The following is a 70,507-nucleotide window of genomic DNA, read 5'->3' on the forward strand; positions in this document are numbered from 1 at the left end:
CAGAGAATGGTGGTGGGAACCAGAGGATGCTCCAGGGACACCCTCCTTCCTCCTGCCTTGCTGGCACAGCAGTGGAGCACAGCCTTATGGCTGAGAGGTTGGCTATGGGTCCTTTTCTCATGAGCAAAACCATAGGCTGCCTCACCTTGCAGAGAAGCTTGATGCCCTGGTGCTCACCCTCAGGCTCGTGCTGGAGCAGTCTGTGGGAAGTTGGCCGGCCCTTCTCGCCTATGCTGAACAAGCTGCTAATTTTAACTGGGAGTGACCTTGAACTGATGGTGGGGAAGGAAACTCTGGAGAAGAGATGTCTGGCAGCACCCCTGGTGGGTCACAGTGAAGCCTGTCTCCAGTGCTGGGTGAGTGTGGACGTCACAAGAGAAAAACAGAGAAAAGCTGCAGGAAGAGACCTGGGAGAAAAGAATAAGGAAATCAGTGATGCAGGGTCCTGAGTGTAAAGAAATGTGCTCCTGGAAAATAAAAGGGTAAATGTTCCCTTTAATGGAGCAGTCCAGAGACCAGGGCACAGCCTGGCAAGGCACTGATGGCCCTTGCTTGCTCTGCATTGCGTACTGGGAGATATTTGCTCCATCCTGTGGAGGTAAATCAGAGTGAAGTAAGGGCTCCCCACCACCACCCTTCTTGGAGACCCTGCCTCACTGTTTGGAGGCAGCATGGCAATCTCTGCTCACCCTGTCCTGCAAAGCTCAGATCCTCAGGGTACTGCTCCTTTATCATCCTGGGGGAGGTCCTTCTTTCCCTCATCTCCCTTCTCCCTCCACTGTTCGTCCACCTCTGCTAATCTCCTTTTTTATCCTGCTCTGGTTTTACCCTACCTTCTTAAAGACATTTGGAAAATACTACAGGGTATGCTGTGCTTAATCTTTTGTCAGACATCAGAAAATCCACCTTGTGAATGCCTGGGTTATGGGAAAGGCCTCACCTGGAGCTTGCAGCTTATTAGACATCAGAGAAGCCACCTGATTCCATCAGTCCTGTGCAGCCCTGCCCTACTGCTGGCTTTCCTTTGCTGTCCCTCTTGCTCCCACATCTCTCCTTCGGGCACCTGCTCATTTTTCCATGTCTCTCTCAGCCCTGGCCCAGGCTCCAAGTTTCCAGATGCACTTTCCACTTTGCTAACAAGTCCCAGCACACAGCTGTCACCTGGAGAAAGTGCTACACTTCATCTAGGGGAATATTTCCATATTTACAAGGTGGACAACTGAAAAACACCAGAAATTTTCCATCCAGAGCCTCCAACTTCTTGTAGGCAGGGAGTTAATGCAGATGAACAGCACACCAACAGAAGAGCATTAGCTGCACAGGTAGAATTTTTAGGTCAAGAGTGGGAATGAAGTGATGGGACCAAGACAGTGTAGATTACAGATAGCACAGACAGATAATGGAGGTCTGGGTCTTTCTGTATGAGGGATGGAAAGGCCATTTCAAGGGTCTTCACACGTGGGGAAGAAATGAAAGGACTCTCTTGGTCGCCCTGTGAAATATATATCATTAAGTACCTCTGTAAGTCCTCGTCTGGGCCATTCAGAGTGCTCATACCCTGTCTAAAGCAAGGATTACCTCTTATCTTGTAAAACACCTTGCAGAACCCGATGCCTGCACAAAATAAACAGCATACTCTTGTTGGGAAGCTTCCCTGCATCCTTGTAAGTGAGCTGTTTGGGTAGCTATACCAGCACCAAAGGACCACAGAGTGTGAGATCCCCAATCATTTGCAGCACCTTTCCCACGTCTGTGACTTCCCTGTGAGCAGCCAGCTGGGGCATGCTGAGAACTGCCAGGTTGGGGTGGCTGAAGGGGATCTGGCAGAGCCTGCTGAGCCCACCAGGGAGGTCCTGCAGGTTGCAGATGACAGCACCCTACTTCCTACCTGGGATTTGGGAGAAGTTCCCTTTGCACATGCCTGGGGCACAGACTGGGGGTCCTCCTCTCCCCCAGTGAGAGACCCCATCTGTGGAGGAGCTGTGGCTGCTCATGGGGCTCAGGGTCTCCCTCAGCACCCTGCAGACTCTCAAGTCCCATTCCCCATAACAAAGGAGGCATTTCAAGTTGTTTCTGCAGTGGCTCTCTGTGGCAGAAGCACCTGGAACTGTGAAGCCAGGTGAGTGTCTGCCCCATCTGTTTGCCACAGGTGTGGCAGGGAACAAATTCAACACGTGGTGCAGCATGAAAAAGAGAGTCCACGACATCCAGTGCAGAGGAAGTGCAACTTTCTGCCTCTTCTTTGTTATGTTCACCCTGGGCTTGGCCACGTGTTGTTATTGGCCATAAAAATACCCAGTTCCTTTCTAAATTGAGCTACGATACTTGACTCTTTGGCCTTGGGTGATAATGAAATGCACAAGTGTTTAGCAGATACCCTGGAACTCTCCTTCCCTGTTTGCTCCAGCATAAAATATCCACAGACTTCAGTTCACTGAAACATTTAAAACCAAGGCGTCGTTTTCTGTTTCAGCTGGATTTCTTTGCAGCGTGCCTTGTCATTGATAACAGTCTCTTAGTTCAGCACAGAGCTCCTGCTAAACGTGAAAGAACAAGCTGGAGCTCAAAGAGATCGTTCACAACTTATGTGAAATTACAGAACGAATGGCTAATAAATGCTTCTTCCTTAAAGTGATCTCTCTGCTGCTATAGAACCCATCGCTTCAGGTTGGATATCAGGGAAATGCTGTGCTCCAGGGGGCAGAGGGCATGGCCCTGAGCTGCTGGAGATCAGGGAGTGCTGGGACACCACTCTCAGCCACAGAATTTGGGTTTGGGTTATGCTACGTGGGGACAGGGGTTGGACCCAATGGTCCTTATGGGTCCCTTCCAACTCTGGGTGTTTTGTGATTCTGTTAACTTGCTTTGTGGGACCAGTGAGGACCCACTGGAATTTTTCCTTTAAATCTAGTGCTCCTGAGGTTCTATCATCTCACCCAGCTCCCTTCCTACTCTGGCTGGGGCCCTTGTTTGCTGCAATTAAAAACCTTTCTCCCTCCTGGGAATGGAGGGAATGACACTTCCAACCTGTGCCAACTCCCTGGAGAAGTTAGCTTCCTGGACAAGCTCCTGTGTGCTATTCCTCTCAGCTGTGGGACTGCAAAGAAGGGACAAAGTGTTCAAATCCATGTAAAATGTATTATAATCCTGTCAGCTGGCAAATGGCACTGCCATCAGGATGGGGGATTTGTCCCATCGCAGGCAAGGTGCATTGTGGCACTGGAAATCGACGTAGCTACTGGTGGTCCAGTTGTCCTTATAGTTTCATAATGAATCTTTCCATGCTTTCCACAGTCCAGACTCTTGCAGCAGTGACTTGCATACGTAGCTCCACAGCACATGCTGGCGATGGTCAGGTATTATTCCTTGAACTAGGAGTTCAACTCTGCCATTCCATTCTCTTGGCATCCCAGCGAGCAAAGCAGGAAGAGTGGGGGAGCATACTATTCTGTTTATTATTTTTTATTCCATTTTGTTTTATTTGGGGCATTTCTGTACCATTTTTCCCCCTCCTCGCTGAGCTCGGAGTCCTCAGACTCACGGGGAAGTGGGGACATCTGGTGGCTGTACCACTGAACTTCTCCCCTTCTCCTCCGTGGGCTGGGAGGAGGAATGGGAATCATCATGGTTGGAAAGATCAGTAAGATCACCCAGTCCAGCCATCAACCCGTGCCTGTGCTCACTCTAGACCACATCCCTCAGTGCCACATCTATTCTTTTCCAGAGCACCCCCAGGGATGGTGACCCCACCACCTCCCTGGGCAGCTGTGCCACTGCATCACTGCTGTTGATGATGTGAAGAAGTATTTCCTAATATCCAGCCTGACCCTCCCCTGTCACAACGTGAGGCCATCACCTCTCATCCTATTGCTGTTACCTGGGGGCAGAGCACAACCTTTTTTCAGGGAGCTGGGAGATGGGAATGGGAAATGCAGGAGCACACTGCCATCCCGATGATGGAATAAAAGAATGGAAAATGGTCTGTCCAGTTCTTTATTAAGGATTTGGGATTGGCACCTCATGCAAGGGTTACTCCAGAGCTCAGTGGCCTGGTGAGGCCCTGGGAGGTGCAGAGAGAACACCTCCCTGTGGTGTGGAGGGGGCAATGACATTGCATGCAGCCCTGTACCACCCTCCAGGCAATGTTCCCCTCTTCCTGGGGGCAAAGGAACAGCAGCTGGGGGCTGTGACACCATCCACTTCATGTCCCTCCTTTCTCCAAATCCATTGTGGCAGCATATGGGAGAAAGGGAGATCCTGACAAGAGCCATCACCAACCTGTGCAGGATGGTGGCTTTCCTCTGTCCCCAGGTGCTGGTGGCTTATGGCTGAGGCTCTGCCTCATACTGCTTTTCTGTGGCCGTGTAAAAGTCCTCAAGCACGGACTGCAGGTACTCAAAGGTCGGGCGATCCTCAGGTTTGCTTCGCCAGCATTTCAGGATGATGCTGTAGAGCTCAGCTGGACACATGTCCGGGCACGGCATGCGGTAACCCTGCTCCAGGTTGCGAATCACCTCGGGGTTGGTCATTCCTAGAGAAGAAGATGGCCCAGCATGAGTTATTCAGCATCGTGGGGACGTGGGGACAAGGGAAGACCAGATGCTGGGCTATGTCTGAGCATCATTCTAGGCTGCTGTCCCTCAACCATCCGTCCACCCCATTCCCAACTCCTTTCTGTAGGTTTTGCCTAGACTGGAAGTACCCATCTGCATTGTCCCCAGGCATAAAGCACTTGAAGCAATCACAAGATGCTTGAAGACATCACTAGATTCTTTGAAGCCATCAGTAGGTGCTTTGAAGGCACCAGTAAATGCTTTAAAGCCATCAATAGATGCTTTGAAGCCATCAATAGATGCTTTGAAGCCATCACTGGATTCTTTGAAGCCATCACTAGATGCTTTGAAGCTGCTGTATGCTCACCCCCCGTTCACCGTACCTGGATAAGGGATCCTGCCATAGGTTATGATTTCAGTCAAGAGGATCCCAAAAGACCACACGTCAGACTTGATGGTGAAAATTCCAAAGTTAATGGCTTCTGGTGCCGTCCATTTGATTGGGAATTTGGCTCCTGCCCAGAGGAAACAAAGGGAAATATAGGAAATATAGATTAAGTGAAAATGATTCCAAGCAAAGAGAGGGGTGGCTGTTGCTTAAGATTAAAGCTAGCTGGAAAAATGCTGCTAGGAATTGTTTTCCACTGGTAACATTAACATGATGATACTGATTTCACCAAAACTTGCATCAATTCCATTTCCCCTCCTCAAAATATACTTTGTGGGGAACTTTGGGTTCATTCCAACTCTGGAAGAGGATGCATTTCCAGAATTGGAAAATCTGATGAATGCTATTTATGCCAGACATAATTGTTTTGTGTGCACCATTTCTGCCTGCATCCCTGAGGCCCTGCAGTGCCACTTAGCAGTCTGAATGGTACTATTTAATGTCTGACTGCAAAATATGGGAAAAAAGGCTATGAGCAGAGGAATTTGGCTTGAATTGGCTACTGAAGGGACCTGATTCGCTCTGGGCTTTGCTTGCCTGGGGCATCTGCCAGCTTTCCTCAGATCCAGGTACGTGGCTCCAGCTCCCCTCTGCAGTCCTGCAGTGCAGTGACTGAATTGCATTGCCATTTCGTTCCCTTTGGGCTGACTCACAGTTCACATGTAGGTACAGGCAACACACTTCATTAGTGGAGATCAGATTTCTCGAGGAACGCAACCTGAGATTCAGCAGCTCCTCCAAACAGTGCCCAAAGGCCTTTTCCCCATTCTCACCTGCAAACCTCAGTTGTTCATTTATGTTCCCAAGTGCTGATGCCTCTCCTGGGACCCCAGAGATTTCTGTGTCTGCTGCCTGGGTGCTCACAAGGGCAGAAATGGGGACTCTGGTCCCAGCCCAGCCATTGGATGCCCCATATCTTGGCACGTCTGCATGGTAAGAGGACTGAAGATAAGGCATTGCTGGGAATGACACCCACCTTCTTGTGCCAAGTATTCATCCTCGATGATCCTGGCCAAGCCAAAATCAGCAATTTTGCAGCAGAGTGTCTCTGAGACGAGGATGTTGGCAGCTCTCAGGTCACGGTGGATGGAGTTCATTCTCTCAATGTATGCCATTCCTTCTGCTACCTAGAGAAGGAGAAAAGAGCCCACCTTCAGCAGTCATGACCACATCTTAGCCTGGTTGTATATCACCCACCATTATAGATGCACAGCTTGTAAGTAGGGTTGCCAAACGCCTCCATGTGCATGGTCCCCCATCCTTGAATGGGTGGATGGATGGATGGATGATCAGATAAATCCATAGATAGGTAGAGAAATAGACAGAAACAATTGCACATAGATATCTATGTGTATGTGTAGTTCTACCAGCACGCAGCCTGTCTCTCAAAGCTTTGAACATCCAAATCAAGCAGAGCAGAAGCATCACTCTGTTTTGCTCAGAAGTTGTGGCTTTGAGTCGTGTCTGTAGTGAGCTGCAGAAAGTTAAAGCTAACCTGAAGCCACATCACTGGATTCCTGGTTTCTGCCACAAGACTTCTTTCTAGTTGGGATTTTAATCATAAATACTACAGATTAAATAAGTGAATTTAAAAAAAAAAGAAGAATTAAAACACTCAGAGAGCTTGCCTGTCTTTCAGTCACAGTACCAAAGTCCAGATCCAGGACAACCAAATGCTCTTCAGCAACCTCCTTTGTACTCCCAAGCAGATCTGCTTTAGAGTGGGGTTAAGATCCCTGAAGTACCTTCCACAATACAGATGAGACTGATGTTTTCATCCCTAGGGTTGGATCCAGAGAAGGAACCAAAGACAACACAATGTAGCTGCCTTCTGATTTCTATGGGATGCAATAGAGTGGAAAACCCAGATATATGTAGTAATATGACTGACAGAGGGCATGTCCCTGAGCAAATCCCTTGTCCTGGGCACACATTGCCTTCTTCAGTCACCTCCATTCTTTCTTGCTCCTGAGATTATCCTTCAGTGTTTAGCTCCTTGGAGCAGGGAGCAGCCCTGGGGACACAGCTGGTGTGTGATGAACCCCTATAAATGAGAGCAGTGATCTTTTACCACTGAGTTCTGGGTGATGTGGTGTGTGGGATTCCAAAGCAACTCTATCAGCCAAGTCCAGATTTGGGCCAGGCATTTTTCAGGATGAGTGGATGCACACAGTCCTGCTAATAATGGTTAGCACCTATTAAAGCTTTTAAACGCCTGTGGGTAATGGCAGAGCAATTTTCCACCCCATACAGATTTACATCAGCATCTCAACTTACATGTGGTTTCAAACAGGATACTAACACATACTTTCCAATGCTGTGTTACTAACCTGTATCAACACCCCTTCTGTGCATGTGCTGCCTTCTGTAGTGGAAAATGGAAGAATTTATGTCATTTCCTCTGCTGATCTAATGAGATAGGACCCAGTGATAGGCTCGTTCCAGCCCAGAGATCTTTCGAGGTTTCGTTACCACAAGTGACCACAGGATCAAGTTCATCAGCCCAGTACTTTCTGATTTTAGCCCCAACGGATGCTAGTGGATCCAAAATTACATCTGATGCGGCTGGATGCTTGCTGGGTCATGCTGTCATCCTAATACCACGGATAGTCAGTGACTGCAAAATATCTCAAGAGACTGCCATCTTCCTCCTCCTCCTCCTCCTCCTGCTCTCAGAGCTCCTGAGTCTCTGAAGCCAGACAAGGACAGAAGGGAATAAGGAAAGTTCATCTTTGAATTTACACCCACATTTTAAGGGATGGGCAGAATCCTTCTCACACACTTCAGGCAGCTCATGTTGGGTAACACATTGCTCAGATGTGCAGGTTTTTTGCTGTCCTGGTCCTGGAAGCCATGGGCAGTGCAGGGTCCTGCAAGGAGTGTGGAGGGATTCCCAGAAAGGTACTTCCAGGTGCTCAGGGAGAAGGGACATCCACATGCACTGGCTGAGCCCCATTGTCAGTTCCAACTATGTGGGGACTGTTCAGCCTTCACCACTGCGGTGGGTGGGTTTCTGGGCAGCTCAGGTCACCAGGTCACATTCAGGGCTCAAACCCTGAGCTCAGAGAGATATGTTTGGGTGCACAACCCCGGAAGTTACACTGGATCAGGTCTCTCTCGGGGCATCCTGCAACCCCTGCATTGTCAGACCTATAAAACCCTTGTGGTGGGGACAGGCAAGACCAGTGCTCTCTAAGCCATAAAAACTAAACAAAAGCAAACAAGCCAAATTATAAAAATAAACATAAGCAAAAATAAAGAAGTCCTTCAGCACTGCATTAAGTTCCCCTGAGGCTGCCCAGAGGCCAGCAGAGCATTGCTGATATGATATGCACATTACGATGAGTGCTGAGAGAGGAACCCTCAGCATACCAGGAGGTTCTGTTTTGCTCTGTGACACTCGATGCTAGTGCAGTCTTACTTCAGGCTTGCAAGAGTTTCACTGGGACAAAAACACATTATGGTCTCCATTTCATTGCCAGTGTCTGATCACTAACCTGGGCAGACATATCAATGAGTTTTGGGAGATTCAGTTGGCTTCCTTCCTCTGTCTTCAAATAATCCAACAAGCACCCTGCAAAAGAGAAGAGATTGTTGTGATTCTTCTGAATATGTCTGTGTGTCTGCTTTCCTTGGTGCTTCTCTGAATGTACACAGCATGTCTGCCCACATCCTGGAAAGAATCCGAGGCAAGAAAGTGGGTGCCCCTGCAGCAGCTTCTGAAAATGTTCTGAAAAGCAACCAAGTTCTTCCCTGTGCACACCTCTGCAAAGTGTTGGACATTCTTCACTCAAAGCCTCACAATCAAGAGGGGCAAAAGGACAATTTCACCATGAGGAGAACAAACTTTTGCACTTCTGATAGCAATGGGGGGGATCAGAACTCAAAATACTCTTCACATGGAGTGCCACCATCTTGTGAAGTGGTTTATGAAATATGTGACCATGTATTCAATCACCCAGAGTGTCCCTTTCTCTCCCAGAAGGATCTTCCTAGATCATCTATTGCTTTTCTTGTCGGTTTGGTGCAATGTCCTCCCATTACTCATGGGCGTACCAATCACCTCCTTGACCTGATTTTGCAAGAAATCCAACAAAACCATTTAGTGAGACTCCTTACCATTGGCCATGTACTCTGTCACGATGTAAATTGGCTGCTTTGTGACTACAGCATATAGCCGAACCAGCTTATTATGCTGGAGCTTCTTCATCAAGTTTGCTTCTGCCAAGAAGGCATCGGGATCCATGCTGCCCTCCTTCATGGTCTTCACAGCCACCTTGAAGTTGTTCTTGTAGTAGCCTGCAGGGACATAATAATGCACTGACATAATAACGCCAAAATTGGCCTCTCTGCTCTGTTGGGCCACATGAGGAGTAGAAGAACTTGTGGAGCAGGGAACAAACAGAAAAGCACAGCAACAGTTTTCAACCTCCCAGGAAGACTAAGTGATAAATCTCATACCAGTAGGCTTTGAGCAACCATCAGGTATAAGTCTGGAGAGGCACATCAATCAGTGTGGCTTTGTAGGTGTCATCCCTCCTCTAGGTGATGGAAGCTCAAAGGATGTGCCCTCCACACCCCACTCTTTCAGAGTGAAAGCCATGGGGCCATCCACCAGCTAGGTTTCCAAATAACCCAAAATACTGTCACAGACAGGACTCTGCAGTCGGGAGGTTGACTGTGTCTGGTGCTGCCCACAGTCGCTGAAGAAATGAGAAACCCCATTGAGAACAGCTAAGGAAACTGGGCTCACTGCACTGACCAGAATGGACAGGAAAGGATTCAGGTCTGAGTTATAAAGTGCAAGAGAGAAGCAGAAAAAATGGGGTACCTTTCACCCAGCTAAATTCGGATCCCAGTTCCATGCCCAAGATGCCCAGACAGAATGAAAACGTGTCTCAAGAAATAAGTAAACAGTTACTTCAAGATCTCTCACACACACCTACTGTATGAAGCCCATGCTGAACCATGCAAGTACAACCTGTCTGATCCTTCCCAGGAGTACAGCATCCACTGCTGCATGGCTACCCACTAAGTAGGTGTTCATACTTTACAATCCCCATGCCCGGATCAGCCCTGTCTTGAAGGAAGAGAGTTTTCTGTCTCTTCTGTTTATATATTCCTTTCCTGGAATGGGGTCAATGTACTTACCCATCCACACTTCCCCAAACTGCCCACTGCCAAGCTTCTTCACAAGTTTCAGAGACTCCCGAGGGATCTCCCACTCATCCTGTGCCCAGGGCCTCTGGGGAGCCAGGGATATGCAGGGAGCTATGAGCCTCTGGCACAGACCATCTCCCTTCTCTGTGTGAGCAAAAAACCATAAGACAGCTCAATGGACAGTTCAACAACAAACTTTCAGCCCCAGAACTAACCAGATCCTCCTTGAGGAGGAAAAAGCTAGCTCATAGGACAACTTCATAACCCCAAAATGTTTCAACCACAGGGGTCAATGCAGCCAGAACAGATCCAGTGAAAGGAAGTTCAAGAAGAGTGATAAAGGAGGGTATTCTCCCCTTCAGTAAGTCCCAAACCTTCTCAGGCATTCCTCCTGCATATCCCTTCAGCGCTCAGTTCTCTTGGTGACTCCCTGGTTACAGGGTGGTGGACAGAGCTCACTCTCACAATGTCTAAGGACAAAAGATGGGGCATGGGAGTCCAGCTTGCTCATGAGAGTGGATGAAGTAATGGTGATAGCTAGCAAGCCCACCCTCCTTCTGCCCACCTTCTGCTAGCTGTCAGTAGGGAAGGAAAGCAACTTACGACTGTAATGATGGATTAGCTCTGGCAGGGTGGCAAAAGTCATCCTTGGGGAGATGTAATAACCTCCGCCATCTAAGGAGCGGATCCTGTAGTGTTTGATGATGTCCCCATGAGCAGAATCGCTGTCTCTCACGGACAAGGAATAGGCACCTGGAGAGCAAGCAAGAGAGGAAACCGTGAGGACAAGCAGCAACGACCCTCTCTTCTCTGGGTCTGCAGATGTAGGCACTTCTCCGAGCCATTGCTGATCCCTTCTCATCAGCCTCCAAAGCTTCTAATTTCCACCTCTCCAAGGCAAGTGAGGACGTGAAGTTTCACCAGAGCTTGACTGGGTTTGTTGAGGCTTGGTTGGGTAAGACTTGTCTGTATGGTGATCAGTTGGCCTGAAGAAACCATTTGGCCATCAAAAACACATCTCCTTAGGTTATTATGGTCTTTCCAAACTTCCCATTTTTACCTGAGTTCTCTCAACTATACCATCTCATCCAGACAAAGCAAATGGCTGAGGACCTGCCAGTTTGCAGAAGCTAAGGATTGATCAAGAGCTGAACCACCCCATCAGTACAACCAGAACTTCAGTTCGTGGGAGGAATAAGGTCAAGGAATGTGTCCCTTCTCAATGTTATCCAAGGTCCCCGGTCCCTGTCTTGCCCTATAACCCAAACCCCATTTCCACTCTGATCTGCAATTTTCTCCTTATAATGGGGTTAGAATCCAAACCTATTGTCACAGAAAGAAACCAAAACAACCAGAACAAGATGTTGCTACAGATGTTCATGCTTATGTCAGGGTAAATGTCAATACAGCTTAGCAATGTTACTTTTTTTCCCCCTTCATCTGGATCTTATTTCCAGAGAAAGTTGTTACGAGCCTGCTGGGATGTTAAGAGTCTAATACGTCAACCAGGCTGATAGGCTGCCTTCTGTAACATCTGAAAAGGCAAGGCTATATATGTTAAAAAGCATGTATCTGTCATATAGGATCACAAGCAGAAGTGGGGCATTCCATAGTGACTCTGAAACCCTAATCCTCCACGTGAGGGGAAGGTTTGCTAGCACATAGTGCTCCCTAGCTGATGTTTCTCCATCACAGCACCAGTTCTCACAGCAGTTTCCTTTACTACATCTGGAAACATTCCTTGTGTTGATAATTTAAAAGAAGTAAAATCACTTCTGTGGACATCTGTTCTATTGTTGTTCATTATGGGTCTTGTCAAGCAAGGATCTGGAAGAGTCTACGAGTTTTCTTGTGTGAGCAGTTATTTGGGGATCAATCCTTTCCCATAAATTATGGAATAAGGTCACATAATCTTAATGGAAGACCTGCTGGATTATATGCAGAGCAAGGCAACCCAAGACTGAAAGGGCACCACTTGGGTGTTATTGTGTCCTGCAGTTCCTCAACACTGCGACAAAACGTTCCAGGGAATGGGCCAAAGAATGGCTCATTTTTGCAGCCCATGTCTTGTTGATTAAAGGATACAACTACACAGATAAGAGTGTCTTTCCCAGAGAGAGGTGTATGGTTCTGCTGGGTGCAAGGAGTTGATGCTACAGGGCTTGTGTGTGCAGCGCTTAGCATAAGTCTGGCTAGGATGGATTAACCACATTCATGCAATATTATTATTGTCATTACTTCTATTATTGCTGCTGTGGCTGCTGGTGATGTTATTTTAATTTCATGGTGATTGAAATGATTTACAGGCCAGGCTGTAACTTGTCAAAGTTGGTCTTAAAGGACATGAATCCAAGAGCAAGGAGCATGCATGGATGTGGCTCGGGGCATGTAGGGGTTTCTGCAACGCAAGGTCTGAAAGAGGAAGGAGTCAAACATGGTGTGAAGCCAACAGCAGTGACTACAGACAGCCCTGCAGAAGGGAAAGTGGGAATTAATGATATTGTGTATGCATGTGGGTGCCTGGGGGACTGCGAGTCAGCAGAGATCTATTTGCTAGTTCGGCTGCACGCAAAATGTCTGCTCTTCTGACTCCCCGTCCTTTCAAACCCCCTGCATCATTCAGAGCAGGGATGTGCAGCATGCAGCAGTGACAGGAGCTCTGGGCATACTCCAGGCCATCCTATCACCTGCACAAATCCTGTCCTGTCCTTAGATCTAATGAGTGCATTTCACTGAAAGCCAGAGTTCAGTCTGCTCCAGTGAGTGCCATGGAGCTTTCCCTGTCATCCACTGTCGCTGGTTCCTGTTCCCTTGGGAGCAGCAGTGTAAAGACAAAGCACAAGGGCTGGAAAACATCTGTTCTCTCTTCTCTCAATGAGAGCAGAACATTTAAAAAGCCACGTGGAGCCATGTGGATGGCAAGAGCATGATCTTCCCTAGTGATAATTAGGGCGGCCAGAAGGGTTACTGCCTCTCGTTCACAAGGATGTTTCTTGTCCTACAGTCCTGCATCACATCCCAGCACAAACCTGGGCTGAAATGCAGATAGGTTCACATCTGTGCTGGGCACGAGCTCAGAGCAGTGTGGGCACCACCAAACATCCTAAATCTCAGAACCTCCTGTTCTGGGGCTGTGATCCCCAGATCATCCCGCAGGGGTTCTCCACTCTTTTCTGTTTAAGGAGCAGCAAGTCTGGTTTGGGATTCCACTTCAGATCATACCAAGGGCTGTTTAGTCCCCTATACATGGGTATCACGTACCCTGTGAGATGTTATGGGACATCTGCATGAGCCCAGAAGGTATGTTGCAAAACTACATCTTATGGAGCACCTGGATGGCTCTATGATGTCCATGGCAACTGGATCATCCCCATTGAACCATAGAATCACAGAACCATCAGGTTGGAAAAGACTTCTAAGATCCCCCAGTCCAACCGCAGCCCCTCCCACCATTCCCACTGACCAAGCCATGCTGTTCAAGTCTGGAAGGTTCTCCAAGCTCTGTGGATCTCACCTGTGCTGGTCTCACTCTCTCGAACAAGGAAAGATCCAATTTTGTTACCAGAAGACAGCAGCAGCCGTTCAGCATCTTTTCTGCTCAGAGTTTTAAAAAACCACCTGGGAGACAGAAAAGGTAAAACTGCTTTGGAAAAGGAAAAGCTCAGAATAAGAAAAAAACAAAACATTCTTTCCAGTTGGTTCATTTTTTTACTATTACACTCTGAAATTGAGAGTTATTTTTATCAGTAAATAGATTTTCGTTTGCTGGAAAGTGGCAGTAATGAGCTGTTTTTGGTAGATTAACAGCAGATTTCTGTCACTTCAGGCTTGTTTCACTGCCTAGCAATTCAAGCAAAGCAGAGAGCACTTTGCTCCTGTGTTGCTATACACAAGCCCACCCAGAGCAGGGACCCATCTTCACCTGGCAAACAAGGAAGCCCAGAAAGGCCATGTGTGAAGCAGATACATGGGCTGGAGGTGCTAACTGACATTAAAATTTATCCCTTGTATGAAAAGAGCATCCATGCCTTCATCCCACTTCCACATGCTGAACTCAGCAATGGCTGGGTCTCTCCAAGAGGAGATTTGCAAGGTGGATCCCAAGAGGGATCACTGCGGCTCATCCTCTGTAACTGAGTGCCATTGAAGAGGATAAAAAATTGGGAAAAACCTCTCCTTCTTCTGCTTCGATTCAAAAACCCTATTGGATCAAATCTTTCTTCGCAGGAAGCCAGACATGAAGACCACATTTGAGCTAAAGCAACTACTGGTGTCAGGATGTTGTTTTGGGAAGGAAAGCCCTGTGTCAGTCTTCACCCCTTATACACTAGTGCACTTACTTTTCCTGTTCCAGGCTGTCTACTAGTGCAACGAAGTTGCTGGGGATATAGCCTTTCTTCCCACTTTGGAGGGACTTGGCCAGCCACCAGTCCCCCTCACTGAAAGCAAGGAGAAGAACAAGTGTCAGTGCTTGGAGGAGGTTTCACGATGGGTAAGGATTAGAGGACAGCACAGTTTATGGGGTTCTGAGCACTCTTTAGAGTACATGTTAATGTGTGAGGTCCCTTTCATTCTCCTAGGACCACTACTTGGTTGAAAGTTGCTGAGAAAAACACCACATGTCCCATCAGTGGCTTCTTCAGGTGACAGCTTCTTTCCACTGATGCAGAGGAAGCACAGACCCAAACTTCTGCTGTGCACCAAAAGGGAGACGTGGGACATCTGGGTCACCATCACTTTTTTGTGATTTTGTCACATTTTGTCACTTGCATAGGGACATAGAGTGGGGACTCTCCCCATTCTAATCCTACCTTTATCTGCCAGCCACCAGCTTTGCTGTCCCACTCAAGCACCAGCTGTGACAAAAAGCCATCCCCCTCCAGTGGGACCACTGGTTCCAAGCTCCATATGTCCCCTCACAGGACAGCCAAGGATGGAGCAGCCCTCCAAGGCTAAATGAGACCAAAACTCACTCCTGCCCTATGATGGGCTGGGTAGATGAACAGCTGGCCTCTTCCCTCAAGTGTTTTAGAAGAACATGAGATGAAAACATTCATCTCCCCTGGCCCAACTCTGTCCTTTCCTCTGACTACACTCAACCCACATCCTTTGCGAAAGCACAATCAGCACAAAATATAAAATGGGCTACGTTAGTGGTGCTACTCATGCAACTGGTGCACTGGCAAGGGAGAATGTCCCAGCATCAGCCAGGCATGGACACTACCTGACCCCAAAGTGCCTGTAACCCCAAACCAGAATTGTGTCACCTTCCACTCCTTCGAAGCTTTAGTTAGCTGCAAATTCACATCTGATCCCAAAGTCCCCCTACCCTCCCCAGCCTGACAGTGCTCAAGTTTGAGCCTCCCTTACTTGGAGAGGATCTGGAGTTTCTCCCCCTTGACCAGCTCCAGGTCACGGTCACTTGAAGCAGCAAAGTCATACAGTGCAATCACAATGATGTCATCTACAAGAAGAAGCAGCATATTGAATTCAGCTCTTTCCTGGAGCACGATACACGCTCAGTGGTATAGTGGGGCACTCCCCCCTTTCCCTCCCATGACCCCAAAGCCAAGATTTCCCCAAGCCCATCATCTTTCCTGCCAGCCATAACCTCTGCTCAGAGCTAACACCAATTTACCTGTGTTTCCTATGTGTGTCTTTTTCAAACACTCCAGATCCCCACATACACAAAACCCAGCATGTCAACAAGGAAAAAGAATTTGCGAGAAATAAGAAGTCATAAATAATCTGTCAGTGCTTGGCCTCGGTTCTGTATGACAGTAAATGAAATCAGCTGTGGCAACATCGCCCAGGGATTTTGACTCAAAAAGAGGAGGTTTTCTTGTCTAGAGAAGGTACAATGACACCTCAGTTGCTGCTAGTGGAGCCCATTGCAAAGGTCTAACTCTCCAAACACTCTCAGCTCAGCCCCTGTCTCTCCGTCCCTTTTACGTGCTGTTTCTTGCAGATGTGTCACCACATGTAAGTCATGCTGCTGTCTTCGACTCCAGCACCCAGCTGCTCACTTTGGCTCAGCTACAATTCCCGTGGGGGCAGTGGTTGCTTCAGCATTTCCTCTCTCCAGACCCCAAACCAATGCTCTGTCTCCCATTTCTCTTGCAACACACTTGGGATGAGGCTGTGAGCAGGACTGAGTCCCCATCTTCTACTTTAATATCCTATTTTAATTACATCTGTGCTGGTCTGGCCCATGTGTGAGGCAGAACCAGATGAATTTCTGCACTGTTGCACTCCAGCTGTACTGTGCATGACACTGCATGTGTGCATGAGGCTGCTGAGAGAATATATCTGTGGGCTGAGGGATCTCTGTATGGGAGAGGAACTGCTACATGTGCATCTCAGGTTGTGCTGGTGCTGCTCGTGGAGAGCTTGTGTGACCTTTTGTGTGTGCTCTGCATGCTCACAGCTGCTGAAGCAGAAAGGAGCAGCTATTTTGGGTCAGACCAAAACCTATGAAGGTGATCAGCATACATGCATAAACACAATCACTGAATCAAAACATGGTAGAAAAAACAAAAGAGAAAGGAAAGGGGAAAAGAGGAAGGGAAAAGAGGAAGGAATAAGCAAAATAACAGAAAAAAAAGGAGAAAAGAAAAAGAAGGAGAAAAAGAAAAAGAGGGAGAAAAAGAGGGAGAAAAAGAGGGAGAAAAAGAAGGAGAAAAAAAGAAGGAGAAAAAGAAGGAGAAAAAGAAAAAGAAAAAGAAAAAGAAAAAGAAAAAGAAAAAGAAAAAGAAAAAGAAGGAGAAAAAGAAAAAGAAAAAGAAGGAGAAAAAGAAAAAGAAAAAGAAGGAGAAAAAGAAAAAGAAAAAGAAGGAGAAAAAGAAAAAGAAAAAGAAAAAGAAGGAGAAAAAGAAAAAGAAAAAGAAGGAGAAAAAGAAAAAGAAAAAGAAGGAGAAAAAGAAAAAGAAAAAGAAAAAGAAAAAGAAAAAGAAAAAGAAAAAGAAAAAGAAAAAGAAAAAGAAAAAGAAAAAGAAAAAGAAAAAGAAAAAGAAAAAGAAAAGAAAAAGAAAAAGAAAAAGAAAAAGAAAAGAAAAAGAAAAAGAAAAAGAAAAAGAAAAAGAAAAAGAAAAAGAAAAAGAAAAAGAAAAAGAAAAAGAAAAAGAAAAAGAAAAAGAAGGAGAAAAAGAAAAAGAAAAAGAAAAAGAAAAAGAAAAAGAAAAAGAAGGAGAAAAAGAAAAAGAAAAAGAAAAAGAAGGAGAAAAAGAAAAAGAAAAAGAAAAAGAAAAAGAAAAAGAAAAAGAAAAAGAAAAAGAAAAAGAAAAAGAAAAAGAAAAAGAAAAAGAAAAAGAAAAAGAAAAAGAAAAAGAAAAAGAAAAAGAAAAAGAAGGAGAAAAAGAAAAAGAAGGAGAAAAAGAAAAAGAAAAAGAAAAAGAAAAAGAAAAAGAAAAAGAAAAAGAAAAAGAAAAAGAAAAAGAAAAAGAAAAAGAAAAAGAAAAAGAAAAAGAAAAAGAAAAAGAAAAAGAAAAAGAAAAAGAAAAAGAAAAAGAAGGAGAAAAAGAAAAAGAAGGAGAAAAAGAAAAAGAAGGAGAAAAAGAAAAAGAAGGAGAAAAAGAAAAAGAAGGAGAAAAAGAAAAAGAAAAAGAAGGAGAAAAAGAAAAAGAAAAAGAAAAAGAAAAAGAAAAAGAAAAAGAAAAAGAAAAAGAAAAAGAAAAAGAAAAAGAAAAAGAAAAAGAAAAAGAAAAAGAAAAGAAAAAGAAAAAGAAAAAGAAAAAGAAAAAGAAAAAGAAAAAGAAAAAGAAAAAGAAAAAGAAAAAGAAAGAAAAAGAAGGAGAAAAAGAAAAAGAAGGAGAAAAAGAAAAAGAAGGAGAAAAGAAAAAGAAGGAGAAAAAGAAAAAGAAAAAGAAGGAGAAAAAGAAAAAGAAGGAGAAAAAGAAAAAGAAAAAGAAAAAGAAGGAGAAAAAGAAAAAGAAAAAAGAAAGAGAAAAGAAAGAGAAAGGAAAGAGAAAGGAAAGAAAAAAAGAAAAAAGAAAGAAAGAAAGACAAATAGAAGTCAAAAATAATGAAAAAGAAAAAAAAAAGTAAAAGAAGAGGAAAAAGAAGAGGAAAGGAGAAAAACAAAACAGAGATGGTTTGCCTTGGAAAGCTTTTAGTTTGTAGGCAGCCTAATGAATGCACCGTGGGCCACAGACAGGCTATACATAGTACTTTTCAAAACAAACTGTCAAGCCACTGTCTCTGTGTGACCTTTTCAAATAATGCCACCAGCAAGAGAGCCAGACTGGTCCTTTGTCATCGGCAGATAACGCGGCTCTGGGGCAGCTCAGGCTCTGTGTCTGGGCAGGACCCGCTGGCGACTGGCTGGCGATGAGGGATGCGGAGGGTCAGCATGGGAGGAGGGAAATGCAGCTTTGCAAACCAAAGCCATGAGCAGTTGTGAGGAGGAACTTGGAGGTGCAGGAGAAGTTTCAGCGGAGCCATGCTCTCTCCCACATGTGGGGAAAAGCGTGGTTGGTCACAAGAGGCTTTGAAGTCTTAAAATAGCTAGCACAGCTGGGAGCTTCCCTTTGAGGGATCTCAGAGCATTTGGCATTAGCAATGTGTCCGTCCACTTGCTGCCTCCATGAGAAAGCAGGTGTTATCTCAGCTTCTCCAACACGAGACGTGCTGGGCATGATCCTGCTGCAAGGTGGCTGGCCAGCGTGCCCTCCCATGTGCACCATCCCACTCCTCTTGGGAGTACAATCACGCAGTAGTTGTGCTTTGAAAAGCATAAGTGAATGTCAAGTATAAAGTGGCTACATGTTCGAATAATTAAAAAAAAAAAAGGAAGAAGAAAAAGAAAAAAAGAAGTAGTTTTGATCTTGAAGCAACTAAGGGAAGTGCAAATAAACAAAACCAAAAATAAACAACAAAAAAATACACATATATATAAACCAACCAAAAAGAGAGAAATCGAAAAAGAAAAGGGACGTGTCTTGCAAGGGCGAAAAAAGGTTTCACATGCTGAAAAAATAATGTGACTCCTTCTTAACCCCTTTTCAGCATTCAGCACGCCTAAGTGAGCCAGAAGAAATGTGCTCTCTCTGCCCAAGCCAGCGGGACTTGCCGTCTCATGATGAAAGCAGCTCCTTCCCTCTCTGAGTCTGTCACCCTGCTGAGAAACAGCGCCGATAATGCTTTCTTGGCCCGTTTGACTGAGTTAGGTCATGAAGCCGTCAGGGCTGCTGGGAGTGACTGCTTTGCAGATAGTGCTAGCAGCACAAGGGCTTTGATTGCAAGCCAGACGCGTCTTGGCTCGGAGCTGCTGTCAGGAAAGTGAGATACCAGCTCAGTTTGCGTAGGCCGAGTGCCAGTTTGATGGCTTAATGGAAATTATTCAACCAGGCTTCCCACCGCTGCCCCGTCATGAATGGAAGGTGTTTGCAAGCATCCCATGGTGGTGGAGCCGCACGATGGTTGTGCCAGCATCTTACAGAGGATGGTGGATTGGTTTAGAGCTGTGCAGAGGATGGTGGATTGGTTTAGAGCTGTGCTAAGATGGCCGTAGGGTTAAAGACAGTTGTGAGGCACTGGCACAGGTTGCACAGAGAGGTGGTGGGAAACCTTGAGCTGGAGACAGCCAAGGTCAGGCTGGACAGGACCCTGAGCACCTGATGGAGCTCATTGTGCAGAGTAGGAACGGATGGCCTTCAAGGGTCCTCTTCAACTCAAATGATTCCATGATTCTGTTACACTACGTTGGCTCAACCAAGAGATTTGCTGTTAAAATTGGGTCCTGTTTCCCAGTTCAGCAAGAACTGGCTGGTTCACCAAGGTCTGCTAGGAAAGTGTGCCTTCAGAACATAAGCTTGAAACGAAAGAATGTTTTCTGCCACATATGCTTCTGCCTTCTGCGTCCTTGCACCTTGCATTTTGACTCACTGAATGTTTTTGCAGGCAATTTCTGCTTTCCTCATCAAATCATAGCAGATTGTAACTTCTAACTTTTTTATTAGGAAACGTTCCGTTCACTCTCGTCTTCCTTTCCTCTCTTGCTTTTGATTAAGAATGATAATTTTTGTACAAGAATTCATTTCTCAATGAAAAATATACCTTTTCAGTAGAAGAAACTTCTTTACACTTAAGCTCATAACCACATTCCTGGCAGAATCTTTGTCAAACCCATATCCATCTTCAGGGAACAATAAAAATGATGAAGAACTTGGATACTTCAAAGGACTTCAATTTCCAGAGCACATTCAGCTCCCAGCTTCTGAAAATCAGACCTGTTCATACTATGGTTAGCCAAAAGCAAGCCCAGAGGTTGAAGAAGTTGCAGTTCCTCAATCGGAAGAAATGACCTCATGGAGAAGCTGGTTCTTTGTGCACTCTTAGGTTATGATGATGCCTGACAAGAAGCATCCAAAAAAGCCAGTTGTCCAAATTAGTAGTGCTTAAATTCAGCTGTGAGCAGCTGAAAGGTCAAGGTGTTGTTATTCCTATCTGCTACATCTTGTCTGTCTAGTGCAAGCTAAGCAGCTGTAGCAATGGAGCTGGTGTGCTTGGACCTGGACTTTGCGCCTCCAAGTTTTGGAAGTGCAGAATTAAAGGTAAGTTTTGACTTCATAGAGTGAAGGGAGAACCCAGCACCGACCTTAGAGGCATTGTGAGTGCTTAGGGACCTGTGATAAAATGAATGAGAGACTCACACGATGGAATAACCCACCAGTGAAGAGTAGGTTGGCAATACTGCCAACAAAGCAGTTGAACTTATAGTTATGTACTTCTTGCCTGTCTTCATTCTACTTCCATTAAGATAAGTAATGACAGGAGGAATTAGGCTTTGATAACAAAAGATAAATAATTTCTAAGATGGTAGTGTGAAATCTTGAAGCTGTGAAACAAGATGCACAACAAGAAGACCAGGAAAAAAATCTTAATGCAAGAAAAGGGAAGAGAAAGGGAAAGGGGGAAAAGGGGAAAAGGGGAAAAGGGGAAAAGGAAGGGAAGGGAAGGGAAGGGAAGGGAAGAGGAAGGGAAGGGAAGGGAAGGGAAGGGAAGGGAAGGGAAGGGAAGGGAAGGGAAGGGAAGGGAAGGGAAGGGAAGGGAAGGGAAGGGAAGGGAAGGGAAGGAAGGGAAGGGAAGGGAAAGGAAGGGAAGGGAAGGGAAGGGAAGGGAAGGGAAGGGAAGGGAAGGGAAGGGAAGGGAAGGGAAGGGAAGGGAAGGGAAGGGAAGGGAAGGGAAGGGAAGGGAAGGGAAGGGAAGGGAAGGGAAGGGAAGGGAAGGGAAGGGAAGGGAAGGGAAGGGAAGGGAAGGGAAGGGAAGGGAAGGGAAGGGAAGGGAAGGGAAGGGAAGGGAAGGGAAGGGAAGGGAAGGGAAGGGAAGGGAAGGGAAGGGAAGGGAAGGGAAGGGAAGGGAAGGGAAGGGAAGGGAAGGGAAGGAAGGGAAGGGAAGGGAAGGGAAGGGAAGGGAAGGGAAGGGAAGGGAAGAAGGATGTTTATAAATTAATATTACTTCTCAAGCATCCATAGTCAGTAATTTCACCTTGAAATGCTCTCACAGTATATAATTCAAATCTTCTGTTTTTGTGATATGATTGAATAGTTTGGAAATTGTGCTTTGTTTATCAGTTCACTGGAATCATTCTTTGTCAGCAGAATATTTCAAATGTCTGACATGGTTCCTATCAGCTCACGTTGCTACACAGGACAGAGGCAGACATAGCATCATTTCTGGAAACTTAGGCACTGGTAGAGAAAAGCAAGAACTTCCTGAATTGTCAGCGTAAGTATTCTTCCAAAACTGGAACCATACCCAAAAAGCCACAATATTTTTGAGATCTGCAAATGCCTCAATGTGTGTTTTAGCATCTTTCCACTTCTGCCTTCTGGCATGAAGCAGAAGTAAAAGGTGCCTCTGAACATTGCTTTGGTTGTGCTTCTAGCCAGAGTGAAATCTTTGCTAAAAATAAAAAATTAAAAAGCATAAAATACCAGTGATGTCTGCTCAGTTGTGGAAGTAGGAGCACATGACCATTTGAAAACAATTTTTAGTAAGGAAATATGGTTTCTGGAAAAAAAAATACTTCCATAGAAGTGCACCCAGATTCACATGGATGAAGAGCCACATGTCCCACCACGCGTCAGCACAGCTGTAGGGCTGAATAACACCAAACCTCCTCATATCAGAACATTTTAATGTTTCCATTTTGGCATTCCTGTACTTCTTCTGTCCACCTCAAAGCAGAGGCATCCATAAGACCATGAAAGCAAGGTCTGCTGTTGCACCAATCACATCTGTTATCCCACTTTTCCCTTCCCTCAGCCTTACCCCCCCCTTCTGTCCGCATGAGAAAACGCTTCCTCTATTTTTTTGCCTTCTTCTAATTCTCTCCCTCAATCTGTAATCTGCAAAATCTCTTTGACACAAATAGCTACAAGCTGCTGTTGGAGGCTGGGCAGAGGTAGCAGAGGGCTTCCTGCTGAAAGGCAATCACTGACCAAATGCCATCTGCAATCTGCAGATAATTGCAGAGGTGGTTGAAGCCAACAAGCAGGCTCTGAGCAGGGGTTCTGAGCATCCTTATTTTGTACTTTTCTTTCTTGTCATTCTCTTTGTAGTCTCTCTGCTATTTCCTCTGAAATCTTCAGCTAGCTGGGTATTACATCCACAAGTTCTTGTGCTGCAGACAGAGGGATCTCGTGCAGTCAGTGCCTCAGATCTCACTTTGCTCAGCCAATGAAGGAGTGCATTTCTCTGTTAATTTCTCCAATGAGTAAGAGAAATTGTCCACTACGAACATGTAGTGATTCAAATCAAAGCTTTCAATAGTGTACTGACAAACTCCCTGCTTGGCAACACTAAAATTACAAAAACCACATGGTTGTGACATGACAGCTCTTTCTCGAGACCTGCTGCTGGAGGACCACCACCTTGCAAAGGCCCACAGGAAGGCAAAGGAAACAGCAATTGAGCTCAGCATCTTACCTTGTGCAGAGGCTTGGTTTAGATGAGAGAGGTTGATAAATTGTCTGCCCTTTGATAGAAACAGAACGAGAAAAGAAGACATAATCACTTTGCTGTGTTTGCAGGAGGACCTGCTTTCAGCTTCAGAGATGAGTGGGACTCTGATCCAGAGCCCACTGCAGCCAGATGACAGCCCCAACACCCGGGTCCCTGTGTGTCATGCTGGTTTTAGTATGTTTTGCTGTGAGGTATTTGTAGATGGCTTGACTGTCAGCTTGCATAAACATTGACTGCCTTGTAAATCAAAATGTAACTGCCTACCCACTCATTCAGACTCTTCTTTGTCTGGCTCTGATGCCCAGGATCAGTGGGGGATGAGACACGAAGGGCCCCACTGAGAATCAGCTGTTACAGTAATATTTGAAGCAGAAAACCTAGAATGCTCTTTGCCATGATTGCCCCACGGCACGTGGAATATTTTTTGCTCAGGGATATGTTTCAAATAGAGGCAGTGACTCTCTAGTAAAATTATGACCCACTGAAGTGAGCCTTTGACCACTGCCAGGGGTATTTATATATTTGCAAAAGGAGTGAACTACAGACACAGAATTAAAAAATACAGATTGCTTCCAATCCATGCTGCCCTTTGACTCCTGCTTCTCACCAGAGCGGGAAGGGAGGGAGGGCTGCTCACACCTTGCTCCTTCAAACATAACTGAAATGAATTTGGACTTTCTCTGCCTTGCGAGAGCTCATTGCTCGTGGCAAAAAGAATGAGTGTTGGAAGGAAATCGAAGATTCTGCATTCACACTGAGAGCAGCTCCTCTCTGGTGAAATGGAGAGAAGGAAATTTAGGAAAAGGACATCCTCGTGGTCAAGCTGATGTTTTCTGTCATGCAAACTGAAGCTCATGACAATGGGAGTACTCAGAAGTGAAACTAAAGGAGCAAAAACCCCTCCATCTGTCATCCCAAGCTAAGATAGGTAGTGCCTCCCTTCTCTGGGAGCTCGAGACCTGAGATGGATTTCACATGCTAGTTGAACCCAGAGCTTCTCTTGTGCTGGTGGCTGGCTGAACTGCTGACAAGGGCAGGAAGAGAGAAAACTTCATGTTCTCCATACAGTGAGAGGCAGCTAGATTAAACGATTTCCCAGGCTTATGTGTAGAGTTTATTATTTGAGAACACCCAAATCCAAACTCAGTACCTCGCTGATCTGTGCTCATGCAATCATGGGCTGTTTGAGTTCACAGGGAGCAGTGGGAGCTCAGCATTTCTGATTCTCAGCCCAACACAGATTAGCTGCAGACCCTCCTTGTCAATCAAGCTCGTTGTCCTCCCTGATGGTGAAACTTCCTTTGTGGTTTGTAGCTTTGAATCTTAGCTTGAATCTGACCCATCTTTGTGCTGTTTGCAAGTCAGCAACACGAGCCTGCACTGCAGAGAGCTAAAGGCAGCAGTGTCCAAGTGATGCTCAGCACAACACAGCATGTCAGAGTAGCATCACTGTGAGCACACTCAGACAGTTCACATCCATAACAGAAAGAGAAAACAGAATCCACTTTACACAGAAAAACTCCAGAGCGAGAAGGTGTTGACAGGGAACTGTTCACCTCATATTAAAAAGCTGGTGGGGATGTGTTAAGCATTTGAACGTTTCCCAATGAGCTGACTAAATTTCAGCAAATAGAAGTACTCCAGTTCCTACAGGCACACACAGGTGTTGCCTGCATCACTCCAGACACTATCTGAGCTACTGAGGACTTCATAAGAACAAAAAGCTGGAGACTTACTTTGGGTGGGGCAGGAGGAGGTCGACTCCTGCTTTTCGGATTGCTTCCAGAAGTAAATTTCTCACTGGACATCAGATGGTTTTTGCTCCCGATCAACCCCATTCTGGAAGAAAAACCAGAAAGTATTTTATGATCAAATTGTTCTCGGGGAAAGGTGTAAGCAGTGAGAGACATAACAGCCTTCTCACTCACGAAGAAGAAACTGGAGAAGATGTGAATGGAGGGCAACGGTACAGTGGGTGGATGAGTCTAAAACCATCCCATCTACAGTCCTCCTACCTCCTCAGGCCTTGTGAACTCCACAAAAGCCTGATCCTTCACATGTTGCAGATAAGTCTCAGGGAGATATGATCAGTCACCAGAAAAAAAAGAAAGAAAAAAGAAGGCACAAATGACCGCTCTGGTCGTGTCCCCTCCCCAAGGCAGAAACCCTGACTGGTGTGGAGCAGACATGTCCCATATGCAGGTGACACTTCATACGTGCACTTCAGAAAGGTCAAAACCAGGGAATATCACCGTACTGAGCTGTCTGGATATACTGGGGCTTATTGAATGCTGCACAGTGTCCAGGTCAAGGCTGAGCTGTGGACATATTGCTCAGGTGTTTTTTTAGGTCATGCCCCTTTCATGCTGCAAGATCAGTGACGTAGTGTCTGTCTGCATGGTACTTGTCCCCTCCATCTTTGTGCTTAAGCAGCTCATGTATGCTCTCAGGTTGTCCCATTGCACCTGATGGGACACTTTAGTAAACAGAGGTAAATAGTGCAGTTTGCATCAATCCTACCCATAAAGTGTGGGCCTAAGGCTTGATTCAGTTGGCCACGTGCAGTGCTGCTGTACTATTTGAGATGCTCTAAGGTCTCACAAGGTGTGGGTCTCCTGCCCATCATGAATTACATTTTCCAGATAGATGTGAGTTAGAAAATGCACATCCCAGGCACCTGGAGAAGTATTAGACACAAGTTAATCAGTCCCTTTCCATGAGCTATCCTCTAGTCCACTCCAGATTTTTCATATTTGTGCTTGAGGTGTGGTTTAAGTTGCAGCCCTGAAATACAATTTCAGCTCTGATCAATAATCCTATCAGAACACTGGGTCTTGGTAGCCAAAGTAGCCATACCACAGCAACCATAAGCTTCTAAGATTCCTAAACACGTAGGGAACAGTTGAAGCCATCATTACTGAAAAGTTATTGCCATAAGTACTACATCATCCAGCACCAGATTTTGCCCTAATCCCTGTTTTTGAAATAAAGACACTGAAATATATGGTCAAAATATCAAGAACAAAACAGAACAAACAACAAAAAAATCAAAGCAAAACTTCAAATCTTTGTAGCTGATCAAAAACACATCGACTTCTGTTTTTGCCAAAATACCTCAAAGTCTGCAACCAACATGAAAGACTAAAGATCCAGGGAAGAACATCAATAGTCATCTTCCCCAAATATCAGTCTGGTGCTGCATCATGATAATAGGAATCCAACAAGTGTATTCTAAATTCTTTCCAGCAAATCAAACTTGTGTGAAAAAATTATTCAAGTAAAAGCAACATTTTCTTCCTAGCATGGTTCTTGTGTTTCAAAATCTGGGATCTTTGGAATGAGAAAGTTTCTAACAGAGCCACCCCAGTTTTTTAAAGTGACCAAGAGAAGTCCACAACCTTGGACAGAGAAGGAGATGGTGGCCTCAAGAAGACGGTGAGCTTTAAGAGAGAAGGAGAACATGACGACTTCAAGAAGATGAAGACACCAAGAAGATCAGCAGCCTCAAGAGAAGAGGGAAAGATGAAGACTCCAAGGAAGAGGAGACCACAAGCCGTGAGATGATGACCCCAGGAAGAAGATGAGGAGCCCCAGGAGCAGAGAAGTTGGAAGATCCAACTTCTTTTTCAGCTGCCTTCTCCCTTCGGCCTCTGCTGTAATGAGGAAAATAGGTACATCCACATGCACTGTTTTCCCCCAAAAAAGCTTTACAGCATCCATCCATCTCTGAGCTTTTCTCAGACTTGAACCTTCAGGTCGTTCATCCATCTGTAGAGAGACCTCAGTATCTCTCTGGGCAGAGGTTCAGTGCGATTGGAAGGTGTCCCATTGAATCAGCCACACCATTTCCTGCAGCAAGTTCATTTATGTCCAGGAGGCAACCAGGCTTTGCTTTGCTCGAAGAGCTGCTTGTCACACGGTGGCACATGGTTTGTTAAGTGAGCTTTTCCTTCTCTTCCACTTGCAAACTGATGAAAGATAACTTCATGCCTGCATCTCTGATTCTGAATGATGTTATTTACCAGGATAATAAATGAGAGTGAATCGAGTTCCCTTTTCACCCAGAGAATAGAAAAGTGTCATTTGAAGTCAAGGCTGTATGACAGTCAAGATATCAGAACCAAGGTTACCAATCTTAAAAAAGCACCTCAGGGTCTGACTTTGCCTTAGATACATGCCTATGGTCTTTGTCAATAATGGCTAAATATCCACCACAGGATCCTTGATATACTCTGACCCTGAATGGGAGATGCTGGTATGGAAATTGCCATCTTCCCTACAGAGTTAGGGGCTATGAGATATAGAAGAACTCTGCTATATTTCAATCATCAATCATGTCACAGGGGCTGGGACTGGAATTTTGTGTCCAGTTCTGAGTTCCCTGGTACAAAAAAGACAGGGATCTCCTGGAAAGAGTCCAGTGGAGGGCTACAAAGATGATAAAGGACGTGGAACACCTCCCTTATGAGGAGAGGCTGAGAGACCTGGGGCTGTTCAGCCTTGAGAAAAGAAGACTCAGAAGGGATCTGATCCACATCTATAAATGTTTAAGGAGCAGGAAGCAGAGGGATGAGGCTGGACTCTTTTCAGTGTCTGGAGACATTCAAGACCCACGTGGATGCCTACCTGTGCAACCTGGGCTAGGGAGCTGCTTTGGCAGTGGGTTGGACTCGATGATCTCTAGAGGTCCGTTCCAACCCCTATAATTCTGTGATTGTTTTATGAGAAGACCAGTGAACAATATTCAGGATGGAGAATGCACATTTTGGAGTCTTGAGTCACTCCCTAGGATGACACTGGTGGAGCAGTGTCATGGGACAGCATGGAGAGATGTCAGCTATAGCAAGTGCCATCAGAGGACAAAGGGCTTTATGGCCATCCCATCTCTACTGACAGTGCCTGAGGAGAGCAGGGACAGTGCTCTGAGCTCTACATCCCCACACAGTGTTGCTGTGTCCAGAGGAACATCCTTGGAGCAGCTGGATGTCCAACTACAGAGCTTTCTCCCCATATACAAGTGTCAAAGATACGTCTGTGCAAAACCACACCAAGAAGCAAACAACTTGTCCCATCTCAGGAGGGAAATAGAACTGGTGAGAAATCTCCGATAAAGGTCATCCCCTCCCACCCACATCTTTTCCTGCACTGCATGCAGAGATTTGCACAGCTCTGGGTAATCATAACCCCCATAAAATCCAACGTTCATACTCCCCAGGCGTTCAGTATCCAGTGAGACCACCCTTCATGCCAGAAGGTCCTAAATAAATCTCAAAATAATGCTGCAGACAAATGGTGACCAATACAGAACTCTGCTTGTCACCTCTCAGCCCACTGCTGGTAAAGATTTCAATTATTTGATATCTTTCCACCCCCCAAAAAAAGGTGGCTGAGATGAACATACATTGTTCAAAGCACTTCTGCTTACGATTTTATATATATATATATTTAATCAACTTCACACACAAAAAAGAAAGGTCAAGGAAAGTAACTAAAAGAAAATGACAGTTCTTCTAGCATTCTCGTTGTTCTTTTTTACTGTTGTTGTTTCATTTTTTTGTTTAGTTGGATTGTTGGTTCATTTTTTTCCCAGATCACTGAAGAGAAAATAGTAAGTCAGAAAATCATGGAAGCCTCGTCTCATGAATTTTCACCCACCTAAAAATGGAGGACTTTGAGTTACCTGGTGTAGAGGGGGGTGTCCCTGCCTATAGCAGGGGGTTGGAACTACGTGATCTTAAAAGTCCCTCCCAACCCAAACCATTCCATGGTTCTATGATTTCTATGATCTTTAATAGCTGAAAGTGAGGAAACCCTTCTTTCTGACAGTCCTTAAGTATAGGTAAGAAAATTATTCATCGTATTGCTAATACTTAACCAAAATGCTTTCCTGTGTTCACTCTTTTTTTCACTCATTTCCTCAACTCTACTCAAGTTCAAGACCAAGAATATTTATTTTAAGAACATCTTTTTAAAGCAACCAGAATTTGAAAATGAAACAAGTATTTAATGCAATGGAAAATTTTCCAGATGTCCAGTTTTGATGCTGGTAAATTTTGAGTAAAATTATTTCTCACAGAAGTCTTCCTATGAGAGTCAAGTGAGTTCTTGCTGTGCAAATTGAAAGACACAAGGATGCTGAGCTCTGTGCATCATCCATATCTGAACAAATACGTGACACATCACATACACATTGGGTGCTTGGATAGGACTGAGGACAGAAGGTAATTTCAGTGGTCTTCAGAGGGGACATTTTGGCTCAGGAGGGCTGGATGCAGGTACAGATGTTCCTGCAACAATGGTCCAAAGGGATTTTTTGAAAAGCTCAGCTCGAGAAAAGCTTCCACTGCCATTTGGGTTTGGCTTTGTGGTGGAGAATTGAGAACATGACTGAAGGTTCTATCATTGCACATTTCTGAAAAGGTTTGGAGAACGTACCGTACTGGAACAAACCATCCAACTGTGCCTGAAGTCCCATTAAGGAGTCCAGCAAAAGTGAACACAAGTCTTTGCTGACCACAGGGTTTGGAGATCTGCCTCATCTCGGTGCCTCAGGGTGTTAAGAAAACAAGGTGGTCACAAATTGGACCTGATGGTTGCACACACTGTGTATTTGTTGTAGCAGATGGGAGAGCAGGATGGAGGTACCTGTGCTAAGCCGGGTGTGGCAAGCATGACCTAATTTCCCCATCCTCATTATGGTAAGCAATCCTGCATCACAGGCATGCCACCTCCTGTGGCTGGCTGCTTTCCGCTACCCAAACAAATGTTGCTTCTGATGTGAAAGTGATAATATCTTCCGCAACAGGGATGTGGATGACACAGATGAACAGCCTTGGGATTGCATGGGCGTGCACAGGGGGAAAAAAACAAGACTGAATGTCACAGAAAAGCAGAAGTCTCGACCCATTATTTGCCTCACCCCCATGAAGTTGTGCCATGGAAAAATAACTTAAGACCTGAGCAAGCCAATAGTGTTTTACTGTGAGGGCAGCTCCAAAAATCCCCAAGACCTGTGAAATCACAAAATGACCCCTTTTCCATTCAGACTCCAGAAGGGGTTCAGCAAAGTGTTTTCATAGTTGACCAAGATTAGATATTTCACTTCATTTTAAAATTTCAGAAAGTCTTTCTTAAGCAAATGCATGCAAAAGGAAATGGCGTTTAAAACAAAACACAAAACTATAAAAACGTATTCTAAAAATAAAGAGTCCTGACTGCTGAAGTTCTCTTTGCATCTTCTCCCTACCAGAAAGGATGAATGAAATCAGCTCACTTTTGATGCAATGATTTTGTTATGTCAAATTTGCAGTTTTACGTAAGTGAGGAGAAAAAAGATCAGTTGATTCCCCCCCCCCCCCCCCCCCAGATCTAGGCACATCCCAGTTGCATTAAGTACTCCTGAAGCTTTCTTCCCTATCAGCAAAATAGTTCATTACATTTACAAACTAGGCAACCTTGGATGGCTTTGCAAGACACAGCACTGAAGAAATAAAGAAGAGCTTGATTAGATCAGCTACTCAAATGTGAACGAAGAAGCCATTGCTACCATGACTGCTTTCCAGTTTTGCTGGGGTTTGGTCAAGATGTATTTAATGCTATGTTTAAGTTCCTGCATGATTAGTGGCTTCGCTGCTAGGAGGTGGTTAGAAGTCAGAACTGAGCAGCAAGAAATATTCTGTGCTAAAAACAGCACCGATCCCGCAGAATGTCAGTCTCAGAAAGAAGGTGATGCACACAGTGCTGCATCCCCAGCTAAAGTCATAGTTACTCCTATGGCCAAGAGCTACTTCTCACTAGGAGGGAGCAGGCCGTGCACAAAGAAGTTAGAAATGCAGTGTAGAAAGTTTGTGTGAAGAGCTGGAGGGCACGGATCAGGGAGCATCATGGCTTTCGTTGGGGAGCGATGCAGATGTCTATGCTACATGTTGCATCAACTCAAAAACACTGAAGACCTGGTAATACTCCAAGCCATCCAGTTCAGGTTGGATGTTAGGAAACCTTTCTTCTCTGAAATAGTGGTTATGCATCGGCACAGCTGCCCAGGGAGGTGTTAGGGTCACTGTCCCTGGAGGTGCTCCATAACCACGGGGATGTGGCACTTAGGGACATTGTCAGGGAGCATAGTGGTTACAGGTCAGCATCATACCTCATGATCTCCGTGGTCTTTTCCAACCTTCACGATTCTATGAATGCCCTTTGAAGATGCTTTCAATACAAACTCAGCCAGGTGGGGATGGATCTACAGGAGCTGAGATAACACAGCATGAGGATGGGGATGCACTGGAGAGAGGAAGGAGGAGGACAGGGCCAGGAGAAGCACTCACAGCTCTTTGGGTGGTGGAGTTTCTCGGGGGCTTACCAATTAAGAGGGATGTTATCACAAAGCTGCACTGCTGCATAACAATTTCTGTTGATATTTCAATCCACAGCTTGTTCAAGGGCTGTGGGCAAGCTGGAGCACAGCAAGAGTAGATCCACTCCACAGGCCAACTCTGACGGAGATCTAAGTCCTGTGGAAGCAAGCACAGCCTGTGCTCCTGGGCCAAAACCTGCAATGCTCTGTTTTGAAATGCATCTTGGTGATCTGCAGGGATGTGGAATGAGCCTGACCCAGCCCAATCTAGCCTTCAGTCATGGGGACACGAGGAAGGGCTGTGCCCTCAGTGGTGGGGATGCGAGGAGATGGCTGGGGTGTCCCTCCACACCACTATGTTTGATCAGCATTTTTTCTGCCCTGAGGAAGGCCCCTTCTGCAAGCCCTCCCTTTGGAGACGAGAGTAGGTTAGATGAGCTCTCATCAGCAAGGGAAGATGAAAGAATAGGATTTTGCAGGATCCGTTAGTCCCTTGGGTCAAGCCTCAGCAGGAACATTGCCCCTTCCCACCATGCTCAGATGAGACCTTGAACCATAGGGAAAGATGCACATCTCCATGGGGAAGGATAGGATCTCCACAGGGAAAGACAGAATCTCTACAGGGAGAGACGAACATCTCTCCAGCTCCATTTCTGAACACCTCAGATCACTCAGAGAGAATGGTCAGAAGTGGCTCCTGAGCTTAAGGCCCTTCCTTTGCTGTTCACAGCAGTGTCCAGCTCCAACCAGCCTCCCCCACACGTACACTTTGATTTCTTCCATCACAGACCCTGGGGGATGGGTTGGGGGGAGTGGGAGGACCAAGGTACACATGCTTGGCACAGGTTTCTCTCTTTTAGCTGCAAACCAAGGGAAAAGCCTCCCTGAAAACCATCCCTTGGGGCCAGACTATAGCAACCTCTGGTGCTGCTCCCATCTTTTTACTCTGTCCTATGGATCAAGGGGAAAGGAAAACAGGGCAGGGAGATATCAAATGAAGAGGAAATAGGATAGAGGTAGAGAAGAAGCCTCCCCCACCCTCAGGAAAATGTTTAGAGAGATGGGATGAGCCCTACTTGCCTGTTTCCTATGAAGCTGCTCGTGGAGACACGACCCAAGGATGCACGAAGCACTGGTGTGACCCATGACCGATGCTCCATGGGGCTGAGAGCCCTTGGAAAACTTCCGTCTTAGAGATCCCTGGCTCACATCACGTCCCCACCATCTGTAGGACTGAGGGCTTTGAATGTTGCACCCCCAGGTTGCAGGAGCAGCCTGATTTTGCACTCACGTTTAATGGACTTTCTTTTTTTAATCATGCCTCCGTGTCAGAACTGACTCCTTTCTTCCCCCAAAGGATTCCTTGCTCTATTTTAAATACTGGCATGATCCATCCGGGAGGGGGGGCAAGTTCCACTTCCCGGACAATCTGGCCAAAATAGCAATGAAGAAGGAGTGAAACTCAGAGAGAACCCAGGCACAAAACTCAGCAAAACCCACACGCTATTAACAGCTGTCATTAAAATAAGCTATGACTGTGAATGGGTTGTTTTTCCACTATGCAAACCACCAAATTTTAGGAAGCAGCTGAACAAATGGACTTTGCAGTGATTAAAAACAAAACAAAAAATAATAAAAATGAAAAGATCTTTTCAGATGAATTGCATTTTGTTCCAGGGAGCCTCAACCCTCTATGAACCTACTCAAGCATAGCACTGAGGGGGCAACATGGTCTGATGACCAAAGACCTGGGCAGGGACTTGTGGGTGACTCTGAAGAAGTCACTTTCTCATTCTGCCTCAGCAAACTCAATAGGAAGGCTGAAATCTGTCTGTCTCAGGAGACGACTGTTGTATAAGGAGCAAAATTTGTTTCCACTGACTCCTGAGGCTTCCCATAGGGTGCCAAAAGGGATTTTTTCTCCAGAGTATTTTTGATGTGTGCATGGAGCAGACCTGCTGGGCCACCGTTTGTTGTCTTTAAGCTGTTGCAAGGACCAAGTCCCCCAAAAAAACACTGAGTGACCTCTGTGGGTTGTTGCATGCTGTGGTTTTGTAACATACGGTTCAGCAGGAGGGAAGGGATGCTGGGTCTCAGCATTCTTGAGGTTGGAGAGATCTCATGCTTCGTAGTTCAGCCGCTCTCAAAGGGAAGACAAACGTAAGCTGACATCCGCTCAGCACGGTGCACAGCCCGAAGGTCACCCACGTTCTGGTGTTGTTTTTGGCAGAGGAAAGGCTTTGTGGAGCAGCACTGAGGCCAAAGCAGAGGGCTCTGAATGGCCGTAAGACCCAAGGACAGGGCAAGGTTGGCTGAGGGCACGATGCTGGGCACGTGGGGAAGTTGGTTCAGGATGCAGGTGCCCATTGTCCCAGTGCTACTCATGGGCATCACCTCCGCAAGAGCTCTGGCAAAAGCAGAAAACCCACGGAGAGTTGCAAGACTGTGGGACCTTAGCCTGGGCCCTAAGTAGGAATCTTTGGGCCATTCTATGCCCCTTAACAGAGAGCTGGCAGAAGCCAAGGTAAGCACAGGTTCTTTCTGAAGACAACCACACCAGACACTCACCCAACTGCTCCCAGCCAGATGTGTGCAGAACCAGGCTGGTTGTTTGCATACTGAGGACATACAGAAATGAGGAAGCCCTCACAAAGTTGTCAGACCTCTCCCTCACCAGCTTGCATTCTGCTGTCCCCTCTCTCCTCCAGCTGAGAGGAGACTGAGCCAGAAGGGGCCAGGTTGGGGCTGGGGAAGGAGGTGACAACTTCAAGGCTAGCTGGAGCACACTGAGCTTTTGTGCAGAGCTTTGCCCTTTGGCAAAGAGCTCGTGTGAGGTACCTGGCTGCTCTTTGCTAAGTGAGCTTCACTTCCTATTCCTACAAAAAAAGGAAGTTGCTTTTTTAGAAGGCGGCTTGCCATCCACCACAGAGGTAGGAAGGAGAAGCTGCCATGAGGTGCAGCAAAGGCTTAGAATAAGGCTGCCAAGTCATCAAGGGCAGCAGCACAGCAGCTCCAGACAGAAACCTGCTTCTGATTTGAGACACATTTCCAATTCAGGCAGTGGGGAAACCCAGCAGCAGCAATCAGGCTGCTGTGCAGACCCTTCCAGTCACAGGCACGTTTAAAGCAGCTCAAAGAGAGAAGTTTGAATAAGCAGAATAGGTATGACAAGGTCCATTCTTTTTATTCCAAGGAGAATTTTTGCTGCCTAAGATACCCTGGCTATGATGCTGGCTGTTATCTTCAGGTCAGCCCTTCATCTATTGCCTCCGGTGTGTATATCTCATGGTCCTGAGATGAGATCCAGAGTCCGAGAGTCCATGCAAGTGATTCCTTCTGCAGTTTGCTTACTCAGAAGCGGTGGAGCATCAGTCTAAAGGTATCTTTTGAAAGTATTTTGTTGGAAATCACTGAGAAAGCACACAAAAAGGGCACTAAAAAAAGAAAATATCTTGTATGCAGTTCCTGGGTCACTCCAGATGGACTCCACCTGCACAGATTTCTCCATCCTGAAAGTGCAGGCTGTTGCCTCACCCTCCCAAGTAGGATCTGACTGGCAGTGCATCAGTTTCCAGATGTTCATAGAATGATTCAGGTTGGAAAAGACCTCTAAGATCACCAAGTCCAAGCCCAACCTACCCTCACCGTGCCCACTGGCCACATCCCTCATCACCACTGTTCTTCAACATCTCCAGGGGTGGTGACTCCATCGCCTCTTGGGTGTACCTGTAAGAAAGACCTCTAGGACCTACCACTCCACAGGACTAATTTAGCCTAATTTACCATCTGAACCTTCCAGTTTCCATTCCCCTGGCAGATTAAAAGCTAATTTAATGCAACATAGTGCTGCTTGATGAGGATGCTGATGTGTGATAACCAATTCTCCAGCCTCCATTTTCATAGGAATCAAAGGATGCCCTGAGTTGGAAGGGACTCACAAGGATCATCGAGTATAACCTTTGATTCCACACAGCACCACAAAATCCAAACTCTGTGTCTGAGAATGATGTCCAAATGCTCCTTGAGCTCCAGCAGCTCAGGGCCATGTCCACTTACACTTTCTGAGCTCTGAAAGTCAGCGTCTCCAGTGGTAAAACAGCATCAGGTCTCAATCTCTCACCCTTCAAAATGCTCTAGTTGCTGGTAAACTCCCTGTTAGGACTTCTTGTTGAGCTGTGTGGGCACTGCTTGGTTATGCCAAGGGACTGGGATGAAAACACAGCAGCAGCTTTGACAGAATCTGTTCTCCTAGCACCCAAGAGCCTGCCCAAGTGGGACAAGCTCTCCTCCCCAGCCCTCCCTGCCAGGCTGCTCACACCTTGCCTATTCTGGTTACCTGTGGCAGCTGAGACCCTGACTGACTAGTATCCTCCCTCTGGTGCTGGAAACAAATAAAAACTTATGATGCATATTTGCTACAGTCTTCTTCCTCTGCCTCTCAAATGCTGAAAGCCAAATACGTAAGAGACAACTGGGAAAAACTCCGAGACAAATGTCAAGTTAAAGCTTTTATATCAATTTCTCCTGCTGTTTAACGTGGCCTTGGCTCCCCCTCCTTCCATCACGTGTTTCTGACAATGTCTTGATTTTTCCACAGATCACAATTAACCTGTATTCAAAGCCCATTTGTTGTGGAACATAGAATGGCTTGGGTTGGAAGAGACCTCAGAGATCATGTAGCTCCAGCCTCCATTTTGAGTCGTTCTGCCCTTAATATTCTTGGTTTCAGACCACTCATCATGAGCAGTTATTTTCATAGATACAGATGCTGCTGTGGCTCAGGTTTTGGAGAGGTACCAACCTGATCTGAAGTAAGTCCTGCAACATCTTAGCTCCTCTGCCCACAGACAGGTTTCCCCTTTTCCCACTCCTTCCCTGAGAAGTGGGGTACCCTTTTATGGAGGCAACTTTGTAATCTCATGGTCCTTCATGACTTGTCACCATCACCTAGGGATGGACAGGGATCTGAGAAAAGAGAAAGCTATGACTTTCGCTGCTCTAGGATATATCACAGTGCAGGAAATGGGGACCCTGGTGCTTTGGGCAATTAGTTGACTCATTTTCCTCTTGGCCATAAAGACCTCTATGCGAATGACACCAGGAGTTTGTGCATCCAGCCTTTACCCACCAAGAGCTGTGTATCCAACCCTTGGCGAAGCAGCCCCGACGTCCCAGACAAATGAGTAATTTTTCACTCTTCTCCTCTCATCAGGGAAGCAAAGGATTCATTTGTATTTCTGTTCTGTCTCCTACATGCCTGACATGCCAGACACGAAGGATCCTGTGCACTGCTTTTTGATCAGTAACAGATTTCTCTGGTCCCAGAGGATCAGAATGTGTCCTATGAGATTCTGTCAATTTAAACAAACAATTTCATAAGTAAATACAAGTTTGTAGGGGGTAAACGGTAGAGAGTTTTGAAAAGTCCATTTCCCTTCAGGAATGATGTATGTCTTACAGGGTTGTAGGTTCCAGGGAACCCGCTCTACAAGGGGTTGATGATTTCCAGAGGGCCCTTCCACCCCGTATGATTCTGTTAAACATGTAATTGATACCTAAAGGGTCACCTAATCTGTCCAGTGGGCTTATATCATTTCTGAGAGACTACCTAACTTGTGCTTACCAGCTCCCAGTGATGGAAATTCTCACTGCTCCCCAGGCGCTTTGTCCCAGCCCTCCAATTCTTACATCCTTAAGATGACTTCCCAATCATCAGAACTAATTACCCTCATTGAAAGCCCCATCTGCTTATCCTGTCCATCACAGACTTGAAGCATATTCCCTCCTTTTTTTTTTTTTTTTTGCAGTGCCAAGGACACATCAAACAGCATCACTCCTTGCAAAAAATCCTACATTGTTCACACTGTCTGCACCTTTGCTCAACTGCGTGCCTTTGCTTTGGGCATTTTATAATTGGGTTTGGAATCTTGAATAGGCAAAACCACAATGTTTTCCAAGTTAAAACTGACCAACACTAACAAAAGCAAAATTACTCTGTAAAACCCCAGAAGCATTGTTCTCTAGCCCCGTTGCAACATTTTCTTGGAAGTGATTATAGTTATGAGTCTATTTTTTATTTCGACACGAGGAATTGCCATCTTTTGGGTTTTGTTTTTAGGGGGGAGTTTTGTTGGCTGGCCGGTGGAAGGAATTCAAGTGGGTTTAGCCCAGATATGGAAGACAGACTGACCTCTGAGAAGCACGGGGCTTGTCCAATGCAAAGTACTGGATGTCTGCTTTATGTTCCTGCTGGCTAAGTTGTGCTCTAACATTTATTTTTAAGCAATAACCATGACCCTGAATATCCTGTTTCACACAGGGATGTACTTTCTTTCGAGTTCCATGGTGACATTTGATGGTGTAGCTAATTCTTCCACAAGTAGCAGGACCCCGAGGCTGTAATCTCTTGCCAAGACCTCTGGAAAGGGAGAATTCCATCCCCTCCACTACTTCTAATCTCCACTGTTTGCCATCTGCTGCAAACCTAACACAAAAGCTGACTTGCACCATAGAAAATGAATAAGTGAATGGAAAATTCGGGGTTGCCGATGGCTCCAGGAGGATTTAGCCCCAGAGAACTTATGAAACATTTGCCCGTGATTGAACCCTGTGGGTCTGCAGGAAACTGTTGACTGCAAAGGAGCTCATCCACATGGAGTCAACGCTTGGTTGCCTCCTGTGCCTTGTCAAGCAGGAAGAGCAGCAAGAAAACTCCTTTTTTAACAGAGAAAATGGGAAGAATGATAGGAAGAAGGGAAGACAAATAATGATGAAGCAACAGTGTGCCCAAGTGCTTCTACTCTGCCCAATGCTGTGCCATGACTCCCACCTAACTTGCAGGGACCTGTTTCCAGATGACAGAGGGGTATTGCTAGTGAAGAATATCCCCTTTCCAGAAGTTGTGTCTGCACTAGAAAACAGCTTAACTAACTTCTTGGACTCTGGAGCATCCACAGAGGTTTCATGGAGAATGAAAGGCTGAATACACAGTTAAGAGGAGAGTCACAAAGCAGAAATAAAATAAATGATATTCTTGTCTGTAATAGATGCTCAAAATGTGCCAAAGTTAGATGCTTCAATTTCTTTTAATGCTCAGCTTGAGATATCATAGGCTTATTTAACAGGGGCTGAGGAGCACACCACTTCAGGGTAGAAATGCAAGAAAGAATACCCTACATTCTCTTAAGTAGAATATAGAAAGTTGTTATACAAGCAGAAAAGAAAAAAAGAAAAAGAAAAAAATCAGGGGGAGCTTGACAAAATTTTCACATAAATATTTCTTGGGTCCTTTTTCCTCCATCAGAAAACTCAGCCTTCTGCTTTTTAGCTGCAACCAAGGTGCAGTGGCAGCCCCTATCTTGACAAAGCAAATCAAAAATGGGACGAACAAATTTATTTTACAGACTTCTGTGCATCAGCATAATGATAGTGCTGCAGGAGGCCTAGGAGAAATTACAGAATGTGTGCAAGAAACCATGAGTTCTGCAGCCCTCAGACCTTCTGAAAAAGATTTAATTAAACCTTCACGTAATGACTGGTGGAGCATATTAATGAGCATGCCTTTGCTGGTCTGCAGCTGTCTTTTTCTCCCCTTAATTTCTTGCCTTCTCCGCTCCTCCAGCACATATCAGACCTGGAACAATGTGTCAGTGCTATGTGTAGCACCTTCTCCTGTCTCTTTTTAAGGATTTGTAATCATTACAGTCTGGCAGCATGCTTACAGGATAGGCAACAAGTGCCCCCATTTCACAGGGAGGGCAGTTAAAGTGCCATGAAAAAGCATTAAATTGCCAAACTGGCCATGAAGCATTAAGCAAACATCTGCAGAGCTCTGAGATGCAAACACCCCATGGCAGTGCAGCTGCTCTTCCCTCCTGGAGGTCATCCAGTAATCAAGGTGGTGTCTGAGGTATCCAAGCAAGAGTGAGAGCTATGGAGGTTTGTGTAGGATTTGCATGCGTGGGAATGGGAAATGACCAGGGGAAGAAGCATGAAATCTATTGTTCTGTACCACTGGGGTACTCCAGATTGCCAGAAGCTTTGTCCACAACTGGCATTATTAAGCTGCTCTTGGTTGTACAAGCCTGACTGGAGGAGGTGGTGAAAGTACAGTTATTACCTCGGAAGAGACAAACTGCTTCAGAACGATCCAACCTATTTGTAGGGCACAACAACAAAGGAAAGATCCTCAGCCCCCAGTGACCTTCTTGGCAGATGGGGAATTAAAGCCTCAGCCCTTCTCTGCACCATATGCAGCGTCCAGGCACTCAGATCAGCAACCATCGCCTGGAACGCAAGCATCAAAACTTGTACTTCCCTTTGCCATTTTAAGGGCTTTCATCTATTTGTAAATTTTTGCTTTCTTTTTAGGAGAATGAGATTGATCAGTGCCCGGGAGAGAACATGCCAGGTCAGCTTCTGACTTAGAGCATCACTCCCACCTCAGAGGTGGCCCAGACTCCAGAAGATACACATTGCCAGAAGGGAAGGGAGAAATGCACACCATCTCAACCCACCGCACATCTTTAAGGGCTTAACCACCACAGATGGATTGCATCTTGTGTGCTCTAAGAGGATGCACTCAATGGAGAGGTGGGCAAGAAACCATCAGCAGAAAGAAGCAAAGTTTTTGGAAAACTATTTGCACTTACCTGGCTACTCCTTTGTCAGATTAAATCATAGCCCACTTGGTCCAAGCTGTCCACCAGAGTTGAAAACTCTCTTGTAGGGTGCAAACTTCAGAGCACAAGCTCTCCTTGGTAAGTTTTAATCCTTACAGCGCACAGAAAGAGAAACCCTAACTCTTCTTGGTGTTGTCAGTTGGCTGCTGTTAGTGGCTTCCTGTCGACAACAGCTGAATGACAAATCACACAGGTTTTTACACTTGTAGATATTGTAGGACTGGTAGTATAACCACACTGCTCATTTAGTGCTAATGTTAGAAATGTGGCCACCTAGGCAGAACTGTTATCTGCAAAGGCTCAGTGATAATTCAGAAAAGACTGTTCCTCCTCAACACATGCCCCAAACTGCTCTCATTCAGGCTGATGTGAGTTGAAGGGCGCCCGTGAATCCTCAGGGTGTTAAAGCATATCTGCAAAGGGGAGGAGAAATATGGGTCCTTTGGTTTTCTAGACTGGCCCACTCACAGCTCAGAGCAGTCTGGGCCAATAGCAGGGGTGGAGATATTTGCTGTGCATGCTTAACCTTTGGGAGAGCTTATCTCCAATCAGGTTCTAGTCTGAGCAGTTTCCCATTTTGTAATTATCAAGGTTACGGTGCTGTAATCTCACTCACTTTCCATTTGAGGTTCTGCTTCTGCTTCAAATCTCATCTAAAGAGGGCGGTCAGGTTCCTCCTCAGTGGTATGTTGTCATTAGGGCACCGGGAGGAGAGAGATGCAGGAGACAGATGACAGCACATGCTCATATCGCTTCATCACACGTATGTAAACTCTTGTATGATGTTCTTCTAGGCTCTTTGGGCATAGATTGCTTCCAACCATGCAATGTGGTGAAACACAATCTCATTTCCACTCTCACCAGCAGGGTTTCAGATCTCCAAACCCATTTAAAGGCCAGGTAGCTGATGTGCATCACCTATTGACTTTGCTGGGTTTTGGCGAGAGCCTTTGCTAAGTCAAGGCAAGCCAGCCCAAGATTATTGCCGAACATCAGGGATCCTACCTGAAGCTGGCTCATCAGTGGGTGCTTTCTGAGCTGCTTTTTGAGTTGAGGAATTGCAATTTCATGTAACAGAACACCTAATCTTGGGTCTTGGTCTAGCACCATTGGCTGAGACAACATCTTCTTGCCAATGGCTAAGTGGTAAGTGGACTACCTCCCAAGTGTGGTCATCAGAAGTTGAAACCATTTGTTTTTATGGTTCATTCCCTACTCTGAAAAAGAAACCACAAAGCAGAAGAATCTAACAAGCGATAATATTTCACTTGCCATTTTCATGTCTACAAAATGGATCAGTTCTGTTCAGAAACAACAAGAAGAAGGAAAATCAAACTACTGGGCAGAAGAAAAGTAAGAAACAGCTCTGTCTTTCATTTTTTCTCTGAGCAGAAGCTGTTGTCCAGATTCAGTTTGTCGTGCCACCAAAGGCTGAAGTGAAACTGTTTTTCTTCATCTGTTGATCAGATACAAATCCAGGAAATCTCACCCAGTTCCTGTTATAGGAGCAAGAAGATGCTGACACACAGACCAAGAGGGGTGATAAGGACAGGGATGCTGCAGCACACATCTTCGGAGGACCTTGCTGTGCCCCATGACAGTTTTCTTACAGCTCCTGTTGGTTCCCACATATGCTGGTGAAATCACTGGGGAATTGAGCTGCTCACACTGTGCAACCCACCCCATGCTGCCGCAGTGGTTTCGTCCAAAATATCATGCTGTGACACTGAGCATGAACTGAGAAATGGCTGAATCCTAAGGAGCTCACTCACCATCTTCAAGTGACCCCTGTACGTACATGTGGGGCCTCCGTGACCTTCGCAGAAGGAGCCACCAGGTCCTTGGGATGTTGCCCAGCAGAAGAGGTCCCAGATATGTGGGACACACAGCTCTGCACCGGTGGTATTGACTGAGAAACAGCATGACAAATACAGACAAATGTGGTAGTCTCACATCTCCAGATCTGGGCAGCCTGAACTCTATGGGACAGGGGTAGGGGCTGAATGATCCTTATGTTCCTGTTCAGCTCAATGATTCTGGAATACTATGATTCTATCTGAATCTCAGTACTTAACCCAAGATGGACAACAGATAAATCTAGAAAGGAACTGATCCCAACCTAAAGCAGTAACTGAGATGAGCTTTCCTTACCATTCCCTTCCTTGGATCAGGAAGCCACGGCAACAAATTTGGGCTAGACAGAACATTCGAACTGAAGTCTGGGGAGGTGATATCCCCACCGATGCCATCACTGTCATATTTTTCAGTGAACGTGTCCAGCAGGCATTTTACAAAGTAGTCTTACTGGAAAACCAGGTAAGACTGGAAGGATAGTGGTTTTGTTCAGTAGCACTTCTGGAAAATAATTTACAACTATTTTGGATGAAAGAATATCACACATTCTTTTTGTTTTGTTTTGTTTGTTCGTTTGTTTCCAGTAAGATAGAGAAGTAGGAAAAACTGAGATTTTAAATGCTTTTTCTTCTCTGGGCTGCTGCAATGAACTGGGGTTAGCAGATTCTCAAAGGAAGGAAGTTACAAACGACCTACTTCAAATCCTTGGAAAGTGTTATGATTTTCTTTGGAAAGGATTTTCAGTTCTTCACAGCTTAGGGATGTTTTTGGGGATGAAGGAAAGAATAACTCGCTACCTTAACACGTACATTTATTAAGACATTTCTGCAGTCCCAAAATTGTTTTTTTTTTTAAGCTGTAAAAGCCAGGTGGGCTCCAACTTTTCCATTGGGGTGGTGAACTGCAGTGAGACACTGTGAAGAAGCAAACAGCAGCTATCCATGGCGTGACACTCAAGTTGGATTGGGTCTTCCATGTAGAGGTCCTCAGTTACATCCTCATGCTGTCTTGCTTTTCTGTGAGGATAAAGAAGCAAAGCTTAGAATGATAGAATCATTAAGGCTGGAAAAGACCACTAAGATCATCAAGTCCAACCATCAGCCCATCACCACCATGCTCACTAAACCATGCTGTATCACTTGGTCATTTCCATTGTCCTGGGTTTCTCCTGGTCCCTCCAGGTCCCGCGGTGACTCCTGGCCATGAACAGCCATATGTCCTCATCCACCTGCACATTTAACTGTGTACACAGTGCTCCAGTGACCAGAGGAGAGCACTAGCTGGAGACCTGCTGCCCTCTGTAGGTGGCTGCCCCGTTTCCAGGTTGATGAGCACACAGATGGCTCTCCGACCATCTCAGAGATCTTTCCTAGTGCAGTGGTTAGGAGCTGCTGGCAGTTCGGGTGGATCAGTGGTGGTTTCCACTCTCCATCTGAGTTCTGTCAGACTGGGTTCCAGGGACTTTGCCTTGTAAAAAAGTCATTTAGTCAGTGTCCAATTAAGAAGCCACCACAGATGCTCCTCCAAGGCACTCACAGTATGTGGTACCACAAAATGGCCATGTTTCTGTGCTGGGAGGTCCAGCTCCTCTGTGCTCCATTTTCAGGATGTCTACAAGTAGAACTACCCCAAAGCCAGGGAAAGGAGCAGATGGTTTCAATCCTAGCTGCTCAGGGCAGCTCCCCCTATGGAAGAGGAATGGCCACTTCTGCCTATTTCTGAGCCGTACTTATGGACAGCACTGGTGTTGTAGAGGTTTGTTTGGACTTATTACACTCAGTCACATCATAGAATCACAGAAGGTCTGTGCTGATCACAGAATCACAGATTCACAGAATGACTTGGGAAGGAGGGGATTTCAAAGATCGTCCAGTTCCGATCCCTCTGCTGTGGGTAGGGTTGCCAACCACTAGATATCAGATGCTAATCTCAGGTGGTTGGTTTTACAGCTTCCTCACAGAGAGTGTTTTGGTGGAAGGAGAGGAGCTACTCCTCACCGCAGGTCCTTTGGGTGAAGATGATGAGTTAAATTCAAGCCAAAAATATTGAAAACCCATGAGAAGACTTCAGAGGGACGAGGCTCCAGCCTTTCACTGATGTCTTATGGCAGCTCATTTGAAATCCATTACACAACTAAATTAAAAATAAACATTTACAGAAGAGGGAGCGGGTGCCCGTGTGTGGTCTGTTACAGTGATGACAGAGAAGTCCAGCCTTGGCAGCAACACCTCTGCTCCTAAACTAACTCACACCACAGCTTCTCTCTGGCCCTGTGGCCAACTGACCCCATCTGGTCACGTTGTGCAACAAAATGCTCCTGGCTATCAAAGCGGAGTGGCTGCAGCCAAATTGTCTTTCAGGAAGGGGCCATGGTCTTGCTCATTTCTGAACCATGCTGATCCCATGTCAAAACTACACTTCCCTGGACCTTGTCTATGGCTTGATATTGTTTGGTTCATCCAGAGTAACCTGATCTAGCAGACAGCAACCAGTCCATGGCAGGGGGGTTTATGCTAGGTGAGATTTAAGGTCCCCTTCCAACCCAAGCCATTCTTTGATCCTGCGATTCTACGATCAAGACAGACCCAGGGTTGTTTTGATGAGATGCTGCATGACATTTTGTGCTCAGACTTGAAATGCAGCTACAGCTCCATATCGGAGGGTTTGAGCAGCAAGGGAACAGCTCTCGTGTCTCCCTGGACCTCATTCACCATCAAAAAGCCCAGGGAAGGGTGGGTGTGAGCTGCCAGGTGGCTGCCAGCAGCACTGCTGGGAGGGATGATCATCAGGACGTTTGCATGTGCATACCAAAAAACTGACAAAACGAGGGTGCAGTCCAAGCGAAAAATAACAGCAATAATTGCATTTGCATCAGAAATGTGAAAATGCTGTTCTTCACTCTTTGAAGTCTGCACTGCTGCCTCTTGCAGGGCTGTACTCTACACTGGAGGGGCTGCAGGGTGTGGGGAGATGGAGGGGGGGGGGGGGTTCGGCACTGCAGCCTGGTGATGGATTGTGGGGATGCTGAGCTCAGGGAGGGGCTGTAAATCATTCCCTACTGCCCTGGGGGAGAGGAGGGTGGGGGGGGTGGGGGAAGAAGAAAGGAAGGAGGCTGGCTGTGGGAAGGGGCCAGGGTGATGAGGTGTCCATGGCCAGCGCTTAACCCTTCACACCACTGCGTTTGCAGTCGCTGCCCTGAGATGCCAGATGTGCAACAGCTGCGTGTGGGCACAGATGCCCACAGATGCTTTCCAGAGGCACCCCAGGTGTTGCAGGTTTAACCCTTAACCCCCGGGAAGGAAGGAAGCCCACGGTCCTGGAGTCACCCAGCAACTTGGCTCCTGCTTCTTGGAAGCAGTTAAAATGGTTTCCAGCCCCACTGTGAGAGACACGGGAGCAACAGGGGCTTCCCCAGTACAGCACATACGCTGTACACATACAATTGCCTCAAGATGCCCACCCCAGGGCTTCCCTTGCCAGATTATCCCCATCCCTTTTTGCCTTCTGTCTGCACACACACCTCTAGGCAAGCATCTGGGAAATGTCGTCCCTGAGCTCTCCCTAGTGCCAGAGGTCCCTGGGCTCAAAGTCTCTGTGGAACATGATGGGGACAGCCACGGGGATGCCATCCGAGTGTCTCCTGCAGGCTTTTGGGGGTCCCTGCCCTCACAGCAGCCCTCCATCACCGGGAGCATCTCTACCCCTCCTGCCTGGAAGGAGGATGTCTAGGACCCGGGCGGTGCGGCTCCTCCCTTTCAGGTCTCTCCAGGGTTATTGCTTGGTGGGAGGTAGGTTCGGGGCTTGGTGGTATGAATGAAAGAGAGACAGGAAATCTGGACTGAAAAGCTCAAACTGGAATAGCTCGCCTGTCTCCAGGCAACAGGCCTGACGCAACCACTGGGGAAAGAAAAAAAAAAAAAGTCCCTTAAATTAAAATAAATAAATAAATAATAATAATAAAAAAAAAACGCACACAACACACGGAGGGAGATTTCTGAAGCGAGACAGGGAGGAGGATGAGACAGTCTCCTGAAGGCGCTGGTGACATCGCTCTGCAAATACCAAGTTGGAGCCCCGCGGAGGAAGGAGGGAGCCAAGATGTCCGTGCAGCGATCCCGATGAGTCCCTGCCCGGTGAGCTGGGGTCGAGGGGGTTGGGATAGCTGGTATGGGATGGGGAGAGGCGAGGAGCAAGTCCTCGGGGAGAGAGTATTGGTGTGGGGGCAATGGGGACCCCAGCACGGTGATGTTGTTCGTGTCTGCTCCTGTGCTGTGGGGCTGGGGGCTCATTCCCTTCATTCCAGCTTGGCCAAAATCCCTTGGAAACATCCAGACCAGTGGCACCCCCGTGGTTGGGATGGGTGTAAATCACCGCAGGGCTTGCACCCGCGTTTGCGATGAGGATGTTGCTTGCCGCTGGGGAGAGGTGAGGGGCAGCCACCACCTCCCAGGGATGGGTGGGGGGGATTTTTCTCCACCGGCTGCGATGTAACAGAGAAGAGGCTGTCCCCTGCTCGGGACGATCACCTGTTGCTCCTTCTGTCCCCTCCCGGAGATTTGTCCCCTCCAGGAGGGGTTTGCTCAGCGCGGACATCATGGGATGGAGCCTTGCTGTCCTCGCAGGGCGTCGCTACCTGAGGGTTTCGAGGCAGGCACAGCGCTGAGCAGGGCGGGTTTCCACCTGCTCAGAGCTGGCACCTTGCAGATCATACCGAGAAAAAAAGAAAATAAAAGAAAGAAAGAAAGAAAGAAAGAAAACAACCCCCCAAAAAATCACCCAGAACTTCTACAGAGCCCTCTGTCACAGCTCGGGGCTGATAGCTAAGATGAATCGTCAGCCTGCACCCCTGCCAGCGTGGGCACAACCCTGCACAAAAGCACCCTGCTCCCAGCCCCGGTGTGGAGATGGGGACCCCTCCCTATTTCCCCACCATGCTCTCTGCATTATTCACCGCTGCTTTGCCCCTCGGAGCTTTCCCACATCGGGAACCTCGGCAGAAAGAGGGGGAAAATGACTGAAAACCAAGTGCCTTGCTGGCAGAGCGGGGCTGTGTCCGGCTTTGTCTGCCCAAATCCGATGGCTTCGCCACTTTTCAGTGGGAACGAGCTGTGGGTTTCCCTCTTTGCCAGCCATCATTGTGATTCCTTTGCTGTTATTCGCATCCCAGTGCCCATTCCGGGGGATCTGAACGGCGCACAAATAAAACAGAAAGGGAAGGAGCTCACACAACAGCCCCGCAGCCATTCAGGTTTGAAAAACGTAGCAGAAACACTGCAGAAAAAAATAATAATAATAAAAAAAAGACATATGTGTATATAAATCAACCTCAGAGTAATTCAGCCTTTGGGAGGGGAGGGAGCAGGGGTCTGTTTGTGAGCAACTTGCCTTAAATGATAACGAACTGTAACGTGGGGATCGGCACTGGAAATGCTGGGGAGGAGCAGGTCTGAGAGCAGGGCTCAGTGCTGCTGAGGAGGTAATTGGATGGGACAGGCAGCGTGTAGAGGGGATTAGGGGGTCGTGGGGGCTGATCCTGCCCTTGATCGCTTTGATTTGGAGCTGGAACAGGAGCTGCCCCTGTGCTTGCTTCTGCAGGGGAAGCTCAGTGCTGGGCAGAATGAAGGCAGGGGGAAGGTTTGTTGTTTCTTACCAGAAATGTACCCTTCTGCTGCTGCCTTCGTACTGCACTGAGGGAAAAATAACTCCGTGTGGCAGCCCCCTGGGGAGGGAGCATTTCTCAGCCTGATTCAGCTTGTTCCCAAGGAGTCCTGGCTGTGTTGGCATAGAGGTCCCTGCCCTGCTCTTTCTGTGGGTGAAACCCAGTGGGGCTGTGGGGCAGTGGGAAAAATGAAGGAAGGAAGAGGCTCTGCCAAACAACTGGTCCTCTGTGTGCCCCATAGGGAGCCAGGGTGAGGTCCCAAGTCCTTCAAGGACCCTAGGGCAGTGCCTGGAGGAGTGATGTTTGCCCAGTGGTTGCCAGAAGATGGCTGTTGTGGATGGAGTATTTTCACCAAGGAGATGCAAAGTTGCTTTTTCTTCTGCTGCCTAATCCCTTTCCTTCTAACAACAACTATACCTTGCTTTATGCAGAGGGCTGACAGTCAGCATTGCCCTCCATCCACTTTCTACAAAGCCTTCTCGGTCTGCAGACGGCTCCCACTCATCACCAGAGAGCTGGTTTGCAAGAATGCCAAACATCTGGCAAAGCCTGGGCCGTCTTCATGCTGGGTTTCCACCCAACCACTGGAAATCTGCTGATGGAGGGGAACTGGGCTGCTCAGAAGACAGGGCTGCCAGGATCCATCAGAGGCAGCCTCCATCCCGCTGCTTCAAAAGCAGCTGGCTCTTACTTGTGCAGAGAGCAGGCTCAGAGGTAGATGGGTATGAAGGAACAGATGTACTTTCTGAAGCAGGTTCTGACACTACCACTGCGGCTGCAGAGAAATGCCAGAGGGAGAAGTGGTCCCCTCTTTTCATTTGCATTACTTGCCAGGGGTGGCTGCAGTCCCCCACTGCTCTCCCTCCTCCTTTGTTACACCTGTGACAATTTCTGGGGGCTGTTTGGGCAGAAGGAGTTGCTGGGGTGAATCCTCACCTTGCTTCAGGTCACACACGACTGGAAAAGCCCACTCCTTCCCTCTTGCCCCCATGTATCTGCAAATGACACGGCTGCATCCTAAGGCTGAAGGAGCAGGATCTGCTGCTGTCCTGAGCTGTCTGAGACGATCTGGGGGCATTGTTCACCCAGTGTGCTCAGGACCCTACTAAGTCAGTATCCCAGACACAGCACGATGTAGCTCTGAGACTGAATCTCACAACCCTCAATCAGCCCAAGGATCTTGGTCACCTCCCTGGGCTTCTGTCATGCATTAGGTTAGAGGTGGGTCCACGTGTGAGAAGGAACACAGCTAAAGCAACTACCCCTGCAAGGGTGGAGAACACACCAGACCTGGAGGTGTGCTCATGCTCATGATGCCCAGCTTGGCCATTTGTTGGCTTCAGGATCAGGATGATCCCTGGGCTGCTGGCATCTTCTGCAGGGAGGAGGGTGGCTGGAGGTTGTTTCAGAACACTGGGGGCATCCCAGCTCTGATAACAGAGTGTGGACACACAGATGGGAAGGAGACACCTGAAGATGCTCTGTACACCACTGAAGATCCTCAGAGCTTGGCTCCTGAAAGCCATTTGTGTGAGCTGCCTAATCAGTGAGAGGGAAACTGTGGCATAGAAGAGGCCAAAGTGCTTTTTGAAGCAGATTAATAGTCCAAGCCCTGTTTGCCACATGCCAGAAGTGTTATCCATGGGCTACAGTTCCTTCATCCAGACAAAGGACTTCTCTTGGCTCAGGCTTTGTCACACACTAAGCTGTGTTTTTTTATTCTCAAAAGACAGAAGCAGAGTAATGTAGACTCCTAAAGCCACTGCTGTTCCTTTGCAATACAAAATTGTACCACTGTAAGTTGATGTCTATCAGGAGTAGTGAAAGGAGCCAAACAATTTTTTCCCCATATCCACTGTAACTGATTGCTTTACTTATTCTGCTTTTTCCCTCCAATTTTTATCCTGAGTATTTCTCCTCCTTTTTCCTCTTTCTTCCCCTAGACCTCTTGCTCCCTGATGTGATCTTCCAAACCACTGCGTGCCCTTATTTATGGGCCTAAATTGAGCAGGCAGTAAAAAAGCAATGCTGCTTCCTGAAAGCCTCACATTCAGAGCAGAGCAGGGCATAGAGAGCTGATGGGAAGGAAGAGACATATAAAACTTCTCAGGCACGTAAAACTCTCAAAGGGCACAGCATCATTTTGTGATGCTAGCATCACTTCATGCAATCTCCCTTTTGACCATAAACAGCATCTGAATTGCGTTGATATCCGTCACCAGTGAGATAAAACAAAGATCTTCTCCCACACCCGTCCACCTCCTGCTGCCTACCTCATCTCTCCAAGGGATCACACGGCCCTCCCAGCAGATGGGGATGTTGGTGGGGACAGGTCTGCTGCACCTGCTTCAGGGATGGAGGAGTTTCTGCAGTGGGACATCATGGTGGCCAGTGGTGCCATTGGACTTGGCTTCTTAGAGTGCAGGACTCCCCAAGGTCTTCATGTGGTGTGCCAGGTGAGGAGGAGGGAGGTGTTTGCTCTGCTGACTTGCAAAGGCTAAAAGCCAAGCCTGAAGGCATGAAAACTCAGTGAGTCTTGGCATAATGGGACTTCACACCCCATCCAGGTGACAGTCTTGGTATTTCTCTGTCCCGTTTGCACGCTACTGCTAATCCCTTTGGATTGCAGCTTGCCAAGTGGGTCAATGAAGATGACTTCTCCATGGAAGCCTGACCCAAGAAGGAAGCGAAAGGCATTCAGTTGACTTGGTGAACTGATGTTCCCTGTACTTTCAGGACTGACAGATTTCATGAAAAGAAATAGGGAAACTCTTTGGGGTTTGGTCACCATTTTGGTGCCAACCTCTTGTTACCCCTAATTTGGCATGGCATGAACCGACAGAGATCAGCTGTGAGAAAGAAGACAAATCAAGGGTTAACCACTCCAGTTCTTTAGCTTATGAGGAAAGTGAGCCTGGAGGCCAGGTTTGTTCCTGGGATTTAGCTAGCTCTGGGGCAGTGGAAAGGTTTGGATTACACGCAGACATTTTTCACACACATACCACTTTCAGAGCTCTCTTTCTGCAGCAGGTCTTTCACCCAAGTCCAAGCTATCAATAAGAAATCTGAGGCAGCTCCTTTCTGCCTGCTTTCAGTTTGGAGAAGCAGGAGGACAGATGTGCCTGCTTGGGGACTGTCCACTGAATGATGAGATGTTTGATGTTGCATGTGGGAGGTGCAGGATGGGCTGGAGTGGTGCGTGAGTATCCAACCCCTCAGCAGGCAATGTAAGCTGCTGGTTAAAGTCTTTGAACTCATTAGGTGCTTCCCTTTACTGATTTTGGTGGGCTAGAACGAAGCGCAGGAGCAAAATTTGTCAACGTGCTCTCAGCTTAGTGCACAAGCTGGTGCACGTCCTGACTCTCTGAACAGGCAGCCCTCTTCTCTCCCCTCCCTGTGATTTATTTTCCAGCAGAAGAAAGAAAATAGTGCTGCCCCAGGCATGAGAGCTCTTGGCTTCAAACTGGTATAGTATCTGGGCCTGCTCCCACTCACCGTAAAACTCTCATTAACATAAATAGGAGCAGGAACAAGACCACAACATGAGTAATTCTCCACCCCCAGACTGTCTGTGTGTATATTATCAACTACTCATTCAGTCCATGTGCCTCCACACAATTGTAGGATAAATCTTACTCACTGTTGGTGTTTATTTTAAATAGAATCTTCTTACTGAAAAGGTTCGAGAGGGATAATTATGGTCTGGATTTCAGAGCTGCACACGTCTTTGTGGGCACACACAGCAGGAAGGAGAATGGCAGAGTAACTCATATCACTGTGTTTTAGTGCATCCAGATAGAAAGAGGAGTACATCCTGGCTGGTCTTCCTGGGCATGTTACCAGGCAGGCAAAAAAGTATTTTGTTTTGTGTTTGACATGTAGAGGAGAGCTCTGGATCTATTCCTAGCTCAGCTGCAGATGAGTATATGACCTTGAGAAAGTCTCTTATCTGATCCCACCTGAAATGTATGCAGCAACTGCCTGAGCTTAAGTCCTGCAGAGGTGTTCAAGTCCTGGCTTTAGCCCAAGCTGGCTGACCCTCTCCCAAACACTACAGAGACATAGTTCAGAAGTTAATACGGGTGATAAACCATTTCCAATCTGTATATTGGGGTTAGTCAGTTATGGAAACTACAAGTCCAAATTTCCCTGAGAATAAGCATCTGAACTTGACCACTCCAGTGCCCCAGTTACTCTGAAAACTGGCCAGGGGCTGTGCTCCTGCCCCAAACTCACTGAATTGGTGGAATGCGATTCCTATGGCTGGAGGCTGGTGTCTTTAGCAAGCCTAAATCTAAACCCAAATCTGTGAAACTGGGTGAGAAAATAAATGAATAAATAAATAAATAAACAAGTGAAGACATTTTTCCATCTCTCATTTTGGCTCAGACTCCTGGGAGAAGTTTGTGTTGCCTTACTTCATCTTGCCCTGTCTTGCCTAAGTGAGAAGAGATAGGACTGCCAGCCAGGACACCTCATCACCCAGCAAAAGCCACTGCTGCCTCCAGGAGACATTGGGCAGTGTGATTTGGCCTCAGACGGGTGTGTGAATGTGTCCTGGCCTCATTGGCAACCTTTTCACAGCCCCTTTGAGACTGGAGATATAGTAACCAGAGCTTCCCTAATGGCTGGAGCCTGTCTGTTCCTGCCCCAGAAGCAGATAGCTGAGATGAGGTAACGTGCCTTGGCACCACGCCTTTCTCAAAGCCAACACTCTGCAAGAGCTGTCTCTCCCTTCTTGCTCCCTTTTCCTTCTAAAAGTAGAAAACAATCCTCTGCTTTTCCTCCAGGTGTTCACACAGGTTCAACGTGGGGCTTGAGCAGGAGCTGTCATCCCAGGCCTGGCCATCAGGGTGCCCCACCCCACCTCCAACACTTGACCCCCAGGGAGAATGTCCCTACCTAAAATCCAGATAGAAGAGGCCCTGGACAGCACAGATGCTGGCTCTGGAGGTGCTGTTCCTCCTGATGATCACCTGAGGAGCCTCAAGGCCCTGACAGAGAAGCTGAGGTTGGAAACAAGGCGCCCATCCTACCTGGAGTGGAAGGCGAAGCTGGAGGAGCAGGCATGGAAGAGCCCCCAGCCCACTGGTGATGAGGAGGGGAATGAGGCCAAAAAGGGCACAGAGGACACTGTCCCCCTGAGAAAGGTGCAGCTGCATCTCAATGGGAGCCCTGCCCAGGACAAGGGGACACTTACCTCAGGGAAAATAGGCGACTTCGAGAGCATCGACGAAGCTTTAACGTGGCTCAGGAAGGAACTGGTAAGTGGTTTCCTGTCCCACATAAATAGCACTCTTTTTCAAGAAAAAAAATATAGGAAACAGGTTGCTCTTTGCTCCCAGCTGCCTTCAGCACCTGGTGGAAAGACAACCATCATTCACTGCAACTGCTGTGGGGGGCTACAGGGAAGGGAAAGGTGAATGAGAGCATCTATTGCCTCAGAGAAGAAGCTGGGCCCACCTCAGTGCCCTTGCCGGGATCCCAAAGGCTCAGGAAATGCTGTAGCTCTTATTAGTTGAGATGTTCAGCAGTTTGCTTCCTCTCCTGCTTCTCTAATCTCAACAGTCAGATGAATACTGACAGTATGACATCATGAGTACTTGGACATGGCCAGTGCAATAGCCCTCATCTGATTGGGACCAGGAAAGGATGTTCCGTCAAGGCTGTAGAAAAGAAATGTGGATTGATGTGTCCCTTAGATTTATCTTTGCTTCCTGAGGCTGCCAGTGGTTTAGGAAAGCCCTCAATGGGTCACTGCCTTCAGGACACTGCAATTGACAAGCATCTGCTAATGTAATCTCCAAGTGATTGCCAAATTCCCTCTTCCTTGTTCTTTCCCTTTTACGTTTTTTTAACTCCTAAACTCCCATTAGATTCTGGAGTCACCTGCTTACCCCAGGTTATCTCTACCCTGCAGAATGAAATGCTTCTTTTTGTTTCACATTTTAGTGGGAACCCCTTTCTCTGCAACATCTAAGAAAGCATATTTTCCTTCCTCTGCTGCATGTACAATGTCAGAGTCTGATCTCAGACCCTTTCCTCAGCCAGCTCTTACAACTTCGTCTCCTTCATTAGGCTCTGGTCAATGTTTCTGTCAGTACCTCATCTCAGACATGTATGCCACCTTATATATGTGGTTATTTCTGGCAGTTAAAAACCAGTAGATTGAAGGACTGGAGACCTTCTACCCCACCAAAGCAAGGAGAAGGCGGGTGGCTTTCTGAGTAGGCATGGGGGCCAGAGCCATACATCTTTCACTGCCTTGCTCCACGCAGTTCAAGGGAAAGCAGAAATGTTAACCATGATTGAAGGAGAAGAAGACAAGACATAAATGCTACATACATGTTAGGAAAATAAACAGAGCTAGGGCACAGGTAGTAGAAGAAGCTCAGTTTTGATGTGTTGTGTTGCTATCATGATGTTTATAGCCCTGCCCCAAGCTGCTCCCAGCCCAGCTCAGGAGTCTGGGATATCTCCCAGGAGGAGTTATGGATGCATCCTTCATGGAGGCCAGGGGAAGCCAATAGGATAGACAGCCACACTGGAGCAGCTGCTCACAGGCTGGAGAATGGTCACGAGCACTTTTCACAAGTGGAGGAACAAGAGACTGAGACCTCCCTTCCCATGAAAATGAAAATAGAATGAAATTATTTGGCCCACCTAACTAGAAACTGGCTATAATGGATATCACGTGACTTTGTTGCCTAAGTTGGATGTCTGCCTGTGATTGCCAATAGCTTTGCATCTGTTTGGACAGCAACAATCTTTGTAATGTACTCCCAAAGGACTGTGCAGGCATGTGTGCTTCAGATGCATCTGGGGACCAGTTCCTGTAACAGGGCTTTTCTTCTGACAAGCACTGGAGGTCTCTGAAGAAAAATACAGAACAGGGAGGAATATATTTTCTAAACATATCTGGGACTTCTACTCCAAAGAATATTTATATGACAACTCTTGGTTGCTCTTGCTGTTCTTGCCAAGATCTCGAAAGAAGTTATTAACAGAAGTGGTTTTGGATGTCAGTTTTGGTGGTCGAGATGTTTCTCAGGACTGTGGCTTTTGGAAGACAAGAGCAGAACTTTCAGGAATCCTGGGCTATAACGAAGAGTATTGAGTTGATCTCATTCTTTTAGGATGAGAGTTGAGAAGTTCACATTGGATATTAGGAACAATTTCTTCTCATAAAAAGCAGTGATGCAGTGGCACAGCTGCCCAGGGAGGTGGTGGGGTCACCGTCCCTGGAGGTGCTCCAGGACCGTGGGGATGTGGCACTGAGGGACGTGGGCAGTGGGCACGGTGGGGGTGGGTTGGGGTTGGACTGGATGATCTTAGAGGTCTTTCCCAACCTGAATGATTCTATGGTTCTATGATTCTAAAACTGCTCAGTGCTCTGGAGGGGAGTATCAGCTCATAATCTCAGCCTTAAACCCAGGTCCATTCTTCCATCTGTGATGAACTCTTACACTCACAGAGGATTAGACATAAAACCCAAGTCTCAAAATGCCTGAAGAATGTAAGGGACAGATTTTTCCTTCAGAGAGCTGCAGTTTTTAAAGAGTTTGCTTTGTTCTTTGGTCTTCTGCCAAGAGTATAAATTGTTGTAGAGTCTGTCTGGGGTGTGGCACATCATCTGATGAAAACTAAAAGTTTAAATTAAGGAAGAAAAAGGGCAAAGTAAACCCTAATTTTTCCTCACTTTCCATTTTCCTGCCTCTTAATTATACCAGTCTTTGCTGGATCTGGACGTGACTCATATAATTTAGAACAATTTCCTCAGAAGAGGGAGCATGTATTTGACTGACCACACAGCTGAGCAGCTATGTTGGAGACACTGCTGTTGGGACAGAGCTGCCAGCAAACAGTGAGAACACAGCGAGGTCATCATTTCACGGTGTGCTGGAACAAAAAGACGCATTTCACATTACATCTCAAGAGTGAAAAGATTTAACTTTGTTTTCTTTTTTTCTAAACGAACAAGCTTCCACTCATCACAACCGGGATTTTTCCTTGTTTGCCACCATTTTCTGATAGTAAAGCAAATAAGAAGGTTCAGAGAAGGATATGGTTGTCCGAGTTTCTACATCTACTTAAGACAGGATCGTAGAATTGTGGAATCATAGTATCACAGAATGGCTTGGCTTGGAAGGGACCTCAAAGATCATCTAGTTCCAATCCCCTGCTGTGGGAAGAGTTGCCAACCACAAAACCATGCACTAGGATCCAAGTCCAGAAAGGGCAGAAATGGGCTCCGGCACCCATCCATTTGTTATGGTCAGCCTAAGAGAGAAATAAATCCTCGCAGTCTTCCTTAATGTAAGAAATGAAAGATGAAGAAGGGCAGGACTTGGTGCTGTACTCTGGCCCTGCTTGCTCTACCATTACACACAGTAACAATGTGAGTATCTGGGCAGCTTTCTGAAGAGCATCCAAAAATGATCCAGTAATCATAGCTGGGGAAAAATCTGTTTCTGCCATGCTGCCTTCCATCACAGGGTGAATTCTCCCCACTTTATGCAGCCCTCAAAGAGAGGGCAAATTAGTGTGTGTAGGATTCATCTACCCAGCAGAAGGGCAAATGCTGCTGCAAATCCAGGAAACAAGTAGACCACCAACCTGTGCTCTTAATGGAATGAAGCAGTACAGGATGTACTTCTCCATCACTCACACTGTGCAATCCTAACACAGCTACCAGCACATTTAGGTGGGATTGTTTCATCAGCATGGCCCCAGCGTGGTTCTGGCTTGTACCAGTTAGCACCCTGCCAAACAGCTAGAGTTTCAGGAGTTTGCACATGCTCCCTACAAGCAGTTTGTATTAGATCACCCAGTTCTGGAAGCAAAGTGAATTTAATGTGTATATCCAGATTTCCACTTAGGCGTGATGCTAAAGAACAGGCCATAGGAATTAAAGATACCTGCTAAATCTGAAGGGTTACTCCCAGTTCACAAAATGGAGATCATCCCATGCTGCAGGGAAATTGCATCTGTGCATCCAGAATCTGCTCAGGTTCAGATTCAGGTTCAGGCTCCTCCCGTTCAGAAGAGAAGCCAGGGACAAAGCCAAGGTCTTACTGAGCATCTGCTGCTCTTGGTCTTTCTCCCCACGTGACCCATCTCAGGGCCCGATTCTGCCATTTGCACATGAAGATCTGGCCCTGGTATATAGGACTGAACATGCCCACTGAGCTCCAGCCAGCCCTGTCAGCTGGCACCTACTGGGAAGCTGGCCCTGAGAAGCTGATTTATTCGGACATGCAAATTCCTGCTCTTGTTTTTGTGCTGAGAGGCTCTATGTAGGTGTAGAAGCAAATTGCAGTACTCAGCATGTGCTGAACTGCCCAAGGGCTGGAACATTTCCCTTTCTGACTCCTGTCTCTTCTCTGCCCTCTTCTTTGACTTTCTGATGTCAAATGTGGCTGCTTTTCATCAATGCTGAAATGGTTTCAAACTGAAAGAGGGGAGATTTACACTGAATATGAGGAAGAAGTTCTTACACTAAGGGTGGTGAGGCACTGGCACAGGTTGCCCAGAGGGACACGGTGCCCCATCCCTGCAGACAGCCAAGGTCAGGCTGGACGGGGCTGTAAGCACTGATGGAGCTGTGGGTGTCCCTGTTCAGTGCAGGGAGTGGGACAGATGGCCTTTAAGGGTGGGTCCTTTCCAACTCAGGCCATTCGATGATTCTGTGAGCAATGTCTTGCTGGTCAGACATAGAAAAGTCACATTGGTGTGCAGAGGTGACTGGACTGGTGGAGGACTAAACCTGAGAGTGGCTGAATTCCCAAGGGGTTTATTCCAATAGTTTGAGCAAATGTTATTTGATCAACAGCCAACAAGGTGGCGTAGAAACACAGAAGCACAGAACTGTAGGGGTTGGAAGGGACCTCTAGGGATCATCAAGTCCAACCTCCCTGCCAGAGCAGCTCCCTAACTCAGGTTGCACAGGTTGGTGTCCAGGTGAGTCTTGAACGTCTCTAGAAAAGGAGACTCCACCATTTCTCTGGGATAGACCGTAAAGACTATCAGGGTCTCCATTTCAGATCAACTTGCCTTCCCCATCAGGAGCAGATGTGGCAACATGGTCCAGATTTATTCTGATTTCTGACACAAATATTAGTTTAAAAAGAGCTTATTTTTTTTTAAATAACAGTGTGGCACCAAAAGTGTCATCATGAGTTTCATTCCTGAAGCAATGAGTAGGTACCTTGTTGCAGGCTGTGGGTTACACCACAAGGGCGTGAGCATCCAAAATGAGCCACAGCAGGGTGTCTTCTGAGCACCTCTGAAGTTGAAGCCTCAAATCTAAATACAGACTTAACCCATTTCTCTGAAGTGTTTTGGCAAGGTCTGTGCTCAAATACGAGTGGTTGCACCCAGTTGACAAGGCCCCACTTCAGCTTTCATTTTCTTTTGATCTTTTGGATCCATGGAAGCAACCACTTCTCCACAGATCACTACCCTGAGCTTCATGGACCACAGGATGGGAACTTGTCCAAGGGACATTTCTGTTTTGGGAAGAGGTCCCAAGGAGCTCCACACCACCTCCATGTCCTGGGGTGGTCTCTGCTGCTATTTCCCTCCTTAGCAGCACAGCAGGAGGTGGACTAATGGCAATGGGAACATTAACAATCTTCCTGTCAGTGTCTATACAGGCAGCCTATGGTTAGAACAAATTTGAAGACAAACTTAGGCTACATTTTGAGTTACACCTGAATATCTGGGATAAGCCATCTAGACTGGGCAACGGGCAAGGGCACATCCAAAATACTTACTCCCTCCCCTATTTTAAACAGAGGCAGAAAATCCTTTCCTTCTGTCCTTCTGGAAGAAAGAAACAGAAAATCCTTCCCATGACTCGCTCATTCAGACACCAGCAGCTCTTGGAGCTTGCTGATCTAGCAGTTCTCCTCTTCAGAAGAGGATTTCTAGTGATGGTTTGGTCCTGTGTGTGAGACATCTTTTGTGTTCCTAGTACTCAAGAGGTGCTTGTAGAAAAAGGAGGGAGAATTGGGATTTTGGGGTTCTGATCCTGCTAATATTCTGGGTGTTTATGAACAAAGCACAACCCTTTGCTGTGGTCTTCCCAATCCTGCCTATGTCCATCATCACCTCCTCAGACGAGGCCATTCCTGTGTCTCCTTGTGGTGCATGTAATCCTTAAGTAAGTCATTACACAACATTGTTCTTCATCCATCCTCTTCGCTTTCCTGGAGGGAAAAAAACAGGACTTTATCTCCTTGGGAAATCAGCACATCTAGCAGCTCTTGCCCTGCTCCCCCACTGAGCCCCAGAACATAGCAAGGGCTGTGTCTAGGATAAGAAATGATCAACGTAGGTAGGAGCAGATTTTGCCCCACACAGAACTACTCTTCCTATAGAGGAGGGCTGGTGGGTGGCATGGCAGTGGGAGATGCCATGGGTCACCAGGTATGGTGGGGGAAGTGAATGGAGACTGCAGATGGAGCACTGGAGGACAAAAGTGGGAATCTAACACCAACAGCCCAAGCAGCTCCGTCTGTGAACTTGCATAACAGCAAAAAGGTTTCTTAGAAAAGCAGAGAAAGAAAGAACTGATCAGAAAGTGCAAAGATGGTTTGCAAGGGGGAAATAGTAATTTTCAGGTCACCTGCATTTCCATAATGGCCTTTTAACTAACTTTTAAACTCTTTTTATTTTATTTTTTTTATTTTTTTTATCCCACATTCATCAAAACCTTTCATGAAAGCATTTGTTGACATTTCTTATGTAGCTTGATCAACTGACAAGAAATACTGACCGAAGGTTAGTTCAGTAACCTCTGTGATCACCTTCCTGATAAAATGTCAGGTCACAGTGTTCATTGCAAAACAGGGGAAAATGCCATGAATATGAATATTTTTTCATTGCAACTCACTTGGGAGAAGAAAAGCCCCTGAGAGGTGCTGCTCTGCTGTGTGCAAGGAAAGAGTGGTTTTCAGAGGATGGTAAATTGCCCCTGCCTTGCCAACCATTCTATACAAAAGTGACTGAAACTTGTCCAGGCAACAGATCTGGAGTCCAATTGCTGGCTGAGAGCACCAGGCGAGGTCCTCCATTGTGTCTCCATGGTGCAGGAGGGAGAAGAGCCTTGCTTGGCTCCGATTAACTTCTATTACCCTAACGTCACCTCTTGGCTGGAGCTCTGAGCATTGCAAAGGGCTTCCCAACAGCTGCAGAGAACAGCTGGAGCACAGCCAAGCTCTTCCCTCTGAGCCATTCGATCTCCTAAAGCTTCACCTTGCTGTGAGACTGGCAGTGCTGCAAAGGCCAATCCTGACCTCTCCGAAGGCAGGCCCTACAATTCTGTGATTTTGTGAGCTGTTCTCATAAACTTAAGCAGCTTATTTTCATGCCTGGGGTCAAACTGGTATGACATGGCCATGCCCATGCTGTTAGCTTCCAGGCAAGGTCATTATATCCCATTGCCTACCAAGGACAAATTCCACTACATCTGCTCCTGAGGAATGCCTAAGCTGAATCACTTAGGGCTATGAGATAGACTTTGGCTCAAAGGATGCCAGGACCTTCCTCACAATCAAGCCGAGAGAAAGACTTTGTTGCCACACACAATTTCACATATTAATATACTTGTAGTCTGGGTCTATTTCTGAACTACTAATTCGAACTACGGGAAGCCAAGAAACCAGTGATCCAAAGCTGCTCCAGTGCCTCAGCAACCTTATTGTGAGCTTTTCCTTATATCCAATCTAAATCTCCCCTCTTTTAAAGTTTGAAACCATTTCCCCTCATCCTGTCACAACAGGCCCTGCTAAAGAGCCCGTCCCCTTCTTTCTTACAGCCCCCTCAAGATACTGAAAGGCTGCACTACGTCTCATGCACAGGGATGCTGCTGAGGACTGCACATATCTAAGGAGACAGTGGGAGGAAAAAAATAAACAGACAGACAAAATCAGGAGCCTTGGTACCTGAGTGTTTTTTCAGCCTGTACTGCTCCCTCTGTATTTCCAAGGGCTAAAGATTGATTCAAGCCACGGGGTTCACCCAGATCTGTTTGGCTTCATTCCCAGCACTCCCTTTCCTCTGTGGCTTTTGTGGTTTGTTGCTGTTCTGCGAGGAGGGATGTGGGGTGAGAAGTGGGGTTTGTCTTCTCAGTGTTGCTCTTCTGACTCTGCTGCTTCTGCTTTCCAGATGAAGGCTGATGCTCGCTGTGAATCTTGCCAGGTGTTCATTCTTCCTTTGCCCCTCCCAGTATTCTATGGTGACAAATTTTCTGCTTAATTATGAGCTGGAACTTAATAATAATAATAATAATAAATCCATTTCCTTTCATTGCTTCTAAGTCTTCCACCTTCCAGAGTCAGATGCCAGGGAGGATTTACCCTCTGAAACTCTGAGCCTATTAGGATAGATGTTCTCCTTCCCATGGGAAACATGGAGGCCCCATCCCAAATCTGTGTACAATCAGTGAGACGAGCCATGGGGGATACAGAGAGCCACGAACCAGCCCAGATTTATGCAGACTGGAAACCTGTGCCAAGCAGTTGGGGATCAGTTCTCTGGGGTTCTTTTAATTGGTCCTTTCCTCCTCTAATTGCTACTTCTCGCTCTGTGGCTGCTCCCTTGTGAGCAAAATTAATTTGGGCTTTGCTTAAGGTTGAGATGGAGGCTCTGAAGCTTGCACTGCCTGATGTCCGGTCCAACAGCCTCGGCGTGGCCGGATTTAACTCCAATTTTCCAATGCTCCTGGAAATCTGAGCAAGCACAAACTGCCTGAACGCTAAAGATTCACCATCCTGACCTGGTGTTTGAGACACGCTACAGGGAATACCCTAGCCTCCCTCCCAGCTCTTTGCAGCAGCGTATCTGGCCAAGTGACATTTCTAATGTCTCCGACACAGAACCACGACGAGGATTGCATTTGCTGTGCCTTTGCTGATACCCTCCCCACCCTCTGTCTTGTGTTCCAGGCAGAAATGCGCCTGCAGGACCAGCAGCTGGCCAGGCAGCTGATGCGACTCCGCAGCGACATCAACAAGCTGAAGATCGAGCAGACCTGCCACCTCCACCAGCGCATGCTCAACGACGCCACGTACGAGCTGGAGGAGAGGGACGAGCTCGCCGATCTCTTCTGCGACTTCCCACTCATCAACTCCTTCAGCCTCTCCACGCCGCTCAAGCTCATCGGGGTCACCAAGATGAACATCAACTCGCGCCGGTTCTCGCTGTGCTGAAGAGGGGAGAGTGAGGGAGAAAGAGAGAGGTTTTGGTAGTGCCAGGGCTCTCTCTGCCTGGTGGCTGGGCACAAAGAGGCCTCGGAGGGGCAGAGGGATCAGGAGCAAATGGGGAACCCATCGCTGGCCTTGGTGGCAGGGCAGGGCAGCAGAATCTGGCACCGGGATGGCTCAGAGAAGACTGGACCTGCAGGAAGCACAGAGAGCACCTGAGCCCAGCATTTGCTCTTAGCCTGTTCTTTTGCAAAGTCCCTTCTCCCCTTTATCTCCTTCCCACAGTAATGAAGAGGTGGATGCATCTCCAGTGTGGTTGTTGGCACTCAGAAGTCCAAGGGGAGGTTCAAAGATCAGCCAAAAAGCAAGGGGAAAAAATCCCCCTTCCCTTCTCTTTTATCTTCTCCCAGGCTAGAGCTGTGGCTTCCAAAAATGTCTCTCTCTTCCCTGGATGTCTCCTCAGATCTCCATCTTCTGCCTCTGCTGGTTCAGGCAGGGGGTATCCAGGGCTGCTTCAGATGGAAAGATAGTTTCCAGTGGAAAGGATTAACCAGGTGAGGGACAGTGGGTTAAATGGTATCCTGAAATGTGGTCAGAAGATGTGCTTACTGACTTGCTCCATTGAGTCCAGTGTACTCTACCTTGATTCTGTCTGTGGTAGCTATTGTGGATGGATCATGGACACATTCATATGGATTCCAGGTGGCAAGAAGTCACTTGTGTACCCTAGAATTTATACCCAGAGCAATACACGTTCCTGATCTCATTGCCAGCCGTGGCCACAAGACAACATGTGGCTAGCTCCAAAAGTGGTAAGGTAATGGGCGTAGTTTACACTGATGAAACCCTGTATCAAAGAAATCACCTTAGGCTGACATTCCCCCAGAAGTAGCACCAGCGAATCCTGGATTCTCTGTAGCAACACACATCCATCAGAGAAAGGACCTTCAAGAGGAGAAAAGGGACTTCTGTGTGATGAGCATCAAAGTGCAACCATGAAACTGAAGGGAAAAATATTGCTGCAATGAGCTGCCATTGACAGGCTTTAGACCTGCAGCAGACACATGGGATTCCCTCCCTGCCAGGCAGTGCATGAGATGGATGCTGTACTTTCTTGCCTTTCCGTGCACACCTCTGCACGCTATGCTGCAAGGCTAGGGACACGAGTGGTCTAGCCACTGCAGCCCTGGGACACCTGGCACCAAGATAGTCTGTCCAGAGGCTGTGTGGATGTCTTTAGGCTTCAACACCTCTCAACCCATCAGCCCTGCTCTCTTGCATTGTGCCAGAGCAGCTGAGAGAAAGTGACTGTTTCCATGCAGCACCAGCCCAAGCTCTGGGGATGAGCGGGACATGCAAGCCAGAGCTGAGCTGGAAGCTGCGTGGCAATGTGGATGTGCCTCTGCCTGTACCTGGCCGTGTCCGTGAGCCGTGTGTGTGCATCAGTAGTTGTGTGTGTGTGCTTGTGAGCCCACAGGATCACATCATGAAAGGGTTCATAGCCACCTGGGAATGGGGGCTGGTTTCAACACCCTGCCTCCAGTGGCTCCGTTGGATGTAACCCCACAGCGATGCCTCCCCTCCAGTCCACAGCTCACGGGGGAACACTTCTTTCTGCTAAGAAAGAAGACATCTGGGGGCCACCAGAGCTCTATCTATACTAGTAAGTTAAGCAGTGTTGTGCCTGAATGTTGAAACTTGTGCTGCCCAGGTACCAATCAGGTCATGGCCAGACTGCCAGTTGGCCTCTGGACAAGACTACCAGCCGTGATGCCATTTAGTTTACTAGTAGAGAAATAGCCTTATTTCCCCATGGACATTTTGAGGAAAAAAAAAAAGAAAAATCTCATTAAATTCCTTTGTTTACTTTTTTAATAAAAAAAAATCTATTAATGTCTCATGTGGATTTTCAGAGGCATTTTCAATCAAAAATAGCAGTGACAAATTGCAGTGAAAATGATGCCTTGCAAGAGGGGGACTGGCTCTCTCTAGGATCACCTAGAATCAGACACAGAGCATTCCTGCCTTTGGGCTTTTGTGTGGTAGCTGAATGAAGAAGGTTAGTATAAGCACAGCCCTTGGAGGTCAATAAATATGGCATTAGAAATAGCAGATGTCTGGTTTCCAGACTTGTATTTTCTGCAGCGGGGATGGGGATGGTTATGACTGCCAGCTGTTCATTGAAATGCACAATTTTTTTAATTATAAAATGATGTCTGTATTGATTCCTGCCTCCGGTCTCTCACTGTGCTCAATGGCTCCAGTTCTGCTTGCAGAACAGCCAGGGGATGCATGGGGAGTTTCTTTCTGGTTCTCAGCCCCTAGTAGCCACCATCAGCAATGACCCATCTACTGATCTCCTGCACTGAAATGCACAACTCCACAGCAAGAAGTCTCTTTGCAAATGCAGACAGCAGTGGAAGGCTGGAGACCTGGTATGAAGCACCAGGTGGTCCCAGCAACTCTGAGCTGCAAAGCCCCAGCCTGGTGTTTTTGAGATTTATGCTTGCACAAGTTTTCTCTACCCATGCACATCATTAGGACAGCTCTACACCTACACCAGCAATTGCTCTGCCTCACAGTCTGAAGGAGATGGAAAGAAATAAAGGTGGGAGGACATGTTACATATTTGGATAAAAATGTGCAGGAGATGAAGCCAAATTAAAACAAAAAAATTCTCTTTTGTACTAGGTGTGGTTTTGTTAATTAGCCACCTAGCCAACGTTTTGTGCAGGTGCTTAAAGATAATAATAGAATCAAGGAATCCTTAGAGTTGGAGGGGAACTCTGAAGGCCACCTAGTCCAACTGCCCTGCAGTGCACAGGGACAACACAGCTCCATCAGGTTTGCCCAGGGCCTGATCCAGCCTGGTCTTGAAAGTCTCCAAGGACGGGGCATCCACCACATCTCTGGGCAACCAGTGCCAGTGCCTCAACACCCTCACTGTAAATGAATATTTCTTTATGTCCAACCAAACTCTACCCTCTCTGAGCCCGAAGCCATTTCCCCTTGTTCAGTCACTACAGACCCTGCTGAAGAGTCTGTCCCCTTCTTTCCTGTAGCTCGCCTTTAGATACTGAAAAGCCACTCTCAGGCCCAAGAAGAAAAATAAGTAGAAGACTATCTGATTTTTGCTGAGCTATGTGGGCTTTTTGTTTTTTTAAGAGTCCACCAAAGGTTGGATAGGCCTTAAGAAGCGTGAGTTAAAGCCTGTCCCACCACAAAATTCCCAGAAGGAAGACACCAAGTCTCAACTGTCTACAATGGGCTAAGTGGTGCTCTCAAGTGCTGGTTCATCACCTTGTCCTAGTGGCCCAGAGCCATGTCCTCTTGGTGACCTGTGATGGCTGCAGGGGTAGTCTGGTGGCCCCCAAGTTTGGCACTTCTGGGATACAGCCTGAAAATCACTTTTTATACTGTCATGTGAACTGCTGAATCAGGGCCATGGTCCCTCTAAATGGGGACCAGCTGCACCTCAGAGGAGGCTGCTGCTCCATCTCTTTGAAGCACGGCTCTGCTGGTCATTGACTCAAGTAGTCTCAGGTCGTCCTCACTACTCTGTCACAACTCTATCCAGCAAAGATAAAAAAAGGTCATAATTCCTGAGGGAAGAGCCCCATTCCTTTCTCTTTTGGCACTGTGAAGTGCTATCATACAATCATTGAGCGATTTCTGTTTAGATGTCTCCCACAATTGCCTGCATGCAACCCCTTAAGGAAATGAACAGAGAGATCATCACAAAAATGCCCCGATAAATCCCATTTATACTGGGAATGACAAGTTTGTAGACCAGAATCAGGCTTGTTGCCCTCTCTGTGTGCCATGTCTGGCAACACATGAAACAGTGCAAAGAATCTGGGAGACCTTAGCTCCACACACACATTCATGCCAGCTGAGATTTGGATCTGCCCCACCTGCCAGCAACAGGAGGATAGTGTGGGGTCCCTGTAGTGCCAGCCCAAACCATATACTGCTCCCTGCTGCTTTCAGCACCTTGATGTGTGTACAGGGCAGCCACTGGGAGAAGTCTGCAATGCTCTGATCCCAAGATGTTGGTGGAAGATGTCCAGTGCTACAGTGCTGCCATTTCCCCAGCACCCCTTCTCCCTGCCGGGGTCCTGCCTGCTGCCTCCTGGGGAAAAGGAGGAGGAAGGAGGGATTACACAATATGTTTTTGTTGCATTGATGAATTCCCCGTGCCAGCTGGAACAGACTGCTCATAAATGCAGCTTTCTGGAGGGGTTTCAAGAGCGTTACATTCTTAGATCATCGTCTCTCCTCCCTTGGAACAATGGGGCAGGAGAGAGCTGCTCCAGAAAAGCTATGAGAAGATTTCTTTGGGATGGGGATTGCTTAGGAAGGCAAGAGGGAATTTCCCCCAACTGCTTTAGATTGCAGCCTGGATAGCTTAGGAGGCTACTCAGTGGGAAACAGGAATGCTGCTCACAGTGCTCTGCAGAGAACTGCGAAGGTCAGCTTCTTCCAACTCCCCCAGCAAGACAGAACAATTATCTGCCAATTACAGGGTGGAAAATGAGATGCGGGAAGGCAGAGTGCTGTGCCCCAGGCTGCAGCTGCTCAGCCCGAGATATGCTGAAGGATCTGCTGGCCTTGGGTTTCAGCCTTGGCACGCTCTGCATGTCCCTTACCACCCTGGGACAGTGCTTGTCTTGCAGGCAAATTAAAATTGAAAGGCTGATGCAAAGCTTCTAACCAAGCTTCCTGAGATGGATGGAGCTCTTAATCCTGGTAAGCCCATACTCATCTCATGAGATCAGCAGCCTGTTAGGCTATTCTGTCCCTCACCCCACACTGGTAATTCCAGCCAAAGCTTTGCTGCTTTTGGCTTTTGGCTTGCCAGTGATGAGCTTTTGATTCTCAGCATGGTTCCTGGCATGGTTTTGTCCCGTCCAGCTTGCACTGACTCAGACAACGGGCAGATACGTCTCAGGAGGTAACATGAGCCAGGGACCAACCCCAGGAAGTGATTTGGGTGCAGCCACCTTTTAGTGGGTTGAAGAGTTTAACTATATGAACTCAGTTGGCCTCATGGACAGAGAAGGGACCCTGGTGCAGTTCAATTACAACATCTTCATGAAGAAACACAACCAAGATGGGGTGCCACAAACCTTTCTCATGATGCAGCAATCACTAACGACTCTCGAGTCCTGCAAAAGGAATTTCCTAATGTACTTTCAAGCCAAGGTTGTGGAGGCAAATTCTGCTTGACGCATGATATATACAGCCCCCACTGAGCTGTGGCTTTGATTCCCTCCAGGCAAACACGGGGCTGACCCACAACTCCTGCTTCCTAGAGCTGTGCTCCAAGTGCTGCTTCTCAGGCTGACGTTGAGCTCCATTGAGTTTTAGGAAAATCCTTACCAGACTCAAGCAGGTTTAGGGTGGAATGGACCTAAAAGATCATCTAGTTCCAACCCCTGACAGTCGCCATGACTTTTCATGCACAATAGGCAGTCTTATGGATGTAAAGGCACTTAACTTCACCAGATAGTCTCTAACCTTCCTCTTCCCCCGCTGCTGGCTGCTCTGCTCCTTCACAAATGTTATGTGTAGAGGCTTGGGGCAAGTCCAGCCTATGAAATCTGAGGCAAAAAATAGGCTCTCAGCTCAGACAGCACTCAGCTACCCCCTATGCAGAAGCAAACTCACATTTTCCCTGAAGTATGCTATTAAAATTGTAAGCCCACTTGTTATTACACTTAGCATCCCTGTCCAGCCTTTGCTCCAGCTGGTCTTTAGCACTCCTGCTTTCATTCCCTAAGTACCCCAGCAACGCATTTACACTCTTCTTTCATTTTTCCTCCTTATTTCCATTTCTTGTGTGCTCCCTTTTAGCAGCTCAGTTCACCAAGAAGTGTGTTAATTAGCCAAGCAGGCTTTGTGCTGAAATTCCTCGTTTTCATGCGCAAAGGCAGCGTTTGTTTCCAAGTTCTGAATGAGTTTTCTCTAAAACAAAAATGAACTGGCAGTCTTGGACACCTCCTCTCTCATAGCAACCTCCCCGCTGACGTCACCTCTCCCAAGGTTCAGAGTGCTAAATCCAGATTTTTTCTCCCCAAACTTCTCTCTAGACACAATCCAGGCCATCTCACAGCCGTCTCACACCAAGCTGCCACTCCTGACTGCAACTATCCCCTCCACGTCCCTCAGCAGCAGGTCAAGCAGGTTGGTGGGGACATGGATTGGCGTTGTCTGGGAGCATCATATAGGCTTTACATTTACCAAAGAGGAGAAGTTCCCTGCAGGGAGATGCTCAGACACCCTGCTGGGGACAGTTTTCCTCTCCTAGAAAACTGGGTTAGAAATAAGGCCAGTCCTGGTCTCGCTGGAACTGGCCCGGATCCCTTCCAGATGCCAATCTCCTTTGCTAAATGCTCTCCACATTCTCTACCTTGTCTCTCATACAATGACCCAAGTACGTCAGGATCCCAAATGTACGTTTTGCTTTGTTTGTTTTTGTGCTTTTTTGCCTGGTTTACCAAATAAGTTGAGTCCTTGGTGGGTTCCCTGAGCTGCTCCCCATGGAGCAGCACTAATGCACAGGAGGGGAATGTACAGGGGTGATAATAAGGGACAGGGGACAGAAATCCCTCTCTCTGTCATGTTGTGTCTAAGCAGCAAGCCTGGCCAAGGACTTCTATCTTGTGAACAGCACAGGGGGGTTCTTTTGCCCTTGCATTGCTGGTGGGAGAGTCAAGCGTGGCCATGAGGATCACAGCCCGTAGGAAATAAAGCTTCTGAGCAAGTTCAAGGCCGGCAGATCTGCGTGAGCCCAGCTCTCAGAGCTCAGCCTGTTTGCTTTCAGAGCCCTGCTCCTCCTCTGCCTCTTCGCTTTCCTTTCACTGCTCGGCGGCCACAGAGCTTTGATCACCTGCAGCCCGTTAATTACCATGTGCTGCTCTCCCCATGGAATGCAAAGGAAGAAAGGTCCCCTTTTAGCTTCCCCCCAGGGACACTTTTTCTGTACACGGGCCTCCGGTTCCCTTGCAGAGCAGCTCTGCCCCACTGCCTTGTGCATCGCCTTAGCACAAAGCCCTCTTTGTGCTTGTGCTGGGATGGAGCCAGCCCAGGCTGCAAGCACATGCTTATCTTCAAGCAGAAGCAGCAATACCAGCTTCAGCAGGAGCTGGAAACAAGGCATCATCACATCAGCCCCAGATGCTCCACGGAGTGTTTGTGAAATGCCCTTCGCCAAACACACTCTTCACCCAGGGGTGTGCTTGGTCATGTTGCTTGGGTTCCTCCTTGCTGAAAATCAGAGCCATGCTATGGGGTGAGAAGTAATCCCAGCGTACAGGCAGCTGAAATTTGGGAGATCTGGGTTTGCTTGCAGCCTGTGAGTTTAATATAGAACCCATGCAAAGTGTTGCCCCTTTTCCATGCATTCCCAGGGTGGGATTCCTGGGGGCTCACCCCTGTCTCCCAGGGCAATGGGGAAGGGGCAGGGGGAGGGCAGGAGTACAGCAGCAGCACGATGCCAGCATCACTGCTGGGATAATATTCATTTTGTCGTGTCTGGGAACAGGGAGGGGTATGCACAGAGGAGGCTGCTATCCTCCTGTTTGAGCAGACAGAGAGAGATGGAGGGATTCTAGAGTGCCCCTCACCTCTGATTTTGTTACGGTAGGGTCTTTTTCTGTGGGGAGCACCCTGATTTGTAAGCACGAGTGGTTTCGCTGGCTGCTTGTCGCAGCTCGTGCCAGCTCACGTGGGTGCTGGGTTGCTCCCTGCAAACAAAATCCAGCATGCAAACGACAAACGTGGGGAGTGGAGAGATGTGGCAGACAAAGGAAGGGGAGGGGAGGGAGCAGGATGGATGGCTGCGAGGCTGAGAGGGTTGCCATGGATTTTGTGTTCATCGGCCCCTTCACTGCCTGCAAGAAGAAGGAGGGAGGGTTTGGGGCACGGAGGAGATATGCTTGTACCTGCGTGGCTGTGCCAAAGCTCCCAGTTAACAACCAGACCTTGCTAAGCTAGAAATAGGGCAGGGGTTGAAGGCAGCAAGGATGGAGCATCAGCAAAGCCATCTTTGTAAATCCAAGCATGGTGCCAGCCTCCCCATCATGAAGCTGCCTTGGACAACCAAGGTGAGGAGCTTGGAATCATGGAATGGTTGGGTTGGAAGGGACCTTAAGCCCACCCAGTCCCAGCCCCTGCTGTGGGCTGCCTGCCCTCATCAGCTCAGGCTGCCCAGGGCTCATCCATGGCCTTAAGCACCTCCAGGGATGGGGCACCCACAGCTCTGAGCAGCAGTGCCAGGGCCTCACTGCCCTCTGAGAAAAGGATTTTTTTTTCCTAATATATAATCTAAATTTCTCTTCTTTTAGTTTAAAGCCATTTCCCCCTTGTCCTATTGCTATCTGCCCATGTAAATAGTCAGTCCCCTCAAGTACTGGAAGGATGCTCACTGCAAAGCACAGGGAATCTGAGCCAGCACTGAGCATTCAGGAAGGCAGCTGCACATCAGAGAGTTGGGATTTTGAGGGCTCCACACGCTGTTACGAAGGGATTATGATTTATTAACGTGGCTGCCAAAACTCATTAATTAGCCTCAGACATGTAAAGAGATCTCAGGCTTGGGATCAGCATCTGGGATGTGAACTGTGGT

At 47.1% G+C, this 70,507-nt stretch overlaps 2 protein-coding genes across 3 annotated transcripts; one reads left to right on the forward strand and one right to left on the reverse strand.

Moving 5' to 3' along the window:
• Positions 1 to 3,896: 3,896 nt before the first annotated feature.
• BLK (BLK proto-oncogene, Src family tyrosine kinase) lies at positions 3,897 to 40,614 on the reverse strand. Of its 2 annotated transcripts, XM_065730464.1 has the most exons (13): positions 40,129 to 40,614; positions 24,861 to 24,963; positions 23,089 to 23,137; positions 15,532 to 15,625; positions 14,502 to 14,600; positions 13,676 to 13,779; positions 10,765 to 10,914; positions 10,153 to 10,305; positions 9,121 to 9,300; positions 8,499 to 8,575; positions 5,978 to 6,128; positions 4,937 to 5,068; positions 3,898 to 4,531 (listed from the first exon to the last, which is right to left on the reverse strand). In XM_065730464.1, exons 2-13 carry the CDS (start codon positions 24,960 to 24,962, stop codon positions 4,323 to 4,325), a joined length of 1,500 nt encoding a protein of 499 aa, XP_065586536.1. In that variant the 5' UTR covers position 24,963; positions 40,129 to 40,614; the 3' UTR covers positions 3,898 to 4,322. The 2 variants fall into 2 exon arrangements, with proteins under 2 accessions (XP_065586537.1, XP_065586536.1); XM_065730465.1 differs by lacking the exon at positions 14,502 to 14,600 and having other exon boundaries at positions 3,897 to 4,531.
• Positions 40,615 to 45,995: 5,381 nt separating this feature from the next.
• On the forward strand, positions 45,996 to 64,097 carry FAM167A (family with sequence similarity 167 member A). Its single transcript, XM_065730530.1, has 3 exons — positions 45,996 to 46,145; positions 52,462 to 52,935; positions 61,621 to 64,097. Exons 2-3 carry the CDS (start codon positions 52,564 to 52,566, stop codon positions 61,882 to 61,884), a joined length of 636 nt encoding a protein of 211 aa, XP_065586602.1. The 5' UTR covers positions 45,996 to 46,145; positions 52,462 to 52,563; the 3' UTR covers positions 61,885 to 64,097.
• The last annotated feature ends 6,410 nt before the right edge of the window (positions 64,098 to 70,507 follow it).

Source organism: Cyrtonyx montezumae, unplaced genomic scaffold, assembly GCF_038088225.1.
Source record: "Cyrtonyx montezumae isolate F1298 unplaced genomic scaffold, pur_monq_1.0 scaffold_13, whole genome shotgun sequence".
Lineage (NCBI taxonomy): Eukaryota > Metazoa > Chordata > Aves > Galliformes > Odontophoridae > Cyrtonyx > Cyrtonyx montezumae.

What these genes read in the sequence shown, in the direction of transcription:
- FAM167A (XM_065730530.1), top strand. Translation starts at nt 52,564, where the DNA reads ATGTCCCTACCTAAAATCCAGATAGAAGAGGCCCTGGACAGCACAGAT. An exon ending in CGTGGCTCAGGAAGGAACTG is followed by an intron (nt 52,936 to 61,620) that starts GTAAGTGGTTTC and finishes CTTGTGTTCCAG; the next exon opens with GCAGAAATGCGCCTGCAGGA.
- BLK (XM_065730464.1), bottom strand. Translation starts at nt 24,962, where the DNA reads ATGGGGTTGATCGGGAGCAAAAACCATCTGATGTCCAGTGAGAAATTT. An exon ending in GTTTGGGGAAGTGTGGATGG is followed by an intron (nt 9,301 to 10,152) that starts GTAAGTACATTG and finishes ATGTCCCTGCAG; the next exon opens with GCTACTACAAGAACAACTTC. An exon ending in GACAGAGTACATGGCCAATG is followed by an intron (nt 8,576 to 9,120) that starts GTAAGGAGTCTC and finishes TCTCTTTTGCAG; the next exon opens with GGTGCTTGTTGGATTATTTG.